We start from the raw sequence: 72,089 nt of genomic DNA, 5'->3' as shown, positions 1-72,089 counted from the left end.
CGACTTTATCGTAAGCATTCAAAAAACCCAGTGTGATATATTCTTGCACTGGTGAGCCATAACTTCACATGAGGTCCTTTCAAATAAACAAAGGCCTATAATGCAGTCTCAGTCCTAAACCAAAGTCTGCACGATATTTAAATGTTTTCTCACCTCCACATTTCTCTCCTCCATTTCTCTCTACCACACATTAATTCAGAGTGATTGTTGTAAACATCTACATACCTTTGTGACATCGATGTGTAATGCAGTGCGATGGATGCATTGGCACTGCTAGAAGACGTAAAGAAGAACATCAAGGAAACATGTTCTCAGATCATCTAGTCCATGATGATGACTGGCTTAGGACTCAAATTAGACTCTGTATAACACATGTGCTAAACTCAATGTCTGGGGGCCAAATCTGTCCTGCCATAGCTTTTCATGTGGCCCTCTAACTCCAAAAATCCTCCAAGATAAAAGTTGAATGCTTATTTTTTTTGTTTTTATCAATCAAAGCCATTTTTATCTGTATGTTGTCAAATTAGATCGATGTGAAAAGATTAAAATATTTTATCTGTTTGTTAATTTGTAGTTTTGTCAATACATTCTGCCACAATCAACTCTTTGAGGACATTTGTGATCTTGAGATGGTCCAAAATGAAAATGAGTTTGATACCCCTGTCCTAGAGCATTGGTGTTGGATCTGTCTGCTGAATTGGGTCCAGTATCCAAGACTGCCAGAAACACAGCATCCATGTCCAGTTCCAGGTGTTAACCACTATGGTAAGTGGTAAGAGCAGCTGGTGCTGGTACCAGCTGGTGCTGGTAAGAGCAACTAGCTCTTACCAGCACAAATTAGCAGGAATGGGTTTGAATTAATCAACAATTAATTAACTCCCTGCCCAAAGCCAATTTAAAGAACAACACAACTCTGTGAAGTTATCCATAGGTCTGGGATATCAGGGTCAGTGCAAAGCACAAAAACTGCCAGCCATCCTGGATGGTATTGTTAACATGACCGGTAAATAACACTCAGTGGAGTCAGATTTCAGTCTATTTAGGTGACTTTTGATCCTTTGTAGTTTATCGACCACTGAAAAGTTTGTCTGACTGCCACACATTTTCACGGTAGGTAAAAATCTGGCATATAATTATGCAAACTTTCACACCGTGTTCCATTTTATACATTGTGATTTGTGAATAAAATATTGCACCGCAAAGGTTTTTGCGTGCCTGCATAAAGAACTGGGGGCCTCATGAGGAAAACATGAGGGCCCCAGTGCTTTGTGTGTCAGATTCAGTAACTGTTACAAAGTCTTCAAGGAGACCAGAAATATTTTTTCCCGTCAAAAACACAGGCTTTTTAAAAATAAAAATCTTAAAATACTAAAATATGAAGTATATGTCATAAGTACATGTAATAACAGTAAAAATCTTGAGATTTCGTTGTTTTTTTTGTGTGTTTTTTTTAAGAGTTCAGGCTGACAGAGTGACACTGCAACCACCCAGGGTCCTTTCTCCCCTTCACTTGCTGAAGCAGCTTGATCACTATGCGATGTTGTTTGTAAAGTTACACGGTCAAAAGTTAACAGCAATTTAGTTATTTTGTCTGATGCAAGAGAGAAAAAAAGGGGTTTAATCTTTCAAGGTCATATTTTACCATGTAGTACGATAAACTTTAATGTGAAAATCGGCTCATTGATATTTGAGTCATAGTCGGACTGATTCTCTGGCCGTTGTAATGTGAGATTTACATGGGATCTGAGAACTTCCTCACTTATGTAGCTGAGTTTCTTGACATTTTCATAAAATCTGTCCGTCTGTCTTATGTAGCAATCAAAGTGTGAATACTATAGAGTTAAATGAGTGGTAAAACATAATGGTTTCCAATGACATTAAAATTAAAGGCTAAATATATGAAAGATGTCTGTAGCACCACCTCTCTTATTAGATGGTGCCACATAGAAATGTTCAATCTACTACTTGTGCATTCCTATGAAACAAAAGCAATCAATATCATCTGTAATGTGTTCAATCAGTCCGGTAGCACACACCAATGAAAGCTGAATAGCTGTCGCCCTCACTTTACACTTACTCAGATCAGCAACTACCCTGAGTACCAGCGCTGCACAGATTGGACGTCTGCGCTGGTTGGTTTTTAACTTGTGCTGTATATTTGATATTTTTCCACAATTCCAGTAAAGTGTGAACAGCCTAAAATGGTTACAAAGAAAGTTTGATCAGCAGGAGACTGGTCTGCATTTGGAGTTGTGCCGCTGGTCAGCACTGGGCCCAGCTTGCCATTTATTTAACTTGACGCGTTTCAACATCACCTGGGGAGCGAGGTCGTGGCTGAGCACCCAAACCCAAACGCTCGCATGCAAGTACGCAGGCAATGACTGAAGTTAGGCTTCACTCTTAGAACTGCTCATTGCATGATTGGACATCCCCTGCTGCTTTTCTCAAGGCAAAGCAACTTCTTTTTAAATCCTGAAGGGCGACATGTTTTTAATTATTGACATTCTGGTGAAGATTACCATTTTGTGCCGCGTGACCCTGCAGACATGAGTGGCAGTTGGCCGACTGTGGAGGAGGACGGCTGGCTGGGGGACGGTAATTTTTCAGGGACAAAGAGCCCACTGAGGAGGTGGAGGAATGGGCTGGGGAGGTGGAGGTTCAGTGATTCACATGCAGTGCAGGAGGCCTCTCTGTATTACCCCCACCCCTCCCCTAAATCCCGGGAGGGCAAAGGGGGGATTGATGAAACGAGAAGGAAGGCCTAATTAAAGGCTCTCAGCTCAAACGCATTGATGTATTACATCTATTATGCCACAGTTCGATAGGTCTGCCAGGCCGGGGCTGCAGCAGCTACTGAGTCCCGCCAAACAAACTGAATAAATAATAGCAGCTGAGAGGGAGAGAGGGAGAGAGAGGGAGAGAAGGAGAGATAAGTTCAACAGGCAAAGTTGTGATAAAGCCTTCTATAGCCATATTCATACCCCGCAGGCTCTGAGATTGATATTATGTGTGAAAAACATCATTTGCAGTCCATACACCAGAAGTAGCAAGTGGAAAATGAAAGGTATAAAACAGCATTAGGAGCCAAAGCCAATCATTTAGGGATTGCTTTATTGATACAAACTTCAGCATGTTTTATTTATTAACAATAACTATAGATTAAGGGATTGAAAACGTGCTGTTAAGTACAAACTGGTGACAAATTATGGGCAAAATCAACACTCGGTTTCTTAGTGAGCCTCCAGAGGAGTTGGAGTGTGCCCCAACATTGATTGTCGAAGGCCCCTCTGGTAAAAAGTGTTTTCTAACCCAACAGTCACAAATCTCCCAGCTGGGTTGAGATCTGGAGACTGCAGAGACATCATATGATTTACATAATTTTCATGCTCATCAAACCATGCCGTTATCACATGTGCCTTGTGGATGGTGTCATCCTGGAACAGACCACCCGCATCATGAGAGAAATTTTCCATATTGGGATTATACTGATCCCTCAGGAGAAAACTTTGTATTTATTTCAAATCATTCCAAAAATGCTCCACACAATTTAACAGACTGATCTTGTCACTGCACAGATTGAAGGTCCGGGTCCCTTTTTCAGTGTTTTACTTGTTTGTTGAGCAAAAGCATCTTCAATTCATTAAGATTTTCCAATTTCAGATTAAGGTCAGTTTATTCAACACCAAATGCTGTGTTGATTTATGCGCAACCTTGCTTGGATAGTTCATTTATACTAATTGTCTAGCACATGTCTGGCCCTGAGATCAGAGGTTAAAGACACCTTCTCAGCTGCTTAAAAAATATTAGCAGACCTGGTAATAGAGGGGAGGGCTGAATTATGCTTTTAGGTTCATTAAGGAGGACTGCTGTTGAGCAGAGAACGCCTGTGTTGAGATGTGCGGGAGACAAATGTGCTTATGTTAAATAAGGTGGATGCAGGTGCAGTGCAGAGAAAATGAAAAAGCATTAAATTGAGTTTTATGTAAATGTAGGGTTGTAGGAGATTTAAGCAGCATACAGTGAACAGAAGGTGCTCTTAAAAGAAACATATTCAGTACTGTGCAAAACTTTAACACCACATCTAATTTCTTCACACTTTGTATTGGAGGAACAAAACTTGCATATAAAAAATAAGGATCATGAACACATTGGTTTTTAGTTCTGTGGCCTTGCAGCAAGAACATCCCGAGTTAAAACTGTACATATTTTCCTTGAGCATGTATGGGGTATTTCCATGTACTCTGGTTTCTCTCCCACAGTCCAGTAGCACACCTGTTCAGGTAACACAGCAAGTTTTGACAGCAGGTAGACACTAGCTTCTGTTGAAGCTCTGATAAGCTCCGTTTACTTGTAAAATTGTCTTAAAAGGCATTGAAGAGCTTCCTGTGTAAAACATGTCAATAATTGTCTTTCAATGACTTATGTAATGTCCTCATCTCAAACATACAGCATCATTTTATTCCACAGAACAATTTCACATTATTTTTGTACACTAGAAACACTGGAATAGAATACACATGAGAATCAAAATATTCAACTTCAATGACAAAGTTTAAGATTTTTTTTGTTGTTGTTTTTATCTGACGTTTACTTTCTGCTTGAAACCATCTTCCTGTCCAGCAACCCCCCCCCCCCCTCACCCCCCAAAAAACAAACTTTAAAGTTTGGTCTCTACTAAGCACACATTTTATTTTCAGCTGTAACAAACAGAGATTGCTTATTCCAAGCTTTTAAATAATGTATTTCTTTTTCTTAAGTCTATTTCAGGGCTCCTACACAGTCTTAAAATATTTAAATCTATAGAACTGCATTTGACATTTTGCAGGTCTGGAGCAGCATGGGGAAAAACAAAACCATGTATAGACAAAGAAAAATTATTTTTATGCTCCTCTCCATTGTTTAAAAAAATAGCTGAGAATGCTAAAACATTAAACAACTAAACAAGAAAATAGGTGTTCAGATGAAGTTTATATAAAATATTGACATAGCCTTTTGGTTTGCACCTAGTCAGTATGTTTGGTGAATAACTGAGTGAGAACTAAAAGCCACGTTTGATCATAGAGCTTAACAGACAGCATTTCTGTCAATGGAAAGCAGATGAAATAATTTGGTTTTCACAGTAATAAACTTCAAATTCTGTGCAAAAACAATAAAAATGATCATAAAATCCCCCCGAATTATTGGAAAACTCGATAACTGCGATATGTGAAAACAACTTGGAATTTTGAAATGGACATTTTTATAATGGCACTTGTCAAAATGTAATGTTTGTCATTGGTTTTTCAATTGTTGATTATATGTTGGTTTTATGACTTCTTATTTTTCTAGTTTTATGATGTGAAACACGTTGAACTGCTTTGTTGCTGAGATGTGCTACACAAATAAACTGATTAGTAATTTCCTCTATGGTGAGATTATAATACTACATTTTCGACATAAACAATCCATTAATTTTCAGAGGCACCATAAAGTTTGACAACTTGAAGCTTTTCACTGTTTTTGTTTACAATTTAGTTGTTTTTTTTGTTGATATTTATGAACACATGTACATTTGTTTTATCTTTCCCTTAACAGGTATTGTGTCATTACAGCAGAACAATATTCCTGTTTTGGCCGCCCTGGGCCATTTGAGGCCCTGTGTCCACTCATACTTGAAATGGAAAATACCACATGTGACTGGTTTTAAATCAGACTACTTGAATTAAATTTATTAGGACTATAATTGGTTTGAGAAAATTTGGATTCAGATGATTTGTATAAATTGTATCTGAACATAATCTCTTGCTTGTAGGAAGTGCCTGTAGATCACTTTTTGTTATAAATTGCCACTTCTAAAATTGACTTGAATTAAACTGTATTATGTCTATGACCTTCTTCAAAAGTGTCCGCCTCTCCTCACTGATATAAACTACAGCCTGTGAGTGGTGTACACCCTTAGACGCTGACCTTTGTCAGTATGTCTAGACTTTGACATCAACATTTCCTGGAAGTTATTATCCAGCAGGCACAGCAAATTTTACCTTGAAGAACTGAGCTGTCAAAAAGCGTAGCATTTGCCAGTATAGGGGTTGTTAAAGAAAGCACCAGGAACAACAAGCAGTTCGGTTTTACAGGATTGGAATATGGCTGAAATATTTTACTAAGTCAAGACCTACAAGTTACCCTGAAAAGTAACCACGAAAGTAAAGACATTAAAAAGAAAATTTAGCAGAATTAAACTGGAGGAAAAGCAGCTGACAACTATCATTCATCCAGAAATTATCATCAAACTCACACCACATTGCTCACCTTTCTGCATGTGAGGAAAGAAGATTTTTTTTTTATTATATATCCCAAAAATAACACAAACAACTTTCCCTTCCTGTGGATGTGTGGTGAGCCCATAAAGCTCACATGAAGACAATAAGCCCAGCAAACATGAATGACATGAGCTGGATTCTGTCCCTGTGCATCCAGCATCCAGCTACATCGAGAGTAGGATATAAAAAGCAGGACAGTGACAAATTCACTGGTGTTTTTTTTGGCTTTGGCAGCATGGAAAAATAATTCTGCGTGTGTGTGTGTGTGCTGTTGTATGTGTAAATATATGTCTTTGCTTGCTGAGCACACGGAGGAGCAGATTTGCGAGACAAGCTCGAGCAGTTGCCTTCACAGCAGTGGTGAGATTGGAAGCAAGTGATTTTTGAGCCAGTGTGACTGATGGCGTCTGTTAGGAGCTACGGCCGCAGAGAGGATGTCTTGTAGCGGCGGCGAGAGGAAGCCGAGGCTTCCGGAGCGACGCCGCGCTCAGAGAGTCTGCTGAAATGACAGGACAAGCAGGGCCAGTGTTTCCATTCACAGTCCTCTCAACCCTCTGACACTTTTCTCGCTTCCACCTCTCACTTATTATGACGCCCCTTAACACTCCGCGCATTCCATGTCTGCCTTCTTCTATCACCTCCTTAACATGCTGCCTCTGTCACAAACAGACGACAGACCTCACAGTCAACAGCCGACGAAACATTTGTGCCCTATGCAGGTAACGCTCATATGTAAAAGAAAATTCGAAAGGCATCCTTTCCTCCCTAGGAAACGCTAGTGTCTTTAACCTCCAATTAGATTTCAGATAATAGAATTGATTTCCATTTACAAATCCGAATGCTACTGCATGCATTTGTTGAAAAACAGTGGTTGGCTGATATTGATTGTCAGTGTTTTGCAGCTTCATTATACACTAATGATCATACTGAGGACACAAAGGAGAAGATCGGTATTTAACACACGATCTTTGCAAAGCAAACATATTTCTATAACGTTGCAAAGTTCACACTAAAAATGAAGCCACTTCGCTGCTTTCAATCAACTAAAAGCGGAAAAGGACACCAGTTGATCACAGAAGAAAATGATGATCTGGAAATTTGCAGATTGGAAAGATTCTTGAAAAAGCTCCTTGCTTTTTACCCATCATGAGATGCTTCTTGTGCCATTAGCTTGGAATAAACCAGCTGATAAAATTTTCACAGGGATTGTTTTCGAAATATGAAAGTTTTTCTTGGCTTTCTCTAACTTTTTGCTCCTCCTTTTTTTCATTTATCCAATACATAATACTTTTTGTCATGCCATTATGTTGGACATAAGTTAGTGCATGCTTTTAGTTTTGATTTCTATGCAAGTGTGGATTACTTGTTTGGCTGGACATCTGATTTAAAATTAACAGCCACATTAGCGCAACATTTACACATGTGATCGGCATTTAATTTCCTCTACTTTATACGTTACATCAAAATTGTTCTGGAAAAAAGGGAAAATGTTTATATATATATATATATAACTCTTTTGACAGCTTCTCTCAAACTTTTTTAAAAATGTCCCTTCCTTGAGGTGTGCATCACCACATGTTAAGCTGTCAAATAATTTTTTGAGGAACGCTGATAAGCGGAAGAGTGGCAGTTATGGAAAAACATCAAAACTATTTCCCATCGGGAGTGCTGCTGCAGCTGGTGTCATAATACAACACATGGCACATCCCTGCCTGCTGAAGATTTGCTTCAGTGGAGTATCTGACATCTCCACAACTATTGCCTTAATTGATGTTGTTAAGTGTGCACCCGCCATCGCTGAATTGTAAGTACCTGCCGTAATGTAGTGTAAAATTATTATTCCGGCATCAAGAAACAACCGTAATTTGCAGCTGTGAGTTCTGTTGCATGTTAATTTTGCAAATGCACTGTTGTTTAGGAGCAAGCAAATGGAAAGTATTCCACTGTTTCCCACCATAAAACATTAACAGCGTCACCTGTTAGGTTTAGGCTCAGCTTATTTTGACTTGGTGAAATCTATTCAGTACAGATTTTTCTGTTCTCAAATGTTACCTCATTTAAATTCTTCGGTAGCCTCATGTCTAAAAATCCAATGTGAACTTTTCAATGTCAGTTTATTGATAGTATGTTAACCTTCAAAACAGAAGCCTTTCATCACAGAGGACAGGTGTAGGAAGGGAATGATAGGGAGGAATGGACTATTAAAAATAGGTTAAGCTTGTCTCTGCGCTATTTCTAACAGGCTCGGTTTGTTCCCCGCGGGCTCTCGGTGATTTGGAGTGTGACCCTGACCCTTTGCTTCTTTACAAAGGCGAGGACGCTTGCACACGCGCACACACACACACACACACACACACACACACCCACACACACACACACACAAACACACGCATTTACAAAGACGTTCTGAACACCGGAGTGCACTTCAATGGGACTAAATCATATTGAATGTTCTTGTTGTCTCCACTGGACCTGCAGGGGGATTTGTGGAGCCGTTATTATTTCACTGTAAAGAACAATGAATTTAGTATCACAGAGAGACTGAAGACATTTAGATGAGAGACAGGTGTTACCTCTTGGAACTGGCTGACATGACCTCAATCTCCAGGACCTTGTCAAACACAGAGAAATGAAATAACTATAGATAATGACTAAAATATGGGCATGTTATTAAGTTCAATTGATATTCCCTGTAAGTCTGAGGTACAACAAGGCACTGAGGAACTGAAAATATAGTAAAGCACTTCAATTATGAATCATAAGTTCTCACATTGTGTCTGCAGTTTTCCCCTCGCGAACAGTAAAATGCAAACTTGAAATTCAAATCTCTTTGATTTGCCCTCATATCTAACTCCAACTGGTGTTTCAAGCTTAAATATTAATCCAAATACTGTTTTATCTCCAATGTCAATGATAGTAGTAATTCAGGTTTTTGGAGTAAAAAAGACAGACAATGTCACTGAACCTCTTCTGTTATTAGGGGGTGCTTGGGTGTATCTGGCATAATTTGATTTAATCCTCCAGTGAGCTTAGCGTGACACTCAGAAGGAGTGCAGCAAATGTTGCTGTCGGACAGCAGGAAAACAGGGAGTTGTCCTGTCAGACCGTCAGTTCCCAAAACCACACCAAACAAAAACCTCATAAAACATTTTAGGGTCCAAATGACCCCGTCTCTTAAGACTGCGGGAGGGTTAAAAAAATACTTTCTAGAATCTCCCCTTTTAAAATCCAAATGTCACATTGGATTCATCATTAGGATTTGAGTCACATTATTTCCTGTTCTTGTTTCTTTTGTTTAAGAAGCATTTCTAAAATACAAAATATGGTGTCCAGAGTTGACCTAGAGAAAATTATTTATGTGTTTATGCCATTTTTTATTTGCCTGGACATGTCTTCAATTTCACATCTGCAATTAATACAGAACGCAGCAGCCAGACTTATCAACAGATCCAGTAAATGCAGTCATGTCACTCCGGTTCTATATTCACTACAGCGGTTCCCAGTGGATTTTAGAGTCCAGTTCAAAGTTCTTGTGCTGATGAACTGAGCTTTAAATGGCTAGGCTCCTGATTATCTTTGTCAGCTTTTAACTAAATACTCTGCTGCTCCTGTCCTTTGTTCCTAAACAACAATCTCTTGGTTGTTCCACGTTTATGCGGCTGAAAACTAAATGAGTCAGGGCCTTTCAGTGGCCCCAAAGATCTGTGAAACAGTTTTCCCCTGCAGCTTAGTTTTTTCTGACTTTATGGAGGTTTTCATAAAGGAGCTGAAATTGCTTATTTTCCCAGGCTTTGATATCATGATTTTATTGTGTTTCTTACACTCGTTTAAGGTTGATTTTATTGTGCAGCGCTTTATGATTATATGTTTGTGAAAAGCATTTTATAAATAAACTTTACTCTCTTCTCTTACTCACTCTTGGCTGATTGTGAGCTCAGTCATTTGAAACAAACATTGCACAATGGCTTTGAAGGTAACTTTGCCCTTACTTTTTAGCCCACCGTAAATAAATATCTGTGTAGATGGATAAGTAGGTTAATACTCAAGATGGACATTAAAAATGGAACAGTGCGGGAGCAGATGAGTTTTACTCTTCAAACTCATGAAAGCCTGGAGATCTGAAATCCTCCCGAAGTTAACACTCCAACCAAAACATTTCCAGCGGAATGCCATATTAATATTGATGATACAGTTTATTATGACTTAAACCACAAAGTTTGTGAGTGAACTGGGAAACATCAGACTGCTTTTCAATATAATCTGACAGAGCAAACATGCAGACCAGAACTTTCATTCTGGGTATTAGTTTTTTTTTTCTTTTTTTTTTTTTTTTTTACAGATGTTGTGATGATGTAAAATTTACTGATAGTACAACTGATACAAACTGGAAAGTCTTTACCCTGCTAAGCAGTTTTAAGTTTAAGATTTGCAGAAGCAACTGCTAAAGAGAGCACATTAACTAATGTGAAGAAATAAAGACCAGTTCATTCTGAGCCACTCTTTCCCTTTATGATCTCAGTCAACGTGACAGTGTTTGTCAAAAATGTTCTTCATTTCTGCTTTGTTTTATGAGGACACATAAAGAACAGAACACTTTTAAAGACTACTAGATATATTGTCAGTTCTCACCTTCATGTTCACTGGGTGTTATTCCCTCACTAACAACCATTTGATTTACTCTGCAAATTGCTATAGCATATATATATAACACATAGTGTAACAAAGTAATGTTAAACTAAAGGTTTCATCTTTCAGCCTTCAATTTGCATTTGATGAGACAAAAACTGTGTTCTGTAAATTAGCTACACTCTACGAAATTAGCTCCATGCTGACCTTTTCATGGGCTGCTGCACAGATGTGGCAACTACAATTAACATACATCCAACCTATCTGACTTCATCACCCTTCAAGACAGATCCTTAACTTAAGACCTCCAGTAAGATGAGATGTTACCAGCTTCAGCTAAGGAAACAGTCTGGTCATTGCAAGTACACAAACGAGTCCAGAAAATGAGTAAATCTATAATCACAGCATATTACAAAAAAAGAGGGATATTTAGTATTGTTGTCACATCTCTTGTTCAAATTTTAAAGAAAAAAACTGAAAATTACATCTGCGAGTTGAACAATGTGCATCAGTCATGATCAATACCAATCATTTCATGCAACTGAAGTGGAGTTTCAATAGGGAAAGCTTGACATTTTGAATTTCAAATGTTATTCTCTTACACAGTTGGAACTGAAAGAAAATCTGTCAATATATTTTCAGCTTGGTTTATGTGTTCTACATTGTGTGCAGCTAACAAGCTTTCTTATAAGTAGTTGTGTCTTGGAATAAAAAAAAAATAAAAAAATAAATGTGTATAAATATATTGCTTTACACATGCAGGCTAATGACTAGATTCTGTAAATATATCTATTCTGTCTATTGTGTCTCTCTGTTCTCCAAACCAGCAGTGGTCAACACTGCTCAAATTATTTTCATGGTCTTACCTCCACACACTGGTTAGGTGCGGTTGTCTGCACAACAGGACACAGAGATGCTGTTCATGCAAAATGGGGAAACATTGGAATAACATGAAAAAAATTCAGCAGGCCACAGGAAAGCAAATGCAAATCATGAGTCTGTGGGTGTATGGTTATCCCCACAGTACCGAACTTCCAGCGCTAATGATGTAACCCTTTGCTCGCTGAAAAATTCTAATTTTAAAACTTGTATGTAAAATTTGAGTTGACATCTGGTTAAATTCATTTTTTTTTAACCAAATTAACGTTGAGATGGATGTCACCAAAGTCATGCTGCAATCAGATTTGAATGATTCAGAAGATTATGGTTGGGGTGAAAGCTTCCAAATGGGTTTGATATGGACTCGTCCAATAATTACAGGAATACATTTGCACTGCATCAACACATATTTTTTGTTTTTGTGCCAGGGTAATCTAAAAGATAAAAGGCCCAATTACAAATCAACTAAGATTGAGTGAAATCCTACCAGCAGAAAAGACAGAGCTCAGCAGACTGAAAGCAAAAGACAGATGGCACACAGACTCTCCATCAGTGTTGCTCTGCAGAGTGTAACATGCTTTCTGTTTGTGTGCTTTAGCTAATGTGTGTGTCCAGCACACAGAAAGGGATCCTGCTTCATCATGTAATTTGATTCCAGATCTTTCACACCCACAGATAGCCTGCTGAAACTAGATGTAACTATGAGGTTTGGGTGATAAATATGTGGACTACCACTGCTATTATTAGATTTTACCTTCATAATAACATTATTTAGGTGTCTGGAGTCAAAACTTGTAGACGTATGATTGCTGTGCTGTTGCTCTGCGCAGCACAGAAAGCCATCATTTACTCCGTTATCAATGCATGAGCTTTGCGAATGCGAACAGTTGGGTCAACAATTTGATGCTGTAAAATCCCCTTCACATGTCCATTTAATGAGGGACTGGAACAGTGGAGTTCCACTTTCCTTCTGCCCACAGGGTGATCTGCATGACAAATAGGAGGATCCAGCAAAGTTGTCACTGGTATTGCTCTCCAATTGTATTTCTCCCTAATGAAGAATTCCTATGTAACTAGAAACCACATTTTCAGGTTTTAAACCATAATTTAAATGGGCGAAATGGCCAATTTGGATGCTCACTTGTGTGACCTTTCCCAGACCTAGTGCTATGCAAAAGTTTAAAGTCATTTCTAGTGTCAGACTTAATAGAAAAAAAAACATATAAAGCAAATACCCAGTGTCTGAAGGTCACCATTTTAAGTGATGGAGAAAAGAAACCCAGCAAATACCTTGCAGAGAACCTGACACATTGTTCATCAGCTGATTGGTCTGCTCACTTTCATGAGTTTTCAGTTCATATATCTTTGGCAGTAATAGTATTATTTACTGTCTTTGGTAAAAATACTATTTCAGGTGTGTCCAACTGTTGTTTTTGCCAATTTTCCGAGATGCCGCATAACAACGAAGTGCAAATAATACTTTTCTGACAGGCTGTGTAGATCCAAAGTCCTGTAAAAATCATTATTTGCTAAATTGTCTGTTCTATGTAAACAAAACTCCTGGATTTAGGGACTCGAATGTTGAATGACGGCTTACGCAAACAAACAAAAAATGCTTAGGAGCTGAACTTTTTTTTAAGCTCAGCTTGAGCTTACAAAAATTGTTTTGCATGTCAGCCAGCAATTATCATTGCTACTACCAAGAGCAAGGTTTGTTAACAATGACTTATTAACAGCATTTACTAACTCTTCAATGGTCAAATACAACAAAACATTTACTGAATCTTCATCTCTTTATTTAGGCTGACTAAATGGTTTTAGTCCCACAGCTATGATCTGGTCTAATTTGTACTGAGTATTAAATAGAAAAGAGTATTAAATAGAGAGCAAATACAGAATACCAAAAAGCAAGCAGCTGGTATGTTTGATGAGTTCTTCTGTTGTACCGTAATTGTGAGTTATTGGTTTTTTTTTTGTTTTTTTTTGTCATAGTTTAAATAAATCCAACTTTATCACAGTTTTTTCTTTACTTTTCCTTTATTTGTTTTTGATTCCATTGGAAACACTTACTGGTTGCATCTATTTTATTCATTGAATAAAAGAAAGCTCGTAATAGTAACAAAAACAAGTAATTTCTTGTGAAACTGTTAGAGGAAAATAATGAGAGTAGTTTCTTACATCAGGTGAGCGAGACCTAGCAGCACCTGACACATCAAGCTGAAAACCAAGCAGTAAAGGGAACTCACTCCCCCCAAAAATCTGTTCAACTCCACAGGTAGCAATGCCGGTTCAACAGCCTGTGTTACCAAAAATTATACTGGCTGATGGGTGTTAAACTCCACTACGCTTATTACTGCTTTGAGATTAAATTCAGATATACAGCACAGCAATGAGATGCAAGTTTTGCTGCGAACCTACCATAAAAAACAAAGACACAGTGCTCTCTTACTCAATGCATATGTTCTTGAAGCTGTAAAGAATCCATAAGCATGGGAAAGAAGTAATGTAGTTTGCAGTTAAGCTGTAAGACCTGTTAATGGGTTTGCTGTGCAGTCTCTGTCTCCACGCACATCACATTCTCACTTGGTCAGCTGGCAGGCTCCTCAGCGGTTAGTCATGCATGTTGCTTTTTTCCCACACCCTTATCTTTCTGAGAGAGGCTATTGTTGTATTGAGCTGTTATGTGAAAAGGGCACAAACAGAAACCCAGGAAAGCAATTGTTTACCGTGCATTTTCAGACGTCAAACTCTTGAGATGACCTTCATGCAAACGTATGTCCACTCAACTTCATTTATGGATGGCAGGTTGCTGATGCCTGTGTGACATATTTGTATATTTGATCTAGGATATTCTGCCATGCTCTTGACACATTATTTATCGCTGGCATTCTCTTGTGTCAGGTGGAGGTTGCTGAGATAGACGGTGTTAAGGAGAGTTTGCACTGAACTTACAACAAGAGAAAGAGGATGTTTACAACTATTAGTCCCAACAAAGCATTGTGCTGTACATGAGCAGTCTAGATGCACACAACGGTCACACACCTACAGCATGCGGTATATATGACCCTTAATCCAAATTTAGGTGTTCCACTTGGTCTTTGCTGAGGTGTGTCTATTGTTGGACAAACAGTTTATCCCTTCTCGTAAATTTTCTAAACAAGAATCCAAGTTCTCATTAAACAGTTTTAACTGTCTTCTCAATACAGTGTCCTCACAACCTCTTTCCGATAATGGCTGTCGTGGGAGCTACATCCCAGCTACCGCCTGCCTATCTGTTGTGTAAGGGCTCTCTGAGGTATTGAAATATGTGACGGGGCCTTGTGCAGGGACTGTTGATGAAAATGCATGAGAGAGGTTTTGTCCTTCACTTATCAAACTTAGTACATTGAACTGTGTGCTGAATCACACGAGTGGGAGCTCAAATGTTTATCAGCTTAGAATTTAATCTGGCCACGGGAAGAAAACGTTTCGCTTTGTTTCTTTGTGAAACAAACTTTCTAGTATTAAGGGTGCTTTCACAGGTTTTATGTAATTTGTTAGGGCTCAGTTCGGTCAACATCCTTGCTTCCGCTGTACAAGCAAGTGTGAAGTTCATCAGTTAAATATATAGAATTAACAGCTTTAAATTTACATTGGCTAACACATGCATAACAAATGGAAAGAGGTATCATTTACATTTAAATTGTTTGACTGCAGCTGTTGAAACGTCTTTTCAACGTTTCTCCTTGTGCTTGGTAGGTCCTTAAAGAACAGCGTTGCTCTAATACATCATACCATCACGATAATGCTCTCCAATTATCTTGAGTCCATTCAGGGAATTAAATGGGGAAAAGGGACAAAGATCAGGCTGTCCTCATGAGTGCAAAGCTGTCAAACCACAGTGCTAAGCACTCTTATGTCTTTGAAGTGAGTTCAAAAGGCAAGGGCTGCGATTCAAAACTCTTCAGTCAACTGTTAATGTGTCCTAAAATTATGGCACCTCCACTCATTTCAGCATGACCTCTGGAGGCAAAATGTCTTTTCATGTTAAGGTTCACTAATGGTACCATTTAGGACGAGTTGTTCTTATCATGTAATCAACTGATTCTTACACACTTTAAAGCAATTGGAAGTTTTTGTGTTGATTTTCTAGAATAAAAGTGTTTCACCGATGTTTGGATATAAGGGTAAGTATTTAAACCTTAAAGAATTGTAAAACATTTTTTTTTAAATCTATGCAATGAAATTTCCCTTTCAGTGTTCCTAATACCAGAAATCTTAAGCAGCTTTTAGCTTATGTCGTATTAGATTATGACAGTGCAGCTTATCTTTACCTCAATCAATTTCAGTGGATAAAGTGGGAAAGGCAACAATGCAATTTAATCTCTGACAAAAGAAAATGGATGCTTGTTTGGTGTAAAGCACTAGAGTTGACGCATGCTTTCTTTCCACAGTCTCTCTGGAAATAACTGCAGATAAAAGGAAGTCATAAAGAACTTTGAAGAAGGTAACTTGAATTATTTTCTGTCATTTTAAGTTGTTGGAAATGCAAGCACACAAGACCGTTATTACTGTACCCCAACTTATATGAAAGTTGAGAGGTGCAGAGTTCTTCCTCAGATTTTGCTAAGACTTATGTGATATTTCTTACTTCACTATTTTACATGCTTAGGAAGCGATAAAGTAAGTCATGATTAGGAATAACTTCATGTCCTCTGATGTGTCAAACCTTGAGGAAGACTTATACTTTGTCTACAAAAGTATTTGTGTGAAGACAGCCTTGCTTATTATGGATTATGTTGGAATAAAATATTTTTGGCATTCTTCTTGGTCTCTATTCTTCAAATATATTGGTTACAATCTGTAAAATCCATTTAGACATCATAACAGTTAACATCTCATTTCTTGCTCATCAAACAAGTGTCACCAAACAAATTAGTCATGGAAAATCTACATACAGGGTATTTAAATAATTATTGTTCACTTATTGCAATCTAGGTAGTTTTTTTTTTCTGGAGTGATATTGAGATGGCGTACATTTCATTAAGTCCTTTACACTTTTTGTCTAACAGTTTTAAAAGTAATACATTGCAAACAAACCCTCAGAATGCAAACCTTGAGCTAGAAATGAAATCACTGATGGATCTCCATATATTTATTAAAAATTATCTTTTGTGTGATCCTTTAAATAGATTTTTGGTAGAATGTGAGACTCACTGGTTTATGAATGTTGACATAATTTAATTATGCTACATATTAAAAAAGAGAGAAAAAGAAAGAAACAAAAAACGCTAGCTCTGATACTGTAATTTTGCTATTTTTTTCTACTAATTGAAAATCCAGTGATAGAATTATTCTGTAAATCTTCAAAATAAGATACATTGATACATTTTTATGCATATAACAAGCCATAAATGGCCAAACACCTCATTATTTTCTCAAATACAGTCATAAAACTTTTTGGCCTAAAAATAAATAAAAATAAAATACACCATAAAGAAATATCACACTTCATTAGTTAATGCAAAATGTTATTAACTTGTAAGAGTAGCAAAATTCTTCACATTCGAAAGTATACACCCACACTGACTGCATGAACAGAAGCCATAAACATGCATTAAGCTAATCAGTGCAGAGCAAAATGAGAAAAATGAGACGGGATAAAGGGATGGCAATATGGACTGGGAAAGCCCATCCAGGACATCACAACCACTTAATGAAATCCATGGCTGCTAAACAATTAATACAAACCCACACTTTATTAAATATGCAATAAAGACTATTATGGCTTAGTGTGGAAGTAACAGCCATTCTAGCAAGCATTAAAGTGTCTAGCTCCATTTGAGGCTCATTTATGGAACCTCTCCCATTAAGGCTACATTAATACTGCAGGCACAGTTGAAGGGCATTGGAAAGTACTCATCTAAATATTAAAGATGGCTGTCACAAGAAAAATATGTTGTCAGCAGGCTGAAGAATTAGGGCTATGTAAATTTCATCACATCCCCTCACTTAATGACAAAGCAGAGATCAAAATGTCACGAAGGACAAAAAAGCTCCCCATATCTGATTTAAACAAAGTCAGACACAAGATTATTATTTAATGACTGCCTGTGTTCTAGGTGGAGACACACACACAGGGGAAACCTCACACACTTGTTTCGTTAAGTCTTCATTATGAAACTCCGATCATATATGTGCATCCAAATCCACACAACTTTTTTAAAGCTTTTTTAAAGTATTTGGGAAATCTTAGTGAAATGAAAGAGAAAGCATGTACAGGCATGACCTGATGAATGAACTTTGCACTTCCAGTTTTCACCTGGAGAAGCCTGGAAGCACTGAGAGAATGAAATCATGGTGTTTGATTTCTCCAGTGCTCTACTCCCGAGCAGAACACATTTTGACAACTTCTTCGATAAAAAGGCTTTTTTTTTTTTGTTGAAGCTTCCCTAAAGTATTCAGGAAATTTTCTTAAATATAAGAAGCTTGTGCACTCATGACTCCATGAATGAACTTTCCACCTCCGGTTTTGCTGGAAGAACTAATTTACAACATGAACACACTGTCCATTCACTGATTATTCTGATATTGAAACAGAGCATTGATAGTCTGATGTGGGTGAGTAATGAATGTTTACTGTGTATAGTGATGTGTTTGCTCCTATTGATTTGCATTTGTCACATTAAGTTTCAGAACATCAAATCAGTCTAATATTAATCAAAAACAACATACGTGATCACAAAATGTATTTTTTAAATGAAGTGTTTATTGTTAAAGGAGAGAAAATCCAAAACTTACACAATCTTCTTTCTAACTTGTTACACTGCAGTCAAAAGTGTCCTATTTCCATTTTCTATTCCTGGGTTGAGACTAAGTACAACTGCTGGTCCTTTTTCCTTATCAAGAAAACACTTGGACTGCATCGCAGCAGGCGACTTGATAGAGTTTGCATGTTCTCCCTGTGCATGTGTGGACTAGAAAACAAACTGATTTCTCAAGAGGTTTGAGAGAGGCATATTAATAAGATGTCAAACTTCTAAAACGTATGATGGTGTGCAGATTTTGTAATCATCTTTTTCTTATTTTTGTTTTCCTTGCAGCTGCAGACAAGTGGTGTTTAATCCTTGGTTCATGTACATCAGTATGAATTAACGCATCAGGGGGAAGAAAAAGAAAAGGTTGTATCTGACTACAAGGGTGAATTCACATCAACCCTGTTTAATACACTTTAATTGAAGTCTTGTCTGCTTGTCTAGAAAATCTGGTTTGTTTGGGGAGGTGTGAATGCACAATTGAAATCTTAGGTGGACAAAAAAGACCAAAGGTCTCGGTTTGAAAAAAGTGAACTCTGGGGCAATTTGAATGCATGTGTGAATGCAACGGCAGCGGAGACCACTCCAAAAGCAGGAAGTGAACTATGGTGCAGGAGATTCACTGGCAATAGGGGGAGAAATGTCTCATGGTCTTTCACCAAAGAAAAAAGAATATTCCTACAACTCTGATAATTTAACCCTCATTTTTTCTTTCATTTTGTGAAGAAGGAAGTTGAGCTCATGTTTTTGTCCCAACAGGAGTCTTGGCATGACAGTCCTTCCAGGAGTTGAAGACCTCACCTGCTGGTAATGTCTACATCTCATTCATTGCATCCACTGCAGTTTTTCTTCCAGCCTGGCATCAGAGAGGATGACGCCATCATCTGCTTTCTGCACCGATCTCTGACGCACCTGGAGAAGCCTGGAAGCACAGTGAGGATCATGTTGTTTGATTTCTCCAGTTTTGGAGCTCTCAGGAGTGAACCATCATCTTTCCCATTGGATACGGGACTACCTGCCCACAGTCAATGTGGACACTGTGCTGGTCTGCAATATGGGAGGCTCGTAGGGAACTGGGTAATCACTGTTCCTCTTCATTCTTTAAAATGTAGATTTCTCCATCAACTCCCAACTCTGCCACCTACAAATGTTCTCAAATGACACTTAAAGTACTATGTAAGATAAACAATATACATTTTGTTTGTTTGTTTTGCTTTATCCTTGTAATGTACTGAATAAAGTTATTCATTATACACTTCAAATTGGTTCATATTTATAACTATATTTTAGATATATATTATTTTTTGAGTGCCTTTTAAATTGGAAATTCCAATTTAGGTTAGTTTTTGATTGCTGGATATAGACATCAAAAGGATGTGGACATCAAAAGCATTTTTTCCATGTGTGGATGCCAGTTCTTTTCAAGTTCATCAATGCACTTCTCCTTTGGTCTGACATTATCATTAAAATGTAACATGAACTCAAATCATAATTATCATCACTACGTGTTCACAGCAGGTCCTTCCCGTGGAAGTATATCATTGGAACTGCCATAAGTAATGGCTGCAAAGTATAATTGAGTTTGATCATTGATCTTCATCTTTCGCCGTCACTTAGACTTTTCCCGGAAGAAGAGGAAATGTAGAACTCATCTTTCAACAGTCCGGTGAAGAATATTGAAAAAGAAGAATTCAAATTTACCAGACATGACGAACTCTGGAGCACTCGAGACGCTCAAGGGCCAGATACACAACTATTTATATTAAATGTTTTTTTTGTTTGTTTTTTTTTACTCAATACTAGAACACTGTCACAATTACCCTGACAACAACTTCCCAGTTGAGCTAATTTATTTTAAGACATGAAAGCAAAATACAACAAAAAAGTTCAGGAAAAATGAACAAAAAAAAAAAACAAAAGCATGAGCTTGAGTTGTTATTAGGAGGATGGGAAACAATTAGTTTCTGTTTTGTACTTTAAGGTTTAGACACACTGCTAAGGTAAGTCTCATAGGCCCAGCAGAACAAAAGCAAAAAGGATGTGATTTATGGGGTTCAGATTCACGCACAAACAGAACACATTCCTACAACATTGTCCAGCTCCCAAACCCTCCAAAAAAAAACAAAATAATTGATCTACTATAATTTAGTTAAATTACACAAGATACAAACTTAAGAGTAGCAAATATTTTGTGTGTATTTGTGTAAATGGATTCATCATAATACAGATAGTTTGAGACACAGTGATGTACTGTTTTAACAAGGCATCTTTCATTATCCTGATGGAAAATTATAGTGGTGCGGTAATAAATTATTAAAGAGGGAAAAAGTCTACTATTAACATAAAGGGAAAAAAATAAAGATTTGCCAAGATTAGACCTTACAAATTGAAGGTTAATTATTTTCAGTGAAAAAGAAATTAAAGCCTTGATGTCCTCTGTTTAAATGAACGGTTTGTCTTTTTCAGCCTGTCCTCGTCTGAGTTTTATCTGCTGCTCACTTTGTGAGAAATAAAAGTGGAACTCATTTTAGGAAGTCCTTTGATACAGATGTAAAAAGATAAATAAATATAACTCATGGGTCAGTGTCTCCTAAGACAAGCAGCCAAAATATTTTTTTTTCAGGGTTTACATGACAGACATAAGATCAGCAGCTGTTTTTTATTTTATTTTTTTCACTGACTGAAATAATAACACTTATGGATTTACAAAGAGATAAATGATCATCAGCTGAAATGGAGCCGTTTTAATATAAACGGCTCTATTTTTTAATAAAACTAGAAATTTGTACTGCAGTTTTATTTGACAATATACATGAAAATGTATCTAAAGCAGTATTATTTCCAAAATAAAGATAATGTCATTGCTCCGTTAGATATGTGAACAATGGTTTAGTATTAAAATAATATAATGCCTTTGCTAAATGCCAGGAATAAAGAACAAGATTATATATATATATATATATATATAAAGAGCTCAGCATGTGCACATCAGCTGTCACCTAGTAGGGCACTGCTTATCAGTTGATCATGTGGAAATGTGCATATGAAGCCAGATCTCTTGGTGGATGCGTTTCCTGCACAATAGCATAAAAAAGCAAAAGAATCGCAGACATCACATGCTATGAGCCCCTTTTAAATGTTAAATAAAATCCACAAAGGATACACCTGTGTATTATCACCTATAGCTCTTCTGCTTCACATGCATCACAGCTATTGAGACATCCTTCAAGATTTCGCACTGTGATCAATTTCCAGGTCACCGGCAGGAGGACGGATGAGAAAGGAGATGAGGAGGCAGGAAACAGGGAACAGATGAAAAGAGCCTGTTGTGTGCACCTTAGGTTTGCATCAGTCCCAGCTGCTCTGCATCTCTTTGATTAATCCCCAGCTGCTGCTGCTGAATGCTCCAGAGTATTTAAAGCAAAGACACCTTTCTTTCCACTTTCTCAATTTGTCTGATTGTTTTAACAACTGTGCAACAGACTAAATTTTCAAGTTATGCATGCAGCTTTTGGCTTTGAGGTTTTTCACTCCTTTTTAGTTCCCCTGGCTTTGGCCATCTCCTTCTGTAGTCTATCAATTTCCAACCTTTGTGTCTCAGTTACCCTGTGGTTTTTCACTGGCGAATGTTCTCAAAATTCAGACATGAACTGTTCAGTTGCCCACAGTTTTTCCCCAGCAGTGTGCTTGTTCTTCCTTGTCTCTAGAAAACTGCCTGCTGATCCCTTACTGTTTAGCTCCAAACTAATTTATTTCAAAGCTCCTCAGTGCCTACAGTTGCGTCCAGTTAATATAATCCATTCCAATGGACTTCTGGCTTCTGGAAAAATTAAATTAAAAACTGGAGCACTATGTTCATTTACAAGTTCATTTTGTGAGGTTTTATTTAGTACAATTAACGTTAATTTATTTTTTACTTTGATCTTTTGATCTTCCTCTGTATGTAAACTAGCTATAAATATCAGTTTATATAATTTTTTTCTTTTAGCTGTATCCAATTTTAAAGCTGGAGTATCTAACTTAACCCTCTAAGACCTGAGTCATTGCATCATGTGCATTATTCATTTCTCTTTGCTACCTGGGCTGATTAGGACCTAATTATTGCAAAAACAATGAATTATCTTTTTACTCAATGTAGTTTCAGAAAAAATATGTTTACATACGAGGACAGTTTTAAATGTCAATAGAACACAGTAAAATCACAATTGAATAATGATATGCAAAACTTTTTATTTAGTGCCTGTACACACCAACATATTTCCTGAATAATAAAGAAAAAGATAAACAACAGTTGTGCCTTTTGAGCAATATAACTGATTTTAAGTTCTGTTAACAGCTGCAGGAATGCATATGTCCATAACAAAATAAAAATCCTTATGAACATTTTGATTTCTTCAGTTTTAACTGTTAAATTAAATTTCTGAACAAGCCATGAAACATCTCAAGGGATAAAGCATCCAAGGGACTTGCACAACAAATGACCTCAACAAATCTATGTGTGAAAGGCTTTCTAACAGCTCTGACCTGCCTGTAAGCAGAGGAACATCTTGCATGTAAAACATTGCACTCAAGTCTTCCTTGGGCAGTCTTTTACTCTGCAGTGTGCTGAATTTTTCAAGTTTACTGCCTCTGTCAGATGGGCATTAGCCCTCCCTTGGACTGAGAGGGGGGTACTGCATGCACTTGCTGCCTTTTCCCTTGGACTAAGACGTCTGGGTCATCTTCCTGCGCTGAAAAGTCTGAGATGTTGTTGTCATGCTGAGCCAAGAAGAGCTTGGCCACTACCATCTGAAGTGCAATAAACCACATGATGTTCCTCCTTGGTGTGCCACCTACAGTGATCTCTTGGCAGTGAAGTGGCCTGCTGTTGGCTAAAGCCAGACCTATAAAGACTTTGGATGGATGTGAAGAACCGATCACCGTAAACCTTTGTATTAGGATGCAGAGTCTGAGACAGACGACCTACCACCAACCCTCCCAAGCCCAGATCATTTGGTTCTTCAACGTGCTCAAGGAATGCACCTGCACCTTGATAAATGTCAAAGTCTAGCACAATCCCATCTGACGTTGCACAAACAGTTTTTCATGCCAACTGGGTTTGGTTTCATCGGCAGATATTGTCGACATGGACAAGCTCCTTTGAATGGAATCAATAGAAATGCATTATGTTTGAGGCTGAGATCTGCAGCCTTTCAGAATGCGGTTCAGAAATGGCCTCGCTTTCCAAGATTTATCTTGCTGTCTGATTTTTTTGGAACGTCAACGAGCACTTTGAGTGATCCCCTCAGTTTGAAAAATCTGTTAAGTGTGAACTTTTCAGTGATGGCAGGGAATCTCAAGGCTTTGGACCAGAACATCCTGATTGCAGGATACAGTACACAAGACATCAAAATATAGGCAAAAAAAAAACAAAAAAACATCAGTTGATGTGCTTAGTGGGTCCCCACTTCTAGCCAGTGATGAAGCAATAGATCAGTCTGCAATAATTTTCATCAAAGCTTTGTCAAGATACCTGTCTATGTGATCCAGTGGGGTCCAGCCCTCTCTTTCCTGCACGTTACCCCTCATGCTCAAACTGAGCCCGATTCGGTGTTGGCGGAGATACTTTCCAACACATCCTACGCCCTTTCTTGAATTGTTCTTGATGGCTTGGTCCAGGTTTTGTTTCTTCGAGGATATTGTCTAAGGCATCACCCTCTTCTTGCTGTCACAAATCGTCTGGGAGTCCATGATCTGGCAATGTTACGATCTGAACGATATCCTTCATAATCATCAAAAAGACGTTTACGCCCCTGAGAGCAGTAGAGAGCTGTGGAATGGGGTCTTCACACCCACTACTGTCCTCCTCACTGCTGCATGGCTGTTGTTGAGGTTCATATTCAGCATTTCCCACTGGATCATTGGTGTCTGACAAAGCCACCTGAGTTGTCTCCACCAATTAACCCCAGTAACTTCATTACTTCTGACAAAGAATAACGCTCTGCAAAAAAAGTCATGAGAAAAATCAAATAAAAATCTTTATTATATTTTCTTGTTCTGTAGTTAGTACTAAAATCATCTCAAAATATGTTTTCTTACATTTTGTTGCTAGCATTTATAACATAAACTATTTTCCACAAAACTATGTCCCTCTGTCCACATATGCGACATACTGGCGATAGGGTAATTTTGTAAAATCTGTCTACAATAACAAACACTGAACACTTTCATAAATGTCTTAACAAGAATCAACCATAAAAACTATTTTAATTTTATTTTTTACCTGGTCACGGTTTGAATCGGGATCTGCCTTGTGTGGTTCTGGGTATGCTGTCAGCCATCTTGCAACCTGTAATGTGTTATGCTCTTCTACTAACACTTAGTGGCAGTATGATGACCTTGTATGTGGAAACCAGGCCCCAGGTAGAGCTAGATTTAGTATTGTTTAGACAGCTCAAAATGTGTCGTCCTGGCTTCCGCATCAGTGGTCACCAAAACCATTTGTTCAGCCTGTTCCTGGACAAATGCTGCTGGACAATGTTGACGGCGATGAAGCACTTTGAGGGAGAACCAGATACAGTGCGCGCACATCTCCGCAGAGTCAAAGGCTGCTTGGGCATGTTTCAGCCCAAGACACCACACATGACGGGTATGTGTCCCAACTTGAAATTTTGTTGTCACACGGGCAGGTTTATGCCTGTGGGACTCCCCTTCGCTTTACTAGATTACCTGGAGGTCAGCATGTTTCAGGGGGGTGGCTATAAAGTTACGAAAAAGAAATAGCTGGCGACAGCTAAGCTACCCTGTAGTGGTTTGACTTGGAAAGGGAGGGGGCGAGTTGTGACTTCAGTAGGTAGTTTACAGCAGGAATATTGCTAATCTTGGTCGGCAAATGTACAACCTTACGGTGAGTCTGCGTTTTTTTTTTTTTTTTGTATTTCTATTGGAGACCAGCTGTTTGCTGTGATACCGAACAAAAAACCCCCAAGCCAAGCGCCCGGTGACCGAGCTTGCGCCGTCTGTGGACAGTTTAGCTAGACTCAGAGAATGATAGTACCTTTACGAAGCTGGTTGGAACTTCTGTTCGTTGCGAGAGAAGAGGTTTTTGAGTAAAATGTCACTGCAGCATCAGCCCTCTAGGAGTCTGATGCCGACATGCTTAGCATAACGTAATAGGAGCTTCTGATGAGGTTACGCCAGGGGCGCTGCCATTGTGAGACATGAAACAAATGCTATGAAAGAGAAACCATCTCACATATGCTTTTTTTATAACAAGGACCTGCCTTATATGCAACATAAAAAAATTCCTCAGACGAATAAACAGTACTGTAGAAAATAGATGGATTTGGATTTTTTTTGGATAAATAGTCACACTGTTAGTCCAAAAACATTTGCTAAATTGCATTTCTCCAAAACAAGTCTCCATGTAGGATTTCTTCTACTCGTCTTTTTGCATGGTGCTCTTTGTGTCTTCATAAGCACCTCCTGAATGCATGAATCAGTGCTGTTGAATCAGCAAGGTCACAAGTCTTGGCTGCACATGGTTGTCTACTGCCAGGTCTTGTGGAGCTTGGCAGTCTGTTACAGCTGACATTTATGTCACAAAATACAACTTTTGCTATTGAGAGCAAGCAATTTTTTTTTTCTGAAGCTGGCAGCTCTCGCTGTCGGTCCAATGCTGTTTTCCACGGTGGTCCAGAAGGGTTAACATAAAGCCACAATACAAATACAAGGCATTAACTACTATAGGGAAGGCAATCCAGTAACTAAATACTTCAGTCAGCTTTGACTTCAAACACCTAAGTAATGTGTACACAAACAGATTTGAATACTATGTGTTAAACTGGTTGAATGGTTACACCAACAACAATGTATTTTTCCCTTGGGTTTTATATGCAAAGCAGTCATATTGAATTTAGAGTTGGCTGGGATCTCAGCTTTGTTTTTGTTGTTTTTTCTGTTTTTAGTTTTTTCCTAATGGAATTATGAATGTCTGACTTTAAAGTGCAAATCATATACACCCTATATGCCAAAAGCATGGAGGTGGTGCCTATTTCCAGCAGTCATGGACAGATTGTCATTTCAGCACACGGAAACATAGAGACACTCCGGACAAATAACCTGACACATGCACACGTACAACCGCACACACACCCATATCTAGGAGCAATTTAGGGATTCCAATTAAACATTCATGTTTTTGGACAGTGGGAAGAAGCCGGCATACCCACGCCTGCACACGTAGACCACTCAAACTATATGGAGAAAAACTCAAACTGGAATTTGAATGCAAGACCTTTTTGCTGCAAGTCAACACTGATACCAACAGGGATCCTGGGCATCCTCACCAAATGAGACATTTGATTTTAATATGTGAAACTGGTGATGTATTCAAACTTTAGCACGGTCAGGAAATCTGCCAGGAAGTTCCAACTAGTAATTTACTAATGATCAAAATGAGAAATGGAAACCATTAAAAAGATCTGAGGATGAAGCATTGTAGTCAAAGTCAGAATCTGTTGTCTCAAGTAATGAGACAATATTTTCTGCTTAACATTTAAAACATTTACGTTAGGATAAGAGCTTCCATTCGGCTTCCATTTGGTATTTTTCTTTTTTTTTTAAATATTTCTAATGGACTGGCATTTGGCAATTCAGTGTATTAATCACGGCTACGGTCACAGGCTTTTTGCCACTACAAAATACATTTGAACATTTTTTTTTTTTATTCTTATGTGTCATCAAGCAATAACTAAATCCACAAGCACATCCGAGTTGTTTCACTTTTCTGTATTAACAGACTGCAGTGTTAAATGAGTGAACTTATCAGTTATAAATAAGGTTAAGCCTTTAGTGGAATCCTTTGAGATTTGATCAATGGTTTAGGCTCTGAGCACTGTTGGGAACCAGTTTACTAAAAAGAGAACATAGTGTCTTATTACCGCAGTCTTACCTTCTGCCACTGTCACATAATGGTGTAATCTGTTGAGAGGTGGAGAGAGTAATATGGCCACATATCTCAGGAGGTTTCAAAATACTGTTCCTCTGAAATCCCAAAATTGGACTGATTTCATGGCGCATCACCCCAGATATGCCAATGGAGCGTGAAATTGAGTCACTCAATGTGAAAAAATGAAGAAAAAAAAACAGATTTTTTTTTCTTTCCCATTCCTCTGCAGAGAAGCGTGTGGAGATCCTTTTTTTTTTCATTTCACCCATATGCAGGCGCTGCTTTGGTCTTTCATTTCCAAAGCAACTGAGTGAAACAAGCCTGTATATTATTGACAAAAACAACCATTTTACATGAAGGAAGTAGCCTTTCACAGCTAATCAGCAAATGTATGACTATGAATAATGTCGTTCCCAAGGCATGATGGCAAAAAAGATATTTGATAAAAAGATGTTTGATGGATGGATTTGAGATTAGAGGGGGGCTTACTGCAACAGGTGTGGTTAAACTTGAATATTCAGTTGTGACTTCTCATCAACCAAAATGCAACAAGCAAAATATGACACACATACGTTTTTTCAAAGATATGTTCAGTGAGTGACTCCTAAGAGAGCAGTGCATTGCAGTCCTGGTTGTGCCTGGAAATAGTTCTGCAGCACCACCAACACTTTGATATTTACCTTATTTTTAACTCCTACATAGTGTTGCTAAAATTATGTTGTGATTCAATTCCAGTGTGCAGAATTTACAACCTGTTTGTAGTAGGTATGATGTCGGAAGCGGGATATTTTATGTGGAGTACAAAAACATGTAAAATCCATACTTAGAACTTGTTCATAAAGGACCATGCTCTTATTTTTGGTCAGGTGGGAGGTCTTTCCTGCAAACATTGTATCAGGAAACCACCTACGTTGTGCTCTGTTACTCTATTCATGTCATAGACACTATATACTCTCATTTAAATATCACCATCTGCTGTGCATTTTTTTTCATATGACAGGTGATTTTTGGATGCAAATTCATTACTTCTTTACAGTTTTAGCTGATGCTTCTGTCTGCTCCAGCCAACGTTTACATTATTTCCGCATTTCCCTCTACTAAAACAACAAGCAAAAACTGACTTAAATGTCACAAACTGAAATCCCACGGTCCAACCGGCTTGTCTGCAGTAGACGGGGTCATTACATGAAGTTACAGCTGTTGGGTACTAACATATTCAGTTTTTAACATTTTGAATGTATTTTTTACTTTTCAGACTAGAATCACAAGTGTGTGTGCGTTTGCGTGGGTGTGTATAAACACGTTCTTTTAAAAAGACTAAGTACTGAAAAAAAAATTAACAAGTAAGGAGTTTTTACTTATTTTTCCACAATTCAATCCTCAACAAGTCATCTTTGGCAGATATTCTCGCTGTTTTCACAAGCAAAACTAAGGAAGTTTTAGGGGTTGGAAAATGTCAATAATCATATACTCATATAGTCACATACAGTGACACATGCCTTGTATGAATTAAATCATCCTCAGTAATGGAAAGAAATTAAATCTGCACACAAATCTGTGTGCAAAATATCAGCCTTTGTAAAAATTAATAAGGACTGAAAAATAAGAAATCTTTTTTTTTTTTTTCTGTTTTCACATGCAAGGCAGTAAACTTCATGTAAAAGTCAAACTGAGTTTTCACACTGTGTGTAATTACGAGTGTGAATTTTGACCCCATCTTTATATCACAAATGGATTGGGTGCTGACAGCTCAATCTGGTAATCAAACTGTCAAATCAAAGGGCAGGCGATTTTGTTCCCTTCAACTCCACTGCAGGTCGTGAAGGTGAAATTTGCAGGGATGCAGTAATTGTTTTTGGGAGTGTAGTTGATATCCAAAGTCAGATCTAATAGATTTCAGACCATTGAAAAAGAAACTTAATTAGGAATATAAACAAGGCAGCAAATGCAAATCAGATTACAAATGACTCAAGGACAAACGGGATAAAGACATATAATCTCTATTTTGATCCAGTGGGAAACATAAAAAGATCATCCTGCACTGAATCATACCTTGGAGTGGAATCACTTTATTTTATCTGTGGATCCTTTAAGCTAATGTAGTATTGAGGCAATGTCCTGGTTTGTATGATGGATTGCAGGTTTAAATGTTTTGATATATTTATTCAGAATAACCACAGCTTGAGGTGACGGTGTAAAATGGCTTAGCTTTGATAGCAAAAATATTTGAATGAGATCAGACAGAATCTCTAATAACCCCTTTTGTTATTTTCTGCAGCTTTTCTAAAAAATATAAATGTCATATGAGGATTTTATTGGATGGTAGGTTCCAAGTACATTTTTTCTTCACTTTTTCTCTCATACAGGACAGTAAGGACATTTGCACCGTTTCCTTCCAGATACATTTGTGATAGTATGGGGTGATGGTATGGGGTGCAGCCATAGATGCAGTTATAGTATAAGACTTTCCCATAGATATCATACAATCCCTCAATTCATCATCAAATGCCATAATCAATCAAGTCAAGGACTGAACTTAGGTCAAGCACAGTGCCCAAAGCAATCTCTATTCATCAGACCTAACCTTGAAATGGCCATCTTCTCAACTGCTTTTTTCCAGTGACACGTTTAATGCATAAGAGACGTAACATTAGCTCTGTGACGGACTGAGACCGGTTCACGGATCAAAGATTAAAAGGATGGCATTTGTTATATCTGCAGTGTGGTACTTTTAAATACAGTGTGGTAGCCAAGACAACTAGTTGAAAACCTGTTCATTGAATGATTCGGTTTTTGTTACACGCTGAACAAATGTTTTGCAATTACCCTTCCAGAAAGACCTTTAAAAATGTTTTAGAAGTTAGAAACTATAACTAAACACAAGTAAGCACAACCCAAACATTGAGAGATGGAAAAAGCAAAACAAGTTGAAATGAAGGATGTTGTAGCATATAATCTATCCATGCCAAGCCCATCAAGAGAACTAAATTTAAGACAAAAACTCGCAGTCTTTGCCTTTCAAGTTGTAGGGGCAATTTGAGCAGTTTTAACTGATTCTGTCCCCGTCTGCCCTGGCCAGATTCATCTCCATTAGCAGATCCTGTGCGACTCTTCTCTGTTTTTTGTAATCACTTCAGGGGTAGTACAAGCCATGGATTGTGTGCAAGCAATTTGATTGGCAGTAGACTGCATTTGTTGATTTACATCACTGCCTACTCCAAAAAAGAAAAAAAAAAAAAAAATCCAACATTTCAACCGCCGCAGTAAACTGATGGAACCACAGTCTGCTATCACAGAGCTGCTCAGTGTGGAGGAGCATAAGTATGACTTGAATCAGAATGACTGGGATTTTGCTGGTCTGCAAGCAACATGCGTCTCTGAAGAACATGAACGCAATTAAGAAGTGAGGAACTGTGCAGCTCTGGTCAAAGTTCTGTCGGAATTACAGTTTTGCACAGGCTGGTGTGAAACATTGGAGCTATTAGTTTGGCTTTATACTCATTTTATTGTCGTTTTAGTTTAAATAAAGTGCAGGTTCTCCAAAGCATAGCAAACAGAAAAAAAAGATGCCAAAAAAAAAGCAGTGAGTGCGATGCAACTGATTCAGTTTATGCATCCAGGACTGAGCTGAAACTGAGCTCTACCAGGTTTTCTGGGATTGCAGCGCTACATCACAAGCAGAAGGCATTCTGAAAAAGTTTGTGATGGATATACAAGTTCTACATTTTCAATCAATCTGTTGTTTCGCAAGTTATTGTAGAACAACAGATTATATTGTTACTATATAAGATATTGTGTATCAGATGGGTGATGACAAAACACACGTGTAAAATAATTTGAGGGAAATGGTGCAGTTCTTCTTGGTGAGCAAATTTAAAAGCAGATAGTAAAATTGATTTTCCTGAACTGAGTTACAAGACAAGCTGTAGACAATCAAATCAACCAACTTCAGATCCAATATAGAAAAATTATATTGGATTCTGTAATGCTGAAAAGTAAGTCTATTCCAAATGTTTGCTTGAATTAGCAAATAAATAAATAAATAAATAAACTTGTTTGAGTGTAAATGTTTTCATTTTTTAGTGAAAATGTTCAAATCCACAATAAATTAGTCTTTGTTCTGCGTTATTCTCTGAGGGCCCTGGAACTCCTTAAAAATAAAACACTGGAGTAGCAATACATTATATGTGCCACTGAAACCTCTCTGATTTACATTACTGTGCTCAGTGTGGGGACCCCTTAAAATAGATACCAACAGATGGTCACAGCAGACAACTTGGCCTCTTTCAGCAAAAGAGTGGAAAAAATTATGGAAAACATGATGATTTCATTGCTGTTATTTGGCAACGAGAAAATGGCAAATGTTCCTGTGGGTCGTTTTAGATTTTAGTAGCGTGTTTGGGTCAGGGGTGTAGATTATTGACAAAAACAACGTGCAATTTTTTTCATCTTCTTGTGTCAGAGCTATGACTATTTTATAATGAAGGAATATGTCTTTTTGACAAGCAATGCTATTGCATCAGTGTTTACTGGCTTGCTTAATGCTGCTCCTATGACTGAGACAGTGTTGTCATTGTTTTATAAATATAGGCCTACACAGCAAAGCAAATGTCACTTCGATGGTGTTAAGAGCAAATATCGCCTTTAAAATGCATGAATACTTGACATGTGATATGCAGTAAATGGAGCATTTAGGGTTATGCAACCAGGAATGAAAAGCCCTTGACCATGAGCCTTCATCTTTTCCCAGTGTTTTTAACTTGACTTTTAACATTTTACACACTCGGTCACTGTTTCATAATAACTGCCATATAAAAGTTGTGATCCAGTGACAAGGTTGAACATAATGAGATTCTTCTTGTGGATTTATTGCAGCTGACAGGAGTTTTTACTCTGGCTAGACACAGTTTGGCGACCTCCGCTTAAAGATTTAATTTAAACTTACAAACAGGAACAAGATAATTCTGCCTTATTCTTTAACATTAATCAGTCATCCACCCACTACATGACAAGATTTCCACTAACAAAATGCTTTATGCTCTAAATTTATTTCCTGTTCTTAACATCTGACTTCCACATAGAAATGAAGTGAATTTTTTTTCTGTACTGATTTGGGTGTTTTTAATTCCCCCCAAAAAACTGAATGAACTGTAAAAGTCTGAGGTAGATAAATGCTTATATGTGAAGTAAAACTAAAAATCTATAATTAATGTCCTTATCACTTCTTCAAGGACAGATTAGAGAGATTAGAATATTGTGGTGATGTACTTATTTTTTTTTAGTTCATCTGTAAAGAAATGGGTCACTTTTTGGTGTCTTTTGCATTATAGTTGCAAATGTTGGATTTCTCTGTTGTCTTACCAACACCAACTCGTGAGCTGACTTTTCCAAAATCAATCCAAATGACTCAATGTTGTTGTTTTTTCTGATTGGAGAAACAATTTCTGTTGGTTTTATCGAACACTAGAATTTTATAGATTACGAAACATATTCCTTTTTAACCTTGCACGTTCAACCTCAGAAGCAGTTTTTCCATCCTGAGCAAAATAATTATTTTTTATTACTATTATTTTTCATGAAAGATGTAGACAATATGTTTGGTCTTGTACCCCTAAGTAAGTGCATTTGAGCACTACTGCATGCATCTGAGATAAACAAGTTGGCAACACTTTATTTGAAGGGGGGTGAAAAAGACTGTCATGACACTTTCATGAACATGAATAAGCCTTCATGAATATTTATGACTGTTGTCATAAAGCGTCATTCGGTAAATTATGACACTTTTAATACAAAGTTGACATTATTCAAAATGTCTTTGTTGTGACAACTTGACATTAACCAATAAATCATTACTGTTTAAACTTTACCTTTAATAACATAAAGATACCTAATTTTTAAAGTGCAATCAGTAATACTTTTATAACAAATTTATATCAGTAATGATTTCTTGGTTACTGTCAAGTTGTCATAACAAAGACATTTTGAATAATGTCAACTTTGTATTAAAAGTGTCATAATTTACCGAATGACGCTTTATGACAACAGTCATAAATATTCATGAAGGCTTATTCATGTTCACGACAGGTGTTATGTCATGTTTATGAAAGTATCATGACAGTCTTATTCACTCCTCTTCAAATAAAGTGTTAAGTTAAATTTTATTGTGAACCAAAAAGAAAAAAAAAAGAAAAAAAATATTTCAGGTGTATATAGAATTTCAAAGAGAAAATCTAATCAGTGATTATCCTTCTGGTGAGAATTTCAGATTTTTTTTGAAAGCCTTATCGGCTTGGAACCCTTATCTGTGTGACTCTATTGATTGCTCGATGCTCTAACCACGGTGTATATGGAACGGCACTCAACGAACAGGAAGGCACTGCTTGTATCTACAGTACCGATACCCGTGTGTCATCTCTGAAGTACAGATGGGTATCATCTGTCTGTCTCATCCTTTTGTTATACGCTATTCCTCTTTTCTACATGCTGCCTACAGGCAAGGACCTAATGAGGTCGGAAAGAAGCTTCTTAAATGTGGACGAGACTAGGAAATTCACTTCTCTTGTCCAATTGAGAATACTTAAAAGAATGACTAAAATTTTATAACTTATCATCTTTAATAAATCAAATGCCCATCGTTTTCTGAATTGCAGATGACACGTTCCTTCTGTGACTCTTAATCTTATAAGCATATTACAGAGAATGTGCCTGAGCCAATTACACATGATGAGAAAAGGATGTCTGAGTTCTGTCTCGTCGCATTACAAATCTAATTCTTCACACGAATCATTTACATGTGACCCCTGTCTCACCTCCTAAGTTTTGCTAGCTGAGGTTCACTGTCCCCTGACGCCATGACACGCCACTAAACTTATTACATTTCCACACGACGGACTAATGTTTAGAGAAGTTAATTTATGGGTCTGTCATACATGGCGTGCTTTCGGTGGGAGACGGAGAACCATGTAAACTCGGGCATTAGAAGAACATTTTATAATAACTTAGCAGATGGAGGTGCGCAAACAGAAATATGACAGACACTCGAGGGACGGACATTTCTGGCAATCAGTCTGCATTCCAGAAATTATGGACTTTTTGGCATCTTAAAGAGGATTACTGATGATCAAACAAGGACATTAATATTTTAAAAGCCCTCTCTCTTTTAGTACTGCCAGCTATTCAACAAATAGCAGGTTAAATGATCAATCATGTCTACCATTAAATAAATCATGAACAGTTTTTCTTCTTGAAATTGACTCGTTTCAAGTGGATTTGTTGAATGCGGTTGCTTAAAAAAAATCCTTGTGTGAACTGCTTCCACTTCATTTGCTCAATCAAGAGGTACATTTATTGCACTTGAAGCCGTAATCCCAGTGATCACAAAAGCTCCCATCTCTCTGCACTCCCCTATCATATTGTCAACATATCTGATATTGACCAAGTGCTCTTTCATTTCCCACAATCCAGAGGTCTACTCAAACCAAACGGAGCTGGGTGCGCTCTGGTTACAGTTGCAATATAGGCCCAGGATAAAGGAGCTAAAATAAATACACATCTAGTACAATTGTAGTTCATTATTTCTGAATTGTTTATCAAAATAACTTGAGATTTTGAAAGCAGCAGACCCTATCAAAGCAATTATTTCCTTGGGCTTGCCACACTTGACATGACAATGCAGAAAAACCAATATCATTTTACTCCTTAGCTACTACAATTAATAATAGTCTCTCTGGAACGCATGCCTGAAGAGCACTCTGCCCCATAGGGGATAAGCAGATGTAATTATTCTTCTTAATTAGTGGTCTAAAAGTATAGCTGATTAAGTTGTGAGATGGGACTTTGGCTAATTCAATTTGGGCCACACTCAGAACCAGTTTGAAAGCACCACTGAAAATAACAAGTCCTGCTGTGCAGCCAAGAATAAAACACCCAGACTCCTAGATTTCACCTCTGCGATTAAAGTAGGTGATCTGACTGTTCATCAGCCACAGGTACATGGCTAAATTTGGCTATGCGCCTTCTCAGAGACATGATAAGGTTTGGGCTTGTTTACAATGTCGAATTACAATTCAGACCTGGCCAACAAACATCACACCTTATGTTGCTGTGTAATTATTTGATTAGCATCTCTCAGAAAACACCTTTAATTTCTATTAGATTTAATAAAAAACAAGGTGATTAATCAATTCGAAAGCTCACTGTTTATCAGCTCTGGCTGAACATGCCTATGTGACTGAACTTATAAAGGCTAAGCAAAATCATCATTCAGAGAATGATTTTCAAATATTCCCTCTGCTGGATATCCATACCGCTTTTGACTAAATTTAGGATTTTGTTCTAATTAACAGAAATGCACCAGTCAAAACATGGGACTAATGTTCAGTATATGTAAAGCTGTGACCTGAGAATACAGATTTTGAACTTTTCAATTCCCTCCTTAAGAACTATAATGTGGGAAGATATGAAAAAAAATAGCATTCAAAACATTTTTCCAGTCGTCTTGCTGTGAATAGTGCCTAATTATTTGTCTTGGTAGTAGAACCCGTGTGTGAGTGTAATTACTGAAAAACAAGGCTTTACGATTTTTTTCTTTTTTTTAATATGGAGAAATTGATTGTGGAGTTGACATTTTAAATTGTTTAGCATCAAATATTAGAAATAAGCACCACGTGTATCTAGTATGTAATATAGATTATCATCTTATTGAAACTCTGACTTTTATAAAAGCCTGCGATATTTGAAATCCAAAAGTAACTATGCCAACCAGACTCTGCATTTAGTTTTGCTTTGTCTTTGTCTTACAGTTTGAATGAACCACAAATCCATATCTTGACATGGTGCATTGAATTATACACTATAATTTCTGTTTACATAACAGAAGGTGAAGATCAAAACATAGCTATAGTTTACTCACATTGAGGTAATGCTAAGGTAATACAACAAGACAACACTTTGAAGCAATTTTTTCACTTTACTGTAGAATCTAAGCATAACAATACTTAGTTGGACCATGGTGAATAAGGCTAAAATTAAATGTCTTAATGAATGCTGCAATCAGTTCTGCTTGATAACACTTCCTGATTTTTTTAAGGTTAAACTAATTTGTTTGATAAAAAAAAAATAGTACAGTTAATAATTCCTAAATTACATTGTTGCCACAATGCTGTCACCATATAAAAGGATGCTTTTACTCATTAAAAAACCATCTTTCCTAGAGTAGGAAGGAAAGAAATCAGCTGTTAAAATATTTGAGTTTACATAGTTAAATGCTCATACTCAGTGAGTTCTGTTACTGTTGCTTTGAAAGTACATATACTTAATGTTTTTTTATGTATTGTTTTATTAATCATCCACTACAATTTTCAAATCATGTCTAAACTGTCTGATAACAGTAAAGCGGAAATAAAGCACTTTAAAAGTACAAAGATTTTGTCAAGCTGCACTGTATGTGCAGGAGAGATGATTTTGAACATCCTGTCACAAAGTGGTGGTTAGGAGGTGGTGAGGATGAACGCAGAGACCCAGGTTGTGAAGGAAATGATTAATTTAATGATGGAAGCTCAAAACAGTCCAACACAGGCGGCACGGCAGAGAGTTTAGCGCACAGCTAGTTACCGGTAGCAACTGATAGAGAGAGGACTGAAAACGAGAGCTGACGCTAACCAGGACTTTACAGTTCTACTGGCGAGCAGACACGTGAGACAACAACTTACTATAGACAACAGTAGACGAGGACCCGACAAGAGACAAAGACAACAGGTGGGCTTAAATACACAGGGAGGGTAATCGGGTAACTAGACACACCTGGGAAGCAATCAACAGGGAAGACAGGACAGGGACAGGACTAAACACAGAAAACCTCAAAAATAACTACACAGAAAACACAGAACATAACACATCCATGGTTTCATTTGCAGCACCTTCTGATGCTTTGAGTGTTTGAATCTTATTTAGAAAAATTCAGCAGAATGCGCTCTCAGATCACAGCGTCATCTGCAGAGTCTACACAGTGCTGTCTGTACTGCTGCTTGTTGACTCAGTTTTGTAACTCCAGAAGATGCATAGTTCATTTTGCACAATCCTCCTAAAACTTTACTGGAACTGATGGCAATATGAGATTTTTGTCCTGCTGTCTGTGCTCTGTGTATCATGTTTACTAAAAATCTGAACAAAACGATTTGCCACATTACTGATAGTTTAGCAAGACATGTATGAGTCCTTAAATGTAGGTCCAAAAAAATAATTAAAAATAAAACGATGTGAGGGTTCTTACATAAACCAGCCAGAGAGACGCTGAATGGAATTGAAAAATAATCTTAATTTATTACAAAAAAAAAAGTTCAAAAATAATTAAACAATGAAGAACTGGGCCCAAAAACTGAGGTCAACATAACAAACTACAACTCAGGTAGTAACACAAAGAACTCAAGCACAAAACTGACCTAACAAACAGGACATGAGGGGAACGTAAATATTGGCTGATCAGACCACTGCTGTGTAAACTTAAACAAATACTAATCAATACAATACCCAATCTTTAAATTAAACAAACATTAGAATGAAACTACCAAATAGAAGAAACATTAAAGAAATGGTCAAATTAAACTGAAGAAAACCAAATTTCCTCATCCCCTGGCAAACAGATGGAATAACCCGCTGAGGAGGTTTGCCAGCCATATAAGAACTTCATTTAGCTGGAGCTCTTCTGTGACCCTCCAGCAGCAGCTCCAAAGGAAACTGGTAACTCAAACAAATAAATGTGTTGCATTTAACAAAAATATAAAGAACTGACAAATAAAGTTAGCTAAATGTGTGCACTCCAGATAGTCAACTAAAAAGTCAGACTAATGGAAATAATTTTTAATAAAAATCTAAACTATTCATTAATTAATGTCTAAATTAATGTAAAGGATGAACAAAACAAAACGATTACCATTCAGGTCTGTGTGACAGAAGGGTCAGCTGTCACAAACGAGTAGCAGAAGTTTGCAAGTAAAAATACATAAAGTTAGGGGAATGAAAAGTTACTCTCAAATGTGTTGTGTACCTTCATTTCAGGAAATTGCTTTAAGCCAAAAGTATGAAGGTAAAATATTTGTTATACTTTGGAGTGTAACTTTGAAAAATGTAAACAATTTGTGATTCATTCTGAAGTTCTCAAATCAAGGTGAGATACCTGACAATACCGTTCACTGAGTTGTAAGAAGTGGACCTTTATTCATCCAGATCGAATATTATCAGGGACATTTGACATGATTTTTGTATCCTTCTAAACAGGGTTGCACAATATATCACAGATGTGTTGCAATCACACAAAAAACGATGTAATTTGCAGATTGTGAAGAAGTAGCTAGACTGCAAAAAGTGTTGGATAATTATTTAAGCACCAGGCATTCAGGGTCGAAGCAGAATAAACTTTAAAATGTAAAGTAGTGGTAAGGTAGCTAAGTTCCTTCAACTAAGTTGTTTTAGAGAAAAATGGCACAAAGCAAGTTCATTAATAAAACAGTATTTTTGAGGTGGAAACATTTATTTTATTCAGTAGCAGGTTTAGATTAGCATTTAATTGGGGTCTGTTGGCTATGAAACAACAACAAAAAAAATGTTACCACATTTTGGTACATTTATATTTTACAACTCTTATTAGTAATGCAGCATTAATCAATATCATTGCATATTACATGCCTCCGGTGCAACCATATTTATAATACCTACTTGTAATTAGTGGTTACCTTTTTTTTTTTTTTTTTTTAGCTAATTCTGTTTTCTTAAGACTCGCATTTAACTGTAATTTTGGTTTATATTTTAGCAGTTTTTGCACACCACCAGTATAATTTTCAACCCAACATCCAGGCTGTTTCTTTGTCTGGCGTTAATCTTTTTGACCATCTGTGGTCACTGGAATACCTTGGGTTTTTATTAGCAGTGAATAAGCAGAAATGAAAACAGACAAAAACAATAGCCTCCTTGATCAAAGGTTATATCAACAGAGACAGGGATCAGCAGAGTGCTCAACTGTAATGAAGATGGACTGCAGATAGCTTCAGGGAGCTGTGGTTTTATTGAAGCCATTGTGACTCTCCAATATCACCCTTTCTTAGGAATGAATGATTCGACTTTTAACATCTTGATGGCAGGTCTAACAAAAGCAAACTGGTTTCATCCACATTTTGTCTTCTCTTGCATCTCTTCCAAATCGGGTAAAATAAGGGCTAATATTGTAGGGTGCAGGTTTGGTTTTTTTCTCCTGCTATCGTTAATAAATTAGATGGCTGGCACAGAGCATGGCATGGTCATTTGCCCTTTGTGATCTTCCAGACAGGCACCATTAACAGCCAAATGCCCTTCTACCCTCCATTCATTTATGTGCTGAAACTCACCCTCACCCTCACCTTCCCTGCACTGCCCTTCTGCAGAGGGCGAAAGTCATGGACCTGATCACAGGTTAATCTTTTAATGTTCCAGAGAGGACAGGCAGGAAATGCTGTGAAGGCGATGTAGGAAAACGGGTGAGACCATGAAAAAAAACATCTTGAGGTCTGGCTGTGCTGTGCTGTCTGCCCTGTCCTTGTCAACACTTCAAAAAACCGTGATATTTGTTTTTATTCATCGTATTTCTACTCGGTAAACTGCAAACAGGGTGATAAATGTATAATTTTGCTATTTAACATACACTGTCAAATGATTGGCACAATAGTTAAACTTTTAAAGGGCAGTGACCAAAAAATTATCAGCGAGGCCAAAATCTGAACCTTAATGTTAAGGACACAGAAAAGAAGAAAACTTACCTCTCATATCAGTGTCTGTGTTTAGAATCAAAATTCATCTTCTCCTACATATTACAAAAAAAACATACCATGCTGAATAAAAAAATAAAATTTATCAAAATAAGATTTACAGCATGCACTTATGTCGTGGTATAGATTAAACAAAACGCATAGCTATGTTTTGGGAAGACTGACCCAGCTGTGTACACTGATGTATTGGGTTAAAATGTCTGCAAGTGTGTGCTGATGTTACGTTTCAGAGTGTTGTGTAATATATTAAAGTGACACTAGAATTTTTGGCAAGCACAACTAAGTCTTAACACCAACAGTACAGCTCAATACAAAAAAGAAAATATTTTCTGGCTGAATTTTTCAATTATGAACTGTGCTCCAACTCTGTAAAATAAAAAAAAAGAAGATTTTCCTTTAAGCTAATATCTTTTACAATATGCCTCTAAACGTGGTGTGGCTTTAACATGTTTTTTTTTTTTTTTTTTCATTTAAGACTGGTTTGCTGCTCTAATTAATTCTTCATTTATGTGGCTAATTAAACAAGTTCCTATGAATACTGCCAAGAAACCTTTGGTAGTTGTAAGGTGAATATAATGATTTGACCTTGGGCTAAACATTTTAATTAAACAATATGGAGGAATGCCTTCTCTGTCGATGAAAGGAGGACAGGAGTTTACTGCTGTGGATCATGTTTAATGTTTCTAATGTCTGACCTTAGCCTTTTCCTTATCTTTCTCTTTCAATCTGGACAGGGCGTGTGCACAGGACAAAACAGGATGTTTCTATTGACTCATACGCTTTATGTTTCTCTCATCTCATCTGTCACAGATGTTTCTCCTCCACCTTACCGACACGGCAAAGCACTTTCTATGGTTCTTCACTCCCTCTGCAGGGGCCCTTGCTGACCCCCAAGCAGTAATTTTAGACTTCATGTCAGCTGTGCCGGAGAGCCAGCCCACACTAATTCAAGGTCATCCCAGTTTTTATTAATCTGTTTTGGAGAATACAAGCCAGTCTGCTCTCGGGCACCACGCCATGTTTGAGAAAGTTTGGAACATTTCATTACGATCCTTTTGTGATCCTCATTTTAATGTTAACCATCTATTATAAAAGTTAGAGTTGTCAAGAAAACGCTATTTTGATGGCATGAGTTTAAATATGCCGCGCTTTGTAGAAAACGTATAGTAAAAAGGAGATGCCTGGATTTCTGACTTGGCCGGAAAAACTGGATGAACTATCTAATTTCACTACTGGCCTCTGCTGGCCCTCTTTAAGCAAGAGTGAAAGATGCTCCAGCTTCAGCTGTGGCCCTGTATTCCTAGGGGTCACATCTGCAAAGGTGAGGCTGGCTTTTCCTGGAACCGACGTTCGGGATGTTTGGAGGCTCTTCACTTTGGACTCAGAATCAGGTGGCAAGCATAAAGAAAGTCACTGAATGATGCTGACTAAAGCAAACCTTTGTGGATAATAAAAAAATTAGAATAAGGGTTAGAATACCAAAGGGTAAAAAGTAAAATTTATTTAGATTTTTCACAGTTGAAGCCTGACATGCTGGCTGATCTTGATTGGATAAGCATTTGAGGTCAACTGCAAGAAGATTTGCAAAAATTTAAGTCCAATGTCTCTCCTGATGGCTGAATAACATTGTTGAGTTAAGTTACAATATTTTTGAAAACCCAGCTTATTATTTTCAGGAAGAACAAAAAAGCCATCTTGTCAGCTGAGCCAGCAGAATAAGCACCTAGTTCTAGTCCTCTCTGGAGACAATAGTCCCTAGAGAGGAAAGTGCAAAACTCAGAGGTTTGTTCATGCTACCGTAATGCAAATTAAACTTACAAGGACAAACTATTATGACAGAAATGGCAGCAAATCTGGGGTTAGTAGAATAAAACAGGACAGGCCCAAAGGTCTTCCTGCCATCAGGAGTTGGACAGAGGCGCCAGTTATCAGCCGCATTCCTGTAGGCAGTCATGTTCGACATGTCGGTGGTAAATGCTGTCAGGTTGTCACAAACTGCTCATTGTCACATTGTGTCAGAAAATGAAGTGTGTCTATGAAATCTGTTCAGACAGCTTTGGTGTTGCTAACCATCCCAAGCGCATCACTCTTCAGCAGACACTGTGGTCGCTGTGTAAACCTCTGATGTGATCTCATGAAGCCCCGTCAAACAGAGTGCTTACCTGTTTTTGTTAGTACCGATGCTTGCACTCTATTCAAGTCTGAGATTCAGATCCAGGCAAGCAAGCATTGCAGCAGATTACAAAAAATAAAAATATGTTTTAGTAAGCAGCAAGTAAAACATGCACTATAGGTTTTTTTTAACCTGTTAGCAATACATAAATATCATGCTGAATTACATAAACATGTTTTACCTATAAAATGTATTTAGATTCATAATTGATGTGCCGTTCCAAGGAGATTATTTCTGTTTTGACAGCTTATGATGTTTGTTTTTGCTAACACTCCAAGTAGAACAACATTTTTATTAAGTTATTCCCCAGTGGGGCCGTGCATCAGACTGTTTTTATTTATTTAAAATGTTGTTTCTGAATGACTGATGTGGGCTTGTTGCTCCTGCAAAGCTGAGCGCTGTTAAACTTCACACACAACTTGTGGAGATCGATTTCCTTTACCCCCCCCCACTTCCAAGGGATCACATCATTAGATTTGCCTGGTTAGGTGACACCTACACGTCTGATGGGTGATGGATGTTTTATATATAGAGACCAAATGAAATCCCCCTTTCCCGTTCCTCAACTCCCCATACACACACACGCATGCACACACACATTCCTCCCCATCAAACACGCACACACTCTGATGTTCTTCCTATCATCTTCTATCAGAGAGGCAAGATAACCTCAGAGCCAATGACAAACTTTGACAAATGGCTTGTCTCCAAGCACCTGCGAGAAGATGGAACTGACAGACTCTTTCACCTTTCCTCTTCCTCCAAGCCTTGGGCTGTGCCAAGCAGCCATAAGTGATATACTGTAGGACATGGCCGGGTGTAAGTCATGCGCCTTCCGTTTCCTCCAGATTGTAAGGGTCTCCATCTATCATTGTCATTCACCCCCTCACTCTCTCTCTCTTTCGTTGCCTCTGTCCATCTCATCCTGTCTGTCTGTCCTATGAGCCTTGCCACATTACTTATTTACCCAAAGGTCAATCTTCCATTCTTCCATCTCCAATGTTTCCCCTTTTTGCCACTGGAGCAGTTTGCAGATATCTATAGCACTGTACAGATGGCTGGTAATCTGCCCTAGGGTCATTATGAATCCTGGCCAGGACCCTGACCGATGGCTACTCTCCCCCGTCTGTTAGTCCATCTTTGCAAACGTAGCCTAACATGAGCAATTCATCTCAATTTCCAGACATTTGGTGTTTTTGGCAAATATTTCTCACTTATTCTGCCCTGAAAATCCATGTCCAAGTCCATGTGTTTCACTTATGCAAAGGAAGATGAACATTGACTTAGTTGTTGATGTGCAACGCATACAGTAAAGCAAGAGAAAACAAAAATGTGGTAAGCGGTTTATCTGCAGCGCCACCCTGGGAAATTGATATTTCTGCATGAAACTACACATAGAAAAACAACGTGAAACATATTGATGGTTCAGTTTAACTGTAGCAAAAGTCAGGCTGGAATCCCTTATATATTTTACAAGGGGTCCCTCCTTTCTTCCCAAAGCTTTATCCTCTCACCCTTAAGGGGGTTGTCTGCTGTTTTCTACCATGTGCTGTGTCCCTCAGCCAATCACAACTATTTGCTGTTGTTACCTAGCATCCTCTGGTTGTCTCCGCCCGTCTTACGTTGTTCATCATCATGCGACATAGCTGACCTTCACCAGGCACTGTTTCCATTAGTCTGAGAAATTTTGTGCACCAGATAAGCTTTTTTTTTTTTTGACATGCTGATGTAGAAACTGCGCCGAATGTATTCATCACACTAAATCTGCTGGTGGAAATCATGGAATGAGTTAGAGGTCAGTAATCAGATCAAGTCAAATGATTACTGCTTTTAGCAACACTGAGAGCAGTTGTCGTAGTTTCTGTGGAACAATGTTCAGACTATGAACATACATATTTTTTAGTCGAGCTGTTTTGGTGATTTTCATTTTACTCTTGGAAAGAAAGGGACTGGTTCAGGGAGAGAAAACTTTATAAGTTCCTGAAAAAAAACAAAAATGACTCTTCCTGTAGTATCAAAGAGCAAAACTGTCTCATTCAAATGCTTCTTTATATCAGGATGGACAGTGATTTGAGCACGATTCAAGGTTCATATGGTTGTGAAAGACTAAGGAGGAGAATTGGAACATTGTATGTGTTGGACAGCAGAAAGCTGTGAGGTCACCTTCTTGGTTCAACATAGATGGATTCCTTCAGTTTTCTCTCAAATCTTGTGTGCTTTATGTGCACATGCACCTCACAGTCTTCAAAGGGATGTTCTTTCTTTCTGAAATTTACAAGGAAAGATTAGATTTGACATGAGAAACCGCCTGTTCTTATTTTGTGAATTGCACTTGTAAAATTGTGTGCCTTCCCCTATATGAAAGAGCTGAGCTCTGGACCCACACACTCATACAACACCGGTTGGCTTTCGTTTGAGACTGTCAGAGAAAATCCTTTGTAAAAGTTTTTGGCAGCCCTGTCACCTAAGCCAAAGTGTGTTTGTGTTTTTGGATGTCTTCACTACACACAGAGAACATTAATGGCAGCCTATCAGCATTGGTACCACGCATTCATAAATAATGTATCTGGTTAATCAATTAAGATCAATTCATATTGACTTGCCGGAAAAAGGCACACATTTCTTCATTGCAAACGAAACATTTTAGGTGAAAGTTTGTGTTCACAGCAATAAAGACAACATCTGAATACACTAAGGCTGTTGTAAATAATTATTTTAGTAATTGAGTAATCTATCAATTACTCTGGCAAATAATGGAGTAATCAAAAAAGTTAAATATTGGTAAATGCTACCATAACAGAAGTGTTCATATTGAATACCAACATTTTCATATTTGTGCACCTCTAGCAATTACTTTTCTGTTGTAACAATAATAACTAATTTTTTAAGTTAAGCTAGATAAATAATTTAATAGGTGAACTATCATTTTGCCCAGCCATCTTTAACTTTTGTGTCTATGTAGGATTAGGGCTTTGGGCAACATAAATAATCACGGTGTGCTAATTTTAAAACATACTTTAGCAAAACTTCACAGTAGATAATTTGCCTTGAGAAATTTAATAATCAATGTACTAGAATCATTCGAGGAAACGTGACATCCCTAGAACATACAGGGATGTATTATAGTGTATATTGTATTATAACACTATGTATTATTTGCAAAACTGATGCAGTGTTTACCTCTGCTGCTAAGTAGCAGGCAACAACATTGTCAGCTGTAGTTGTGAAGTTGCAAAAGAGGGACAGGATAATGCCAGTCAGGCTAGGAGGACGAGAACCAGGAGAGTGCAGCAGAAATTACTAGAAAAAAATGGCACAGGTGCAACATGCAGGGTTGTGTTATTAGGTTTTTCCTTAGGGTTATATTAACCTCGTACAATCAAATGATTGTGGTCCAAAATGTGGCTCTTTGACACCTAAAAATACTCTAAAATTTATTGATTTCCCTTGTTGATGTAATACGTCTGCAAAGCTCAGGAGGTTATTGTTGTTGTTTTTTGTTTGTTTGTTTGTTTCCTAATATTTGCCTTGATTTTTTTCAACCTTGTTAAAGCTTTTTAAAATTTTTTGACTGATTTTTTATTTCAATTTAATCTTCATCTACATACACACACAGTAGTTTTGATTGTTGACAAAGATGTAGAGTTGAAAATGATGGTTCTGCTTTCATCCATTGTGCAGTTGGATAGAAGGCCACTCCAAACTAAGCTCCCAGACTGAATTTCAACCCCAGGCCTCTATTGCACCCATGTTCACAGTTTACTCCTTGTTCCATGTAGGCTAGTCTTCATGTATGCATTGTTCTGTGAGTTTAACGATAAGATATGACAATTATGTTCATCATCCTTGGTTGTATTTTATTTAGTTCACCTGATTTCCTTTTGGAAAATTTGGAATTATTTGCTTCTTCTTGGATTCTGTTAACTATTTAAGTTAAGGACAGAATAGCATTTTATATCTTAGTCATTCTGCCCTCCTGCTTGTGCCCTTTCAGACATGTTGACAAAATCCGTGGAGGATGAACTGAGAATTACTTCCAACCAAAATTTGCAGTTTGAAAGCAAACCAATTGTTTAAGAGCATTTATTTTGTGCCAGACAAGGCTGCGATGTTGCTCTTTTTTAGAGAAATTATCTGCAGCAAGTATGATACAATTACAAGTACAAGCTAGTTTGGAAATATAGCAACGGGTGGGATTGAAGAGCTCTGACAACCCTCCCTCTTGACTAAAGGGTTGATTGTGTTTTTTAATCTACATTTCCTGGGCGACCACATTTGCAGTGTTGTCATGTTTGTGTTCTGCTATGACCACTGCAAATGTTGGTAATAAAATGGTAGCTTTGAGCTGCTAAATTTACCTCGTATTTTTCTTTCCAAGAATTACAACATTCGTACTCTTTCAGGCAACAGTTGAATTGTATCATAGAAAACCATTTGGTTGCTTTGTATTCAAGCATTTAGGAGAATCATGACCTGGATGAAAGAGAATCTACAATTTCATAATACCCATGTAATGCGGTTTACAAAAGGACAATTTCTCTTCTTGCTTGGAGTGCTGTCCAAATACTGGGATATATTTAATGTCATGTAAAAAGAAAGGTGCATTATATTTCAGAAAGAAAACAATGTCTTTCAGATTATGTTAGAGTCCATATATAATAACCACAAAACCAATTCAATCCACATTGGCAATTCTTTTTCTGCTGCACTAAAAGAAAAATACATTTTGGTGGGAGTTTCGCAGGCAGATTTGTCACTTTGCTGATAAGGCAAGGATAAAGCTTCATCTTTTCTTTCTATATATATTTTTAGTTTTTGCTACATAGAGCAACATTCCTACAAAAAGTGTTTTTGTCTGTGTAAAAATCAAGAGATTCTGTGGATCTTGGGAGAGAGAACTGGTTGTGTCATTCTCGGCGTGGATGAGAGAGGATCCAAGACTGCCCACAGAAGTGGTATAAGCCCAATGAACAGATGACCCAGTGATAAGACACTTTAATTAGTGTTTCTCTGTGCATGAAGTGGTATTTTTGGCAAGACTATGAGAAAACATTTTACTTAGCAATTTGCTGCTGTTGGTGAATCACATATTTTAATCTCATCTTCGCCGTGAGTCATTTTCTATTTGATTAGCTTTTTTAAATGCTCAAAGTACCGCGATAGCCACTTTTAATAGCGGTAATGAATTAACAGTAATGTGTCGACTTTAAATGTATTAAATTGACAGTAATTGCATGAGCTACGCAGTGTAACATTTATTCTAAATTAAAATAAAAACAAGCGCTGTCTTAAAAAAAAAAGAAAAAAAAGAAACTGTTTCTTTTTGTGTCAAGGAGAGTGTCGGAGAGTAAAATGTGTTTCTTCAGGGCAATATGTTTTAAGGGTTTACATCTTTTTTTGTCTTACAATATGTCGTCCTCTTGTACAACTGAAGAAACTTCTCTCATGATCAGACCAAAATTGCAAAAGGCAAGGTTGTGACTTCTGGATCCAACTGCCTATCCTTCCTCCAAGCAGGCGCATGATCTTAATGCAGAAAGACAAAGCGAACAACTTTGCTTACATTTGAGCCAGAATGTGTAAGCAAGCCTGGCCTTTTGTTTTATTCCCCCCCCCCCCCATTTCTAACTCTATAGGAAATGCATTTCAGTAAATACAATTTTTCACTTTTTAACTATGAGATTTTTATTTTTATTTTTTTACTGGGAGAAGAAAGGCTTTAGCCGCTTAACCTCTCATGGCAAGCTAAGCAAAGTTGGTGGCATAAATAAGGCTATGTTCACACTGTAGATTGAAATGACCCAAATTTTTACCAATGTGCAACCTGTATCTGATCTTTTCATGACAATCTGAACAACACGGATCAGATTTTTACAAATGCAACCGAGGCCACTTCATCTTAATCCGATACATGTCTGATCTTTTCAAATGTTACCCGTGTCTGACATATGGTCATTGATACTCAACAAATGTCACTATTCTGATGCACAGAACAGTGATATTAAGTCACTATGCTGGCTCCGGTTGGACAACAACTATAAAAATTGCAAGATATGCTCCACCTTTACCATCCATGTTTACTTCTGCAAACGTTGAGAACGTAACGTTATTGCATCCTTCACTGCACATGCAGGATACTTTTTAGTTGTTTGCGGTTCACACAGGAAATCACATGCAAGTCACATATATTTGGAAATGTGAGCGACCACGCAAAAAAAATATCAGATTTCACAAATAAATTGGAACTCAGCAAGGCTAGCAGTGTGGATGTAGCAAAAACTAATCAATAATCAATAATGTCAACAATTATGGATACATATAATTTCAAAACCTGGGATTTACTTTTCATAACATAAATAAAAAAATATATGTTGCAACATCAACCCAGGAAGTAAAAAAAAGAGTTTACTAACACTAAGTTTTGACACTTATGTTTTGCAGAAACAATAGTGCTTTTTATTACCTCTACATTTTGGGAAAGACAAATAAAACATATCCTGTAAACGAAAACAGATATTCTGACTAATCAGGTTACTCCACATACACACTCACACCTGTATAAGTCTGTCATGCACATATGCAGATATTCATTCATATGCGTGTCTCAAACAAATGTCTTTTCTTGCTGCTTAGTTTGACATGCTGTGAGTCCCTGTTGATAATCATGCAGCACTAATTTTTGTATGCTTTACAGGACAGCAGCAACCTTTTCGACGTGTTTCGCTGAAAGACGGCTCCAGCACCGATGAGAACTGCGACAAAGTTTTGTTCGCAGCGTAATCCAGAACCTGGTATCAGCTAATACAAGGTACCTGTCATTATCTAAAACCCCAGATTTCCCTTGAGGTGCGTTCAAAGCGGCAGCGCTCTCCCAGGCTTGCTTTCTCCATCTCTCTATTTTTCTTCACCCCCCACTCAGATGCCTCTACATTACACACTATAATTCATTTTAAGAAACAGTGATGCGATTGTTAAGCTATGCAGCGTTCTGAAGTGAATGAACAGCGCATTTCAAATCTCCAGGGATCTTGTTTGTTATCTGTGTACGTTGTTAGAGGTATGTGCTCATAAGGCTATTATAAACTCAAAGCTTGTTTGTGCGAGTGTGTATGTCTGCGCCACTGCGCACTCTTTGTGTGTGTGTAGATACGCGTCTGGGATAAGAAACATTTTTTTTTTCTCCACTCAGTATTCCTAAAACTAATCAATAATGATTAGTAAGTTGTGGCTTAAAATATGGATTCTATTCTTAACACAAAAGCCCCCAGAAAACCTCCTGCTGTAAATGATTAAAGGAAAATTCTGACACCTCACATTAGGGTGATTGTTAAAGGTTCAGAGACCAGCTATTTTCTGAGCAGGCTGTAATATGCTTCTATTTACGATGCTGTTTTTTCTTTTCCTCTTGTATCCCCTCTCTCCCTCTGTGATCCATATCATTGTTCCCCGGAGAGGTAAGAAAGGTGACAAACAAACCTATTCATCATCAGCCGGTTCTCCTGGCTAAACTGTTATCTGAGCTGAACTCTCTAAACTTTTCCCAGTGGCCTATTGTTTACGGCTGCATCCTCTAAATTTACACCCACCGCTTGTTTTATGAAGTGTCCATGGAGGGTAAGAAAAGCAGACAGAGGCCTGATGTCAGCATATTTCCCTGTCCGGCATCTAAACTGTGATATATGGTTAAACCAAGTTTCTGTTTGAGGTCTCCTTCTCTTTTTTTTTTTTTTTTTTTTTTTTTTTTACATTGTGCTATTGCTTTATGCCACTTTGTTTTAGAAATACAGCATCATCACATTACTGAGTTCTCTGTGGAGGGCTTAGGGTAAATGATTGGAGGTTATTCACAGTGCTAGAATGGAGAGCAGTGATTTGGAGGAAAGAGGAGAGAGAGAGAGAGAGAGAGGGAGAGAGAGAGAGAGAGAAGTGCAATGCCTTTACACTATATTGGGCCTTGAGATAAGCAGTATTATTATATCAACCCTGCACAAACCCCTAAATTCAATGTAATGAAGTTGCTGTCTAACACCTGCTCTTTAGGGTTAGCGCATAATGTGTAATTGTCTTTTTCTCACTTTTATTTCTTACCACTGACTCGGATAAATTATTCTGTTAATACCATTGAAGCAAGATATTTGCACGTGCCATATGAAAAGACACAAATCTTTCATTCATGCAGACAATCATACATGGATGGAGGCAAGCTACTGCAGTGTAACCACAGCTGCCCCAGCAGTCTGTCAGAAGCGACAGAGGTTGACTGATTTTTGTTTTGTATCTCGTAGAATTGCTTTTAGAAATCGTGCGACTTGGAATAGGTTCTTCCTTGTTCCTCAAAAAAAGAAATATATATTATCTCGCTGGCTTGCGAGAATTTTGGCCCATTCCTCCTGACAAAACTGGCGTTACCAGGTCAGATTTTTAAACTCTTACTCATATGCGCCCCTGAATGGAGATTGTTTGTAGTGAATAATCATATTCTCTTGCCAGCTTCAGACAACATCTTCACACAAGGTTTTCCATTTTGCTCTGGAGTTGGTGCGCCCTTCACATAAAATATGTGATAAGCCACAGGAAAAGGAGGAACAGGTCACTCAAGCATAAACAGAGAAAAAGCAAAAAACATAGATTAATTTCTGGGAAAATAAGAAATTATGCTTTTGTTGCTGGATATAATAGTTGAAGTCATGAAGAAATCCCCCCAGTGCTTTAAATAGCAGCTCCTGAGGTTTTAAGCTTTGGAATCAGAACAAGATGAAGCAGAAGAATGAGACTACAATACTTCGGAAAACATTTTGAGTTTCCAGGTGCAGCTCGCTGAAGATGAGGAAGATGAAAAATTAGATTTGCAGCGGATGAGCTTCAAGTCTGGGGCAACCGGACGGTTTTCTTTGATAAAAATGGCAGTTTTCATCGTTTTTCAGGGGACCAATAGACATACTTAAATTGACTGTGCGATGCCTGAAATACAGCAGCCTTTATTTTATGTGACTCGCTCCTCGAGCTGCAGCCAAGTAGATGGTTTTTATCCGTTCATAGACGGAACAGATAGCGAGCTGCTCCACAGTGCAGCAGCTGATGATTACAAGATGCTTTACGGACAAACTGTGAAATAAGTTTCCTTCATACAGCCCTGGTCAAAACAACTGGGTAACAGAGTGCACCGCGCTCATAGCGGGACATGAATGTGTGTTTCTGTGTGTGCACACATGGAGGCATTCTGCACTTCTACTCTCTTCTTGATGTACTGGCTGCTTTGTTAAGAATTTCCGATGATATCGCTCAAGGAAGCCGAGTGTTAGCATTTAGCTCAGATGTTGTGAATTAACTTATAGAAGCTTACAAAGCTGTGACATAATTATTTCACACATTTTTCAAAGCCATCGTAGTTTTAGTGCCATACACTATAACCTTATAAGAAAGTATTAAGTAAGGAACTGGCCTAAATTAGAACAAGTTTTGCAGGCAATGAGTGGAAAAAATACGACAAGTCCTTTTGTACATTTAATGTAAACATTGTGTTTTAGCTGTGTTCACCAGACATCCCATTCACACAACGCCAACATTAAGAATAATTTGCTGAAAAATCACAGAATTTTTTCACACATGAAATTAAAATGTTTTTAACAATCCTAGCTCTGCAAATGGCTAACAAGAACTGACATTTTTTATTTTTTATTTTTTTTACAATATCTTATACCTTTAAACAAGGCATTGGGATCATAGCTCCTGTCATCAGGTCTTTGGTAATCAAAGTCCAAACTCTCATAGAGAAGAATTGAATTAATTACATTTTTGCTCCCTCTGAGTGACAAGATTCCATTATGCTCACGGTCAGGCTCTCCACAAATCACATTACAGCCAGATGTCTCCATGTGTTTTTCTGAAACCTTTTCTGAAACATAAATAGTGGTGTGGCTGAATGATTCATTGCAAGCTAAAGCATAATATGATATATGGAAAGGAATATTCCACCATTTCCAAAAGCCCATTAACAAGTAGATCTGATTTTTCCTCATTAAAAATATAAAATAACTAGCATAAATGACAAATTTAATCAATGCACTGAATCAAAGAGTACTGTTTGTTTTTAACCGTCTCACACCGAAAACAAAGTGAAGAAAACCCAGTTTAAAATCCTATTTAGTTTTTGGCGACTGTAACTAAACCAACTGAAGGTGTTTTGCAAACCCTGACAGAAACATTGCTCCCCACCAAAGTCCACAATAAATAAGATTATTAATTGCAATTTTGCCATCCCCTTTTTTTGGGTAACATATTGAAAAGTATCTCGACAACCACTCAACAAACTCACTGTTGACTGTACCTTCATTTGTCTTTTTTCAAATGATTTGGACGACTGCTAAGGCCTTCACAGAATGACTGTATTTAAATTAAATTCCCATTTCACTGAGAAGGGAAACTCAGTTTACTGCTTTAGTGACTTCTGACTCCAGTCATTTCAACTGGATTTTATTTAGTGTATTCAGGTAAAGGGGGAGTTTAATGTAAATGTTTCTCATAGTTTTCTGGTTTTACATGTAAATAATAATTGTGAGTGTTTCCTTTTTCTTCCAATTTGCAGCTAGGTAATTTGTATTGTTGCATCAGACAAAATCCCAATGAAATACACTGAAGCTTGTGACTATAGTGAGAATATTAGTATTGCATTAATATTCTACCGCATAGTAGAATATTAATACAAGTTTGAAACCTAAACCTGCTCCATTTATTGCTTTAGCAGTATCACATGAAACTAGAAGCAAGTGCAAAGCAATCATGTTGTATTTGCCAAAGATGTGTTTCAGTTTTTCCTCTCATAATTCTGCTATATTTCTGTCACGCTGTAATGAATTTAGTAATCTTCATGACCTTATCCATCAGAAAACTGCCAGACAGAAAAAAAAATAACCCAGCTGAAAATTTTAACACACTTGTTTTTCATCTGCATCTTTCCATCTGTTATTTCTTGCTTCCTTCTTTTAAAGCACCGATGCACTAAGTACCTCTGGAGTATCAGACGTGATGAGCTCAACAATCTAAAATGATATTTTACTGTGAATCCGCCAGCTGCTGCTACAGTAAATGCTCGCAGGACTTGTTTAATATGTCTCTCCAGATGTTTTTGAAGGGACAGCAGCACATTAGCAAATCTTTATCTTCTTATCCAGAAGTGAAACAACAAAGCATCACGTTGTTTCTAGGTCAACAAAGAAGTAAAGCACTATACTCAAAACTTCCTAGATCTGTAAAGTTTTTGCTTTTCTCTTCATTTTCCAAAAAACCCTAAATATTTTCACACTGAATGTATGCTGGCCTGTCATTCTCTGTGCCTGTCAATGCTGAAAGGTTGTTAACTCCAGAGATGCAGCGTCTGTGTTTTTTTAAAAGGCTACTCTGCATACGCAACTGCTTTGCAGGGCTTATACCTTGTGGCAAGCTTTCTGCTGATGTCGTAGTATTGCAGACAGATGCAGGGGTTACTCAACTCAAACAGGGTCAACATCTCCCCTGTGGTGCTTTAGTGTCCAGCCACCATGAGGGAGTAGGGAGGCAGAAAAAAACAGCAACAGCATGTGCTGGTGTGTTTGTGCGCAGCGGATCAAGGTAACACATTGCGCGGAGGCCTTGTTGACATGGCTCTTTTGCAATTATTAGCCAAAACACATGCTTTAGAGAAAACACAATTTGCAGCTATTAAATGTACAAAACTGTAACAGAGCATTTTCCATACAGTATAAAATGACATGAAATTGTGTGCATGCCCCTCCAGAGAGCCAGTGTGCAGCAGTTGGTGTTGTTGGAGCCTGACCTTTTGCTGACAGGGTTGGAGAGGGAAAAAAAAAAAAAAAAAAAAAAAAGTGTAGTCCCCAGCTGCTATGACACACTCATGCCCACAAGCTTTTACAAGGGCTATTCAGCCTGTGGGAACCAGCAGGGGGCAGGGCGAAGGGCTCCAGATGTGTGAACACCCCTTAGTGATGCATCAGCGGCGGCCTTTGATGACATGACCTACCCTTTGGGTAGGACACTTCTGCACTGGTGGCTTTGGATGGTTACTGTAAAGAATTTTTTGTTTATAAAATCTCTCCTGCAAATCTTCATCTTAATCATGATTGGATGTGTTTGTGTGGCTTAGCATGAATATAGTATTTAGTTCTGAGGCACAAGTTTATCACAGTGAGTTGAGTTAAGTTAGTTTATCACAGTGAGGTTCAGTGAGGTGATCAAGACCAGTTTGACTATTGGTGGTGCTCGAGATACAGTACTCCATTAGAGATTGCTTTTTAAACGCTATCAGTATAGAGTACACTGTTTAATCTGAGGAGATTTATGGAAGGCAATCACCCAAGTAAAAACTGTAGATGCCATTTATCAGGTGGAGTGGAAATTGCAGCCATAATTTTCACAACTGGACACAGATGAGACCTTATAACCACATAAACCCCCTTCAGGTCCCCAAGCTCGTTTTTAATGTTCCTTCGCTGCGTTAGTGTGACCAGGAGGAGGGACTGGCTGACTAGCTATTCACCCCTTTCTCAGACATCTGCATATCTCACTTCTCTTTTTTTCAAAGTGTTACAATGTGAAAGTATCTAATCTATGCACAGGGACACAGGCTGGTGGGTTGTTGTGATAAAACCCTGAGAGAGATGGCACAGCTGCTCATTTTTCTATTTTTTTTATAAACCATTGACAAATCAAAATATATGGGGGGTTTTTTATACCACAAATGCATCCCTGGTGTTTCATCACCAACGAAGGTTTTAAGATTACTTGTGTTTGAATACAACAGAGTACACAAAATAAATACCTGGTGTTTTTTGTTCTTTTTTTTTTTTTTTGATTAAGTGAAAAGTGACTATGGAAGAGCATGAAAGTTAGAGATGTGTTGCGGTGAGGTTTCTTCTTTCCCAACCCTTTCAAAATCCTTGTTTGCCGCCATTGTGTCTTCTCCCTGATGAATAACCACATCACACAAAAAATGGATGTTTCAAGTAAAAGCACCCTGAAAATGCGGTTTAGAACAGCACAGCAGATGAAATAGGCTGTAAAATGGACCATCCATCATATGTCTAACGAAAAGTGACACATGGGGAAGGGGTTTAAGGCACTTTTCATTAGGCTTCTGCAGCCCTGGCTATCCAGATCACAAGACTAAATAATGACCTCTGCACCAAAAGTGTTTTCAAACGAATAGGAGACAGAAGACATACTGTAGTACGTACTCTCTCCATCTTATCCACACACCCTCTCTCTCTCCCTGCAGGAAATAAAATGCCATCTATTTTCTCTCTGCTTGTCTGCCTGTTCTTTATATAAATCCCGGCTCTTTGGCCAAAGACAGTGAATGATATAGATTGTTCTTGGAAATGTGCAGAAGCACAGGTCTGGAAGAGAATTTCCACACAAAAAAAGTCTCCTATGCTTGAAATGTGTTGAAAAGCATTCCCTCAATAATTATTTTGGGATTGTGGAAAATGAATTAGTTTAATTAATCCACCAGGAAACAACAGGGCTCCATGTGTGCTAAGATATTATTATGATGAAGTGACAGAGTATTAACTATGCAAACTATCGAAATGAACTTAGTTTGAGCCAATTGCAGTTTCTGCACATTAAATAACTTAACCACCTGCCCTGTTTACATACATTGGATGGATTTGTTGTGGCTCAGAGAGAAATTAATCTTGTTTGACAACCTTAGCAGCTGCTTATTCTTGATCAATCTTTAGGCATAATCTTCTTGAGAGTTAGGTTAGGTTAATAAAATGCTGCACCCAAGCCAAAAATACTGATTAATTTAACAGCCAGACAGGCACATTAATACAGCTGTTTGCTCTCCCTAATTAAATTCTCCATAATACTTGTCCTTAACAGTCCAATTCTTTTACTGCTTTGTGTTTTTAATGTTATTATTGTCAACTATGGTTCTTACGGCCTAATTTTAAATATTAATCATTCCTCAGGGTCCGGTCACCTCTTCTCGTTGTGTAGCGTTTTCTGCCACACTTTTTCCTTCCTACTGCCTTCCCACTGAGGTGCCTTGATATAACACTCTGCAAACAGCCGATTCGTTCAGAAATTTCTTTCCGTTTCTCACCCTCTTGCTTGAGGATGTCAGTGATGGCCTTCTGGACAGCAGTCAGGTCAGCAATCTGACCCATGATTGCGGTTTTGAGTAACGAACCAGGCTGGGAGTTTTTAAAGGCCTCAGGAATCTTTTTCAGGTGTTTAGAGTTACTTTGTTGATTCAGATGATTATTTTTATTGCTCGTTCAGAGAACCTTTTCATAATATTCTAATTTTTTGAGACAGGGATTTTGGGTTTTCATGAGCTGTTTGCCAAAATCATCAAAATTAAAACAATAAAAGACCTGAAATATTTCAGTTGGTGTGCAATGAATCTAAAATATATGACAATTTAATTTTTATCATGACATTATGGAAAATAATGAACTTTATCACAATATTCTAATTTTATGACCAGCACCTGTATATATATATATATATATATATATATATATATATATATATATATATATATATATATATATATATATATATAAACTTATCTGTCTTAAGCAGCTTCTTTAGTATATTTTTTTTCAGTCACACCATGCTAGCAATCGTTTGTCAAGTGTTCTTTGTGTGACTGATTCTAATGCTAAGACGTAAAGACTAGAGCAATGTTTGAATTACTCACACTCAAAAGATATATAACAGATGATTCAAGTACATTTTGTGTAGGTTTCTCTACGTGAGGATGACAAATTTTGTGAATATATGAATATATTTGCACTTTTGTCACTTCGACAAAATCTGAATAAAGACATTTTAGCTTGTATAACATATTTTGTCGTCTTTCCCTGTTTGATACAGCTATTCCAACCTGTGGCTGCAACTGTCATAAGCTGTTTGTCCACTTGATCACCTTTAACTGGTCCTGCCCCAGTCCACTCTGGCCATCCCCTTTACCAGACGATACCGTTTTTCCTTAGTGGCACCAAAAGCTGCACCAGGCTGTGTATTGCGCACAAGCGATTTGATTGACAGTAGACTGCATTCGTTGGTTGGCCTGTGATTTACGTCACTGCAGTCTCCAAACAACATTTCAACCTCCGAAGTGGACCGGCAGACATGCCGTCTGCTATCGGAGAGCTGCACAGTGTGGAGGAGCGTAATTATGACTTTAATCTTGAGCAACGCCACATTAGTCAACTTTTGGAGTGGAATGATCATTATTTCACAGCCCTGCAAGCAGCCCGTCTCTCAGAATAACGGGCATGCAATGAAGAACCTAAAAACTGTGCAGCTCTGGCCAATGTTCTGTTGGAGCTATAGTTTTGTGCCGACCAGAGTGAAACTCCAGAACTACAGAATAATAGTTCGATGTGCTGTGCATTTTATTCTTCATTTAGAATTTTCTTTTAAATAAAGTTCATGCGTGGATATTGATTTCTATCTTTTGACTACACTACCTACTGTAAGTCCAAAAGGTTGTGCATGTTTATGAAAGTCTAATTTTAAGTACCACAATATATTAATATATCTCAAAATAACCAACTAATCCGAATTGTCTTCACTTTGTTTGCGTCAGCAATAATTTCCTAAGATAAAGTGAAATATCAAGGTTAGTAGAGTTAATCAAATATCCAACTTTGAGGTTCTCTGTTGCGATGCCACAAACATTATCAAAGAAACAACAACAACTCCTCTGTGTTCACAGCCCTACCAAAAATGGAAGATTCGAAATGGAGAATTATCTTTCTAATCTGAGCTAGTATTCATCAAGCAAATCTAACCCATAGACGGAAAGAAAAGTTTTCAAACCTTAGAGCCTAGTATAGTTATTTATAGCTGATATAGCTTTAGTTATTTATTATACTGGGCCCAGTTCAGTGTAGTTGGGCCCAGTATATAACACCAACTAGTTGTTATCAACTCAAAAACTCAAAGTTCTTGAGTTGGTAGTAACAGAAATCCATGTATGCAAAGGAAGGTAGTAAAATGTATATTTTTATTATGTGCACCCTTCATGAAATGATGTCCTGTAGATTATGTGGGATGCTTTGTTTTTTTTTTTTTTTTGTAGATGACCGAGATGCTGATTGTAAAGGTCTAAGTTGTGTTCTCTTATTTGGCTCCTGTGTTGTCCATAAATGCTCAGTGTGCCCTCGCCACAGTAATGTCTTCAGTATAATGGGGTCAATTACAATCTCATTTTCCACTTTCTGTAGGGGGCTGAAGACCTCTTTTCCTACAAGGGTTTGTTCAGCCTCTGACAGAATCATATAAATCTTACTGCGGCTAAATAAAAAAAAAATTAAAAAAAAGTATGTAGGTCTTTTAAATATCTCACTAAATAAGAGTTTTGGATTCTATTCTGTTTGTCTATATGGAGCAACCCTGCACATCAGAAGTCTATGATTGTTTTGTTTACAAAGGAAATATAAACTCTTATTCATTGATCTGCAGATCATGTAAACTCAGTGGTACTGTTTCAGGGTTGCAGTCGTTAATACAAATAGCGCATTGGTCATCCACCTCAAAACAGCTCAATTTTTTTTTTGTCTGTCTTTCCTTTCACAATTTTTTGTTTTATCTAGAGTGTTCCAAAAAAAAAAAAAAAATAGAGAAATCTTCCAAAGAATAACAGCTGTATGCAGATAAATGCCTTCTTGAAGTGAGAGGAGATTGATTCAGAATGGCTCGGAAAAATACAAACTAACTTAAGAAAGACTACTTCTTAATTCGTCTGGTCTGAACATACGACACGTGGAACCTTGAAGCAGATGGGCTATGGCAGCATAAGAACAAAACGAGTGTCATTTCGTCAGCTGAAAACAGAAAACTGAGAACATAGTTTGTACACGATTGGCAAAATTGGACAATAACGGTGATAAAAATTTCAAGTCTTTTGAGGCTCAAATTCAGATTGAATCTAAACATGAAACGTGAAAACTTTAATCCATCCTTCAGTTCAGACTGAGTGTGGTGGCTTAACGGCTGGGGAGATATTTTATTTGCACACTTTAGACCAATTAGCATCGGATGGACAGCATTTAAGTGCCACTGCCTACCTGAGTATTGTTGCTGACTGTACCCTCCCTTTATGACCAAAATGTACCTGCCTTCTGATGGATACTTTAAGCAGAGCAAGCACCATGTCACAAAGCTCAAATAACACCAACCTCTTCTCTACTGAAATGGCTCCCATAGTCACCAGATCTCAGTCCAATAAACCCCGGTCCTCCGGGCCCATTGTGCTGCCTGTTTTGGATGTCTCCCTGTTGCTGTCAACCTGACTTAAGTGAATGTGTAATTAACAGGCCGATGTGGGACCTGATTGCAGGATGAGGAAGTAATGCAACCATTTGAAAGGTCCTCCTTGTACTAAGTAGGGCACCAAAGAAAGATGTTAACATTTATATGGATACAATTAATATACATGAAAACATAATCCTGATGGGCCCAAGCAGAATTGAGTCAGTGTTTCTTCTGCATAAAGAAACCCCACCCTCGCATTCACTGACATGAGGACTATGCAACAACTTTGTCTCTTCAAAGCACTTATCAAATATGTCAATGAGAAGGTAAATACGTTGTGCTGGAGCAGGGAGATATCTACAACAGGCAGTGTACTCGACCTTGACAACCCAGGCCGGATTATCAACAGAGTGACCTTGTTATTTGGTTAATACGTACTGCATGATCCAGTAACATCAATATGAATGAAAAGCTCTGGGAAATGTTTCCGACACCTAGAAAAATGTCCTAGGTTACAACGTTGAGGAAGAATCCAAGTTGTAAGAAACAGCTAAGCTGTCCCTTATTTATTAAGTTTTAGACTGACAGGTACTGGAAGGCATATTTCCAACGATAAAAGGAGCAATGTAAGAGAGGTAAACAAATTGATGAATCAAGACTTTGAAACTGTGTTAAATAGGAATTTTTATTATGCTTTTTTGCACAGAATGATCGCAGCTACCAAAAACAAGTCTAGCAATGAGTGGAGACAAGCTACCTGACTTAAATGAAGTGGATATTGCTTTGTGATGAGAGTGATGGGGATTGGGTGTGTCAGGTAGATTGTCAGGGAGGTGGTAGCCACGCCTGCAGGAGCACAGGGGGCAAGAGGCACACAAAGAGCACAAACACACTCTCATGCACACGCACAATGAAGAGAAGGAGAACAAAAGGCCAGACAACTCCATCTGCCAGAGCTAAAAAAAATCACAGGGCAGCCTTTATGCCCATGCCGAGCAACCACAAATTGGTTTTCACCACCAGAAATACCAAAATAAACTAAATGAAAATATAATGCGTTGACATTTTTGCTAAAATAAATAAATTTTAGGCATATTGCATTCCTTACATCTCTCTCTACATACACATGTGTGTGTGTGTGTGTGTGTGTATATATATATATATATATATATATATATATATATATATATATGTGTGTGTGTGCTGTGGGTGTGTGTGTGTGTGTGTGTGTATGTTAAGGCTTTTTTCAAGGTCATAATTTTCAGTTTTGTGAGATGAGCTGGTGGATGTCGGAGACAAGCTGACGATTCTTCACTCACTGATTTATGAAATGAAGTAGACTAATTACAAATGGAATAAATGAACTGTGGAGAACGTGGAACATTTGGATTTAGCTTTTAAAAGAGAAAAGACAATGCTGCTCGTGTGAGTTTGGCTGCACACATAAGTTTCGGTGGGAAGTGCAAGGGAATATGCACGGTATTTCTTGCATCCTCTTTGTCTTACCCTGATCCATTTCAGGTCCAGTGTCAGTTTGATTTATGTGGCGCTACACTTGCATCTCCCTACAATGTCAGCCCTATGAAAAATATATGCAGCTGTTCATATAATGTGTGATGATATCAATGCTCTGACGAATGCCTTCAGTTCGATCTCCTTAAAGAAGATGACTTCTATCCTAGTCATACCACCAGCCATTAGCGAGCCAAGCAGCATGCCTGGAATGTTAATAGGATTAGCATTAGCATTTCATTCAGGGCTCCTACCTGTCTAGAATTACAGCTTTGATCTGATCACACAGAGAATGGATGGAAAGCTTTTAACAAGGGGCTAACATGTGTCTTCGCTCATTCTAGTACTAAGTAGGCCAGGAAAGAGAGATGTTAATATTTATATGGTTAAAATTTATACACGTGAAAACATAATCCTGACGGGTCCGTGCAGACAAAGAAACGAACCAGCGTTTCTTCTGTAAGATGAAGTTATCTCTGCATAAAGAAACCACACCTTCACCGGCACTGACACAAGAACTACGCAATCCTTTTGTCTTCAAAGCACTTGTCAATGAGAAGGTGACTTTGAAGTTCGGTAAGCATTTGCCTGGATTTGGTGGTAAAGAGGTGTCTCACATTCATACTATGTACATTTAGTCACTAAAGTGTAGAGGAGAACATATTCACAGGTAGGAGTTAACTCAATGTAAATAAAAGATGAAAGCTTTTTTTTCTGGAAGTGAACAACTTGATGTAGCTCTGACCAGCAGCTATAGCAACAAAGATTAGTCATGAGATTAACTGCTGCTCTCCGGCAGAATACTTAGCTGAAGAGAACTTGAATCGGTCTAAGCATTTTCAATTGGCTGTTAAGACAAATAGCTTGGGGTGGGCAGTGAGGTCTGGAAACTTGTGTGCAGTGTCTCTTGTCAGGCATTTTGCAAACTGGCACTTGTCTAAACAGGACAATGTGAGCAGTTCCAAGGTGAGATTTTAGGTCAGTTGTCACATGAAATGACAGCAGGGAGTTAGATGAAGCCGTGCAAAGGCTTGATCACTGGATGTAGCCAGGGCAACTTCTGTCACTGTAAATGACAATTTGCCTTAGCTAATATGCAAAAACGAAAACGAAGTCTAGGAGTATTTGGTTAAAGGAAAATATGCAGGTGGTGGGTAAATTAGACAGCAAAAGTGACTGACGTCTGTGTCTTTTTTTAAAGAAAGTGGCTTTACCTTGCTGCAGGCACATAGTCTTGGCAGAATCCCCCTCACATGCAGGGTGATTGCCAGATGTCAGTGTCCGGAGACTGTGGTAACTTGAGCAAAACTGACAGTAACGCTCCCAGCCCTGCTTCGTACTGAAGAGCCATGGCTACTTCTGGGCTCTTCTTAGAGTTAGGCTTACACAAGTGCTGTCGTTCTATAGGCCTGCTGTCAGCATTAATATTTACTCATTTAAATGTGATCACTGCAGACAATTATGATGGTGTCTACATACATGCCAGGATTGTCTTTATTCATTTGCTACAAGAGCAATTTATGCGTTGAAGTAAAATGTCATGATTTATTTATCTTTTTTACATTTTTAGTCGCTGTTATAACCATGGCATCTAAAGTGAATATGACAGAATGATATGAACAATCGAAGAAATAAGTAAATAGGCTTTTTTCATAAACTCTATAAATAAAAATGTATATTGTAATATAAGTAATATTGGCTTAAGGATTAAAAGACAATATAAACTAAAATCAATTGTTTGAAAACATAAAAAAACAGCTCTTAATCAAATTTATTTCTCATGAATTCACTCTTGTTGATTTTGAAAGGAAATTAAAGGATATAAGATAATATAGGATTAATTTATTTTAAAACTTCTTACTCACTTCAACTGTAACAATGTGAAACATGCAATTTTTGTGTTTGTGCTTTGTTTGTTAGCCTCTTGTGTTCCCACAGTTCTCCCTTTCCAGTTCAACAACAATCTAAAACTGGAATTACAGTTGTCTTGATTACTGTAACAAATTTATGGAACACTATAACAAAGTTTCTGACAATATTTGCTTTCATATCTTTTTGAAATATCAAGCGTATCTTTTATTTTCTAATCTGTTTTAACGACTTATTTCAGTGCTCTGGGCTTTTATAGACTGGCATTTGTGATTTGATTTGAACAGTAAAGGCTTACATTCTAGTAACTTTAACTTCATGCTGGATTTGTGGATTTTCTCACATAAAGAATCATATTTGTCCTCTATGTCCTCAGATATATCCTCAGGGCTTAAAAGCTTTATTGTATTTTGAAAAAATGTTTATTTAATTGCTGTAATATAACGATGCATTTTCTTGAGTCACATTGAAATATGATTGAAATGAATGAATAGTAAATATAAAGCAATGTCAAACCTACTTCTTGATAATTTTGAGTGTACCCTTGTTAAATTTCTCCAATTAATGCAAATGCATGTATTTAAAATTATTTGTTGACTGGATATCTGAATGCAAGATTTTATAAACAAAATAACTGTTTTGAACATTATCCAAGGAAAGAAGCTTTAGTTAACACTTCCATTTCCTTTTTTTTTGGTTTCTTTATTTATTTATTTTATTGTATTGTTGTTTTTTTACACTTTATCTCATATCATGCGCTAGGATGCAATCGGTACATCTTTTCACACACACACACACTCGACATATCACATAGCACACATTTACTATCCCACTTTCTCTTTTGTCACTCCATCTCCCACATGGGGAAGAAGTCACTCTGTCTTCTCTCTCCTTAATCTCATGCCTGCTGATGAGGGCTTGAGAGAACCGTGTAGGGGTAGGGGAGGTGGGATGATTTGACCTGCAGGTGTTTCCCCGTGAGCACAAAGACCTCTCCACAGGTCGATAATGCACACACTAATGGCTGCAAAGTGACTGGCTAGGAATGAGAAATAGCCCTCATCAGTTAGGGTAATGGTGTCTCTGGGCCCTCTCAGCCCATTCACGGGGAATACTGTCAGATTTGCAAGCTTTCTGTGTGTACCTGCTCATTTTAATTACAGACACCAGCGGACAGTCTTGTGTTTCATAGGACCAACCCGTTGGTCGTACATCATCCTTATGATGGTTGCAGCAATGGGTGAGAATTAAGAAAATGAGAGGAAAACTATATACGTCGACACATCTTAGAGGCTTACTAATTCATTGCATTTTTGCAGCATCTATGAGGATTCTCGTCCTTGTTAAAACTTCAGAAGAGTGATGAGTTGGCTCTTTGTTTCAGGCCAAGTCCTCTTGTGTATATCTTAAAGAATTTGCAATGCATGATATAGTTTGAGCACGTACCACAAGATTAACAGCTAAGCACAACCTTATTCATCTTCTCTCCTCCAAAATCATTCAGTGCAAGTTAGCATCCACTGGTTTTCAAAGAATCGCTGGTGTTCATCTATCAGCTAAGTGGCTCATAGTTGAAAATGGATAAACGAACAATGTGTTTAAAAAAATGTGCTTGATTCTCAAAATGCTGCCACATTTTTTACATTGTCCTGCTGACTACTGCAACAGAGCCACAAATCAATGCCGATAAAAGGTATGTTTGTTTATTTATTTATTTATTTTTCCTTTAAGTTCTCTCTCTTGGATCATCTCTTAAAAATTGCTACCGTTTAATTTTAAGGAATTATTTAGATACCTTTAAACTGCTTTGGTCACGAGTGAATGGAACCAACCGAGCATAATTTCAATAAAACCGGTCACCTTCTCCAAGCCTTCATCAGCTTCAGGTTGCCAGCAGACATTCACAGCTTGGTGTTGTTCTAAAGATGGGATCACAGGTTGAGCTCATCTCTGCACATGTGATAAGATGTCTATTTCCGTGAGCCATCTTATTTTTGGCACCAGGGCCAGATGCTCTGTTTACATAAGATGCTGCTCAGGAAGAAGGAACAATGGTTCCTTTGTTGTATATGTACAGTATGTATGTATATCTGCGTGTGTTTATGTAGAAACTGTCCCACACACTGCCCACAGTTGGGGACTTAGTGGCTTGGTGAGTCAGATAATTGAATGACTCAGCTGTGACGATTCAGGCAGTCAGGTTGAAGATGAATCTCTGCTCTACTTAAAAAGAGATAATGTCAACTGGAGAAAGAACATGTTTGCTTTGCATCTAATTAAAAATATTAACAGAATCAGTCTATGCATTCAACAATTCATTTTTTTTTAATGCACCATGATGTTTTAGGGCAATGAATGATTGTTTTCTTATGGTATCCATCAAGAAAAAGCAGATGCAATGGAATTAATCACTGGTAAGTGCCCTGCACAACGCACCACACATGATAAGAAACACCACAAGTTCATGGAAGGTGGTGCTAAGAAATAAAGAGTCATATGGAGTTTGAAGCCTAATGAAGGGAGTTGCACTCATGTACTGATAGTCTTGAAACTAAATTAGAATTCAGATCAATACATAATTTTCTCTGGTTTAATTGCACTTATTTAATTTGCATGACTCTAAGTAGATTTTGCTGCTTTTAATTATGCCTGGCCGTAAACATTCGATATGCACTTCAGTTTAATTGATGAGGAGTGGTACATTTTGCAGCTGCACATCCGTTTTAGCACGGAAATTACATATTCAAAATCCAATGTCGACCAAAATTACTAAAACAATTAATCAGTCGGTCTTTTTCTACACCGGGCATCCTGCTGATTAATCTTGCATTTGTGGACAATTACCATGTTATTACCCTACAGACTACTGTGCCTGTATGTTGAGAATCATCTCTACAAATCTGCTTTCTGCATTGTTAGTTTGAAGAATGTGTGATCTTAAGTGGGCTTGAGAGTTACCAGGTGTGATGTGTAAAGTAGGATCAGTAAACAAGATGCAGGCACTATTGAAGAACTACTTTTTTGTTTTGTTTTGTTACCCTGATCATGCAGTGTTATTATGTAAAGCTAACCATGAATTGATAATGCGTTGTTTTATTGCTGCACCATAGCCCAGAAGTAAAATAAGCAATTGTCATACTTAAAGCAGTACCCCATAGTTGAAAGCCCTCTCCACCTCCTGCCTCTTTAAGAGGGCTTTGTGGCTTATTAAAGGAAACACCTGTGAATTATGTTTCCTCTGATGCGGAAACACTCATATCAGCTATATTTGCAGGACCTAAAAGCTCCAAAATGGTCATTTAGCTGTAAGCTGTGCAATACCAATGCTCCTTGTAGGACCCCTGGCTTATAGGAAGCTCCTGTGGGTCGTATTTAAGGGTATAAACAAGTGACCTATAAGATAAGGGGAGTGGAGGACCTGTGAATGAGTTTTTATGCGTTCACTCGTCCTTGAATGTTTGCAGGATTGACACAGAAAATAATACATTTAGACTATGTTTATATATATATATATATATATATATATATATATATATATATATATATATATATATATATATATATATATATATATATATATATATATATATTCATATATATATTCCCACAACAATTCAAAGTGTCAAAGCTTATGTGAAAATGTTCACATTACTGGTCTGCTTACCTGTATCAAAACCTGAAGGAGATAGGTCAGTTTTAAATCAAACAACTAAAAAATTCACTGAGAACATCCAAGAGTAAGAAACTGCTTTTGGCACTTTCTTTGATGCCCGCTGAGTCAGAGCTGCTGAGAGAGTTGTTTTTTTTTCAGGTCTTGATAACCCAGTTTGCAAAGGCAAAGTCAAGGAAGGAGAACTTGTCAATTGTGTGTATTTCCACATCCCTAGCTCTCTTTGATGTGATGCTGCATGCATATAGCAGTTTCTAAAGATCCTCTCAAAAGGCATGTTGTCTATATGTGGTCCTATTAGCATGTTTTGAAGCAATAGAAACCTGCTGTCAGGTTTGATGGATGTTTTTGGCAGTTACATGGTGCTTCATTTTCAAAGTGCTGGCCATCTTGGAACACCAGATGGTCTTATGTGTTGCATTGTGCGTACATTTCATGGCACTGCTGTACCAGGGGTTTTGTTGTGATTTAGCTAAGATATTCTACAGACCTTTGAAAAGTAAGCTGATAAAAACATTCTAAAAAAATTGACAAAATATGAAATTGGTCTGCAATTACCATTTCCTTTGTACTAGTGTTTCTAATCCACAAAATGTTTTGTGTTTTGTGTGGTGGAAAATGTGACTTTTATTCTAGTTTTCCTTTTTTTCCCTCTAAAACTGCATCTTTTTGTTACTTTTTATCACATTAAAATAGATTGAATGTAATTCCTCACCATAGCGTCTTTAGTTCATTTGAATTTATGGATATGCAAATAGGCACTACCTCTATCTCCATTACCGTCCCGACAGCAGCTGCTGAACCTCAGTTCTGCTCAAACACTCAACCCCTCGCCTTGGCCACATCATCAAACAACTACTAATGTGATGGCACACGTTGGATAAAACCGGCTCCTGATTACGGTGTGATCCATCAGTCTGTCTGTCTGTCTGAGTTTTAAGGTGTTATATGAGGTAATTCCATTTTTTGTTTGATTCATGAATGATGATTGAATGAAACCATTTGGATTCATGAAGATAATTACACAGAACCATTACAAGTATGAAAGATGTGATGACCTGACATGGTATTTAACACAGTCTCCTGCTTGTGTGCGATGGTTAATAGAGGGTTCTAACCATTTTCCAGGAGGAAAATATCCATAATGCCTGTATGGAAAGATGCTGTTATAATGATCACACTAGGAAATACTTCTCCAATTCTCTATTTACATTAATTTTCTTTGAATAGTTACACTTTCATTATTTCATACAAATCCAACACAATACGATTCTCTCTTGTGTGTCTAATCCACATTTGACTTTATTAGAAATACAGACATTTCCCTTCAGCTCCAAAGCAGCCCATTAATGGAAAACGATCAGCCACACATGGCCCTGCATTTTTAGAGGGATACATCCATGAAATTGGATCTGCATCTCACACTTTCATCCCGGCCCATTGTTAATATTCTATATCATCTGCACACTGTCTGTGCACCATATCCTATACTGCTTAGTGGTCTTGGAAGAAAGAACAACATTCCTTTTTATAAATTACGTAATTAAATTATATGTTACGATAATGAGCTTTAAAGTAGTCACTTTAGTGAGCTGTTTCTAAAGCAGGGATTTCCTCTTTGATTGCATTTATGTATCCAAAACTGCAGCTACTATATTTGAAATGGTAGCTTTTATGTGAAGCATATCTGTGTATTATAACAGCAGACTGTGGGAACAAATGCACAAGCGGGGCAGACTAAGAGGAGAGCGAAAGACAGATTCAGGGTTTAACACCTGGGTTACATTTACATGTGCAATCAAGGGTATGAATGGTACATTTGATGGAAAACTTGCTATGTAAGCTATCTGAAGGAAATGACAAAGAAACTTTGACAGGTATTATAAGTAAACCTTTGTGCAGTGAAGGTTACTTATGCTTTTCATTATTTCTTAGCATTTGATTTCAACTTAGGCATTGCAAAGAGCGGTTTCTGTTTGTGTCAGCCTCAGATATCATTTTTAGATTCTTATATTCCAGCTTTAAAAGTTTATGTCAAAAATGTTGAGCTTGTAAATGCTACTTCATGGAAAAATCTGAAAAGTAATGAGCTGGAAAAAAAAAAAGTGCCCCATAGCATTTTCTTCTGGTTAATTCAGACAAACTCAAAATTTAAGATGATTAATGCATTTGAAGTTTTATACTGCATGCCAGTGGTGGATGATCATGTCAATGGTTTGACTTACGTTTCTCTTTTCCTTTCTCACTGGGTGTGTAGTTTACATCTAGAATTTATTATTCAGTGGGTTAGAGGATTTCTTACCACATTTTTGTTGTTACAGCAATATTTGAATAAAAGGCAAACATCTTCTTTTGTTTAAACAATTCTTACAGCCAATTCAGAATGATCAAAGGTTTTCCGTTCTTTTGAAACTCATGCAAAAATCAATAAGGCTGCACAGTGCTATTAAGTTTTTGGTAACACTTTATTTGAAGGGGTGTGCATAAGACTGACATGACACTGTCAAAAACATGACATAACACCTACGACACACTTTTAATGCAAAGTTGCTGTAAAAGTTGCATTAAAAGTCCATTAAAAGTGCCAACTTTGCATGATTTTGTAAATTATGATAATTTAATGCAAAGTTGGCGTTTTTAATGGACTTCCAATGTAACTTTTAGAGCAACTTTGCATTAAAAGTGTCATTTTTTACCGAATGACACTTCATGAGAACTGTCATAAACATTCATAAAGTCTTCTTTCTGTTCATGACAGGTGTTATGTCATGTTTTTGATAGTGTCATGTCAGTCTTATGCACACCCCTTCAAATAAAGTGTTACCAAGTTTTTTAACTGTGAACACCCAGCTTTTTTTAATGTTATTTTACCTCTTTAGCAACGATCCAAAAAAAGTGAAACAGACCAGCTTTATTTTACACACATAGCTAGTAGTTAACTCCCACATGACTGGAATACATATTTTTAAAATAGATCCCGCAATAGATCAGACATATCACTCGTAGACTCTGGTGCTTACTTTACCATACATTCATTGAGGCAACACTTTTCTAATCTGTTCTTTTTTTTAAAGTGTTGTCTCAGTTTTGCGTTCTTAAAAGCACACCTACTGTAAGCTAAAAAAGGCCATGATGCTGCATGATGGTTCTCCCAATCTAACCAGACTAGTTTGATTAGACCTTGATTTCTTCTGCATTCAGGTTAATAAGGCATTAAGATAACTGCCAAGGTTTGCAGGTGGGTCTGGCTTTCTGCTGCTGTAGCCCATCTGCTTCACATTTTGCTGTGCATTCAAAAATGCCTTGGTTCTAATGAGAAGTTCTTTGAGCTACTGTTGCCTTTCTGTCACCACAGGCCACTCTGTTCATTCTCCTATAGTCTAAGAGACATTAACCATAATGTCTTTTTCACACAAAGCTTCAGCTGAGCCCATGTTTTATTGAGATCATGTCTGTGGATATTGTGGGCTTTGAGTGAAAAAAAAAAATAAAAATAAACATATTACTTACAGACACTTGGAAAAAAAGAGCAAATTTATATTAAAAAACATCTTTGATTTTTTTTATTTCCCTCTTTGTTCTTGTTATTTGCACAAATTATTTGTCCATTATGCTAGTGTTGCACAGGGGAAAAGGATTGTTTTAAAATTATTGTTTTTTTTTTTTTTTCAAACTTGTATCTACACAATGATAGTAGTCAGCCATAATTACAAACTGTTTTCAAAAATCTACACAATGGAGGTAATGGAAAAAAATAAATAATATCTTGGAAATAAAGATATGTTTCCATAAAGAATAGACATGAAAAGCATGTCTCCCATCACCATCTCTATTATTTACATGGTGACTGAACAGACCGGGCGGCCAATTACATGCTGTGTCAAACTGTCAATCATTGTGAAGTAATTCATAGAAATAAAACAGTAAAGTGTCACAGTGATTTTATCAGGTGCTGAGGACAGAGAAAAGATGTTGCTCAAGCACCAATTAATGGAAGGATATGTGCTGCTCAGGAGGAATGCAGTCAATGTTGACTCCGAAAATCGAGAAAAATGGAATGAGAACCAATCTACGATGCTGTATTTTCTTCACCTCTTTAATCTTCCATATGGCTGAGAAAACATACAGTTTAGCCAGCAAAAAACATCTTTCACTGTTATAGCTTCTACAGGTCTATTGCACATTACATTAGAGAAGGTTGCAGATTTTTTTAGAGACGTGTGGAGAAGCTTGCTGGGGAGAAAGAAAGAGAAAAAGCTCAGAACGACGCATCAATACTGTCAAAACCTAGACAGAAAGAGTCAAAGATGGTCAAAGATGATGTCTTCGGAGAGACCATGGTGAATTATTAACTAAGCTGTTTCCTGGACAGTTGCAAGTTCAGAAAAGAAAATAAAGTTTTGATCTTTGTAACTCATTTAACTGGTTTTGTTCCTGATCAGCTTCTACCTGATGGTTTTTTGCTTTTCTCTGCATTCTGTCAGTGTCTGTTCATCGACTCATTGCTTGCTGTTCACCCTGTTGTGTGTGACTCACTGACTTAGACCATTGTTTTGTTATCTGCTGGTCATACATATCTACTCTCACTGCCCTTCACCATGCATCTGATCGCTGACTTAAGGTGAATATACTACTCCATTTGCGCTCTCATAATTTTCTGATACTCCTTCTCAGTACATCTGCTGACTACTTACATCCATCTGTTGGCTGCTTGCTGTGCTTCAGTTCTTTAGAAGTGTTTGAAATCCATTCAGAGGTTGGCAGGTGCACTTATTATAGCAATCAAGGCTGTTTGTTTGCAGTAATTTACACATGTAGAAACCGCTTGGATCGTTGTCAGTCCGTGAGTCTTGTTGCTTTCATTTGCAACTGTCCTGATCATCTGTCGAAATAAGCTCATCTTTTTCCACTTAAGTCACTATTGCCTGTGTGTGTCTGACTGATGAGTGAGCTGTGTGGTTCAAAAGATGAAGTAGGAAAAGATCAAAAGCTCTGTTTTTTTTTTTTTTTTAAAGCATCCCAGCAATGATAACTCTCTCCCTGTGTGAATAAGAGAAACAATGAAAGAGCAAGAAGTGTGAGGAGGAAAAAAAAATTGTACTAGCTATGAGAACATGGGTTTGGTGGAGGGAGTATATATGCATGATTGTATGTGTGTATTTTCTCATCTGCCGCCGCGGTTGAGTTTATGTCCTAATGCTGCGCAGCATCATGATTTTCTCCAGTGTACCCTGTTTACTTTGTTCTTCCATCTTTCCTGTACTGTGCTGGCT

Source organism: Poecilia mexicana, unplaced genomic scaffold (assembly GCF_051168715.1).
Source record: "Poecilia mexicana isolate PSO_F unplaced genomic scaffold, ASM5116871v1 scaffold_3, whole genome shotgun sequence".
Taxonomy (NCBI): Eukaryota; Metazoa; Chordata; class Actinopteri; order Cyprinodontiformes; family Poeciliidae; genus Poecilia; species Poecilia mexicana.
Note: the sequence above shows the minus strand (reverse complement) of the source record.